Below are 72,089 nucleotides of genomic sequence, written 5' to 3'. Positions count from 1 at the left end.
CTACCTAGGTTCAATCTCTAGCACCCCATACCACTGCCCTATATATCACCACCAGGAGTGATTCCTTGAGCAAAGAGCTATGGGTAAGCCATGAACACCACGAGGTGTGACCAAAACTCCCCCCTCCCCAAGAAGTATATATCTTAAAATTGGATAAGTTCGATTACAGAAAAAGCAGGGATATAATGGTGTATTTACATAATAAAAATATCAATCTACCAGGTAGATATAAAATTCAAATATGTATGTAAAATAAAGTATCAAAAATATAAAACAAAAAATGAAAAACAAATGAAAAGAAATAAATCAAGTATAACTATGAAAACTTAAAAATTCCCCAACAATAAGACAGCTGGACAAACTCAGGAACAATGTGGAACACAAGACAGTGACCTAAAATGATATAGTTAGCAAGGATAGTGCATTCCACATGACATTAACAGAAGCAATGTTCTCTTCAATTTCCCATCAAGCATAAACCAAGACTGACTCTATCTTGGGCCTTAAAACGAATATCAATAACTTGAAAGAATTCAAGTCATACAGTCGCTTCAAAACCCTGGAATCCAAACAAGACACTCTAGAAAGTTCACAAGGGGAAGATGAAGAATCAAAGGAAAAAATATTCAAATCATACAAATCAATGAAAATACTTCAAAACTTATGGAGATATTAGTTATAGGAGACGGGGGGATAAAGCAAGGGAATACAATCAATGAGATGAAAACAAACCCCTGGGTTCTGGCCATAAAAATATATCCATATGTATGTAGGTATACATACAAATATATTTATACGTAAATAAATAAAAATATATCTATACGTATATAGAGCACTAACATGATGATAAAGGAGTCAAAATTACACAATGAAGAAATGAAAACTTCTTTAACCAATAGTGCTGGGTAAAATTAGCTGCCACAGGTTCCAAAAAAAAATGAGGAACTTCAACACTAATACCGGACCAAAAGTAAACTTATAAATGGTTGAGAACTTACCTATTACTCCGCAACAAGTTATTTTCTCATTGAGAGGATACTCAAAGGGCTAACCTGTAAGCGTTGCATGCGGGACTCAATCCACCACAAACATGAATACCTGGAGCATTACCTAAAGCACCAACGGTGCTTCACCCATAGAAGACCAGAAACCATATAACACAAATAAGAAACCATCAGTGATACACTCCAGGGCCACTAGAGCACAGCTGGGTTTGGGATACTAAAAGCCAATGCCAAGGGAAACAAAAGCAAACATTTCTAAAACACAAACAGGAAGCTGCATCCAAGAAAAAAGGGCTACCACCAAGACAAAAGGGCTACCTACCAAAAAGAAGACATTTACACAGAAACACATCAGACATCTGACAAGGATCCTAGACAATTCACAGCTCCACAATAATAAAACCTAGTCAAACCATTCACAAACAAGCAAAGTACCTGAAGACAGATATCTCCAGACATGAGGGGCAGGAGAGAAAGGTCCACACCACTTACTAGAGAAAGGAAAGAAGCAATGTATCTAGAAAATGGTACAGAGAGTTCTTCAACATTTCAAATGGAGAGGGCAGAAATTTAGTAGAGCAGGTAGGGTGCTTGTTTTGCATGCAGCTGACCTAGTCTGATCCCCTATGGTCCCCTAGCCCCAGAGCTAGGAGTAATCCCTGAGCACTGCCATGTGTTGCTTTACATTTTTTTCATGAAATACCATTTACTGTTAACCGTTTTATGACACTTCAGAAGGATACTTTACCCCTATGTTCTCAGCAGCAATACATAAGCAAAGCATGGACTCAACCTAAATGCCCATTAACAGCTGATTGGATAAAGAAGTTGTGGAAAATAGACTCAACTCAAAAAATTGACTAGTAGAAATACTACTAGTCAAACTGATTCTTCTGCTATTTCAATTCATTAAATTGTGCCCTTTAGGACCAAATGGGTGGAAAATGAGCTGATTAGCATGAAGTGAAGTGAGTTAGCAAGTGAAAGGCAGTTGGATTTATTCACCTGTGGAATGGAAAGAATCAAACTCAATGAGCCAACACAGAAAAGAAAACTCCAGGACTTGGAGGAAACTATGGTGGTCCCAGAAGTCCTGGAGTTCAGGTCATTAATAAAGGGTAGAATATTCTACTAGGTAGTGGGATGTCTCAGTGGGATGTCTCTGTTGGTGGGATCAGTGAGTCTATCTTCCCGCAGACATATTTAGCTATAAATATCCTGAAAGTATATCATACTCCAAATCAGTAACATTCATCTTTTGAAAGAAAAGGCATATTGAAAATGGAATCATGCCATTTCAACCAAATCCCACAGAGGATATTTGCAAGCCAATTGATTCCAAATATATACATATTGAAAAGCACAGGCAACAAGGACAGACAAATGGTTAAAGAAACTATGCACATCTGCACAATGGAATATCACGCAGCTCTCAGGAGAAATGAAGTCATACATGGATGGACATGGAGAGTATCACACTAAATGAAATGAGTCAGAAGGAGAGGGACAGAAACAGAATGACTGCATTCATTTGTGGTATGTAAAAAAATATAGAGTAAAAGACTATTATCCATGGCCAGGGAAAACAGGGGTTAGGAGAACAGGTCAATGGTTGGAACTAACCACAAGTGTGTGTGTGACTGGGGTGGGGGCGGGAGGGGATGACGTTAGTTAAGATAGAGAAGAGACCAGTATAACAATAATAGCTGGGAATGTTCAAGCTAGACAACATCTGAGAGTTAAAAGTAGGTCAAAGGTTCTTGTCAATATTACAAACCACAATGCCCAAAAGGAGAGAGAGAGAGAAGAAAAGTGCCTACCATAGAGGCATGCAGGGGATGGGAGGGTATAGAGTGATGGGAGGGAACCTGGGGACACTAGTACACTGGTGGAAGGATGGATGTCAGATAATAAAAAAATAAATAACAAGAAAAGCACAGGCAATATGTTAGCTAACATCATCTTGACTAAAGGAGAAGAATCATTACTCCAACATTAAAGCTAACTGTATTGGGGCTGAAGAAATAGTGCATAAGTACTAGGGTGCTTGCCTTGCATGCAGTCAACTTGGGTTCCATCTCCAGCCTCCCAGATGGTCCCCCAAGCCCCACCAGGATTGATGCCTGAGCCAGGAGTAATGTCTGAGCACCACCAGGTGTGCTCCTTCTCAAAACAAAAATCCCACACATATAACCACAGGACTCAAGAGCAGAGAGGAGAAAAACAGGCAAAGAAGTCAATAAAAGACCTATGCAGAAACGAGCAACTGATTTTTCACTAAGCTACCAAAGAAATTCAAGAAAGATAGAAAAAACTTCTACAAATTGAGGTGTCAATTGGGATAGCGAAAAGCCACATAGAAACTTAACCCAAGCCTCAAGAAAACTTCATGGAAAATGGATCATAGACTTGCAAGTAAACTGTCAAAGTGTCAAAGTTTTGGCCAGAGAGCTCAATGGAATGGGTTCATGCTCCGCAAACAGGAAACCCAGGTTGAATTCCTGTGGTCCTCTGAGTACCATCCAGAGCAGTTCCTGAACACAGAGCTCTCAGTACCTCCTGAGCACCACCAGAAGGGGCCAAGAAACAAAACAAAGACAAACAAAAACACCCATAAAACTTAGGTAAAAGACACACAAAACAGGGAGCAATAGCAGAGTGCCTAGGGTGTTTGTCTTGCACGCAGCCAACCCAGGTTCGATTCCCAGCATCCCATATGGTCCCCTGAGCACCGCCAAGGGTAATTCCTGAGTGCAGAATCCCATGAGTTACCCCTGTGCATTACCGAGTGTGACCCAAAAGGAAAAAAAAAAGACACACAAAAAAATTAAAGATCTTCAGGATCTTGAGCTAGGCTTCATGGACTTTGACTTAATACTGAAAGCATGAGCCAGCAAAGGAAAAACTACACTCGCCCTCATCAGAATTTGAAACGTGGCTCCACAAGAGAACACGTGAAGAAGCTATGAAATGACAGACATATGTAGCAATAAAGAAATCTCAAGACTCAAGTTGAAGAAGTAAGGCAGTCTGTTTGGGATCTTTGGAAGACTGTTCCCAAATGATTCAATATTAAAGGCTAATATTCAATCCAAAAGAAGAAATGAACCCATCTGAAAATGCCACTGTCTGGCATTTTAATTTTTAAGTTTAGTGTTTTAAGAAAAACACTGAATAAACCTTTTTCTGGGCAGGATGGCCTGAGAAACTTGCAGTGTAACTTAGGACTATACAGTGGCTCACTAGACACAACACAGAGAGACAGAAGTTTCAGGGTGTCCTGTCTTTGGAGGCCACCCCGATTTTGTGAATTTTACTGACCCCACCCCAGTGTCACAGTGGCACGTATCAAAAAAATTCACAAGCCACACATGAAAAGCAAGATGCCTTGAAGAGAGCAGGAGAGCATCCAAATTAGACTTAGTGCCTGCAGGGATGTTGGTATTATCAGAATGAGAGTTATACGTATTCTATATTTTCATTTGTAATCTAGCAGAAAATTGTGCAAAAACAGCTCTGTGGTGTGTTGTGGGTGAGGGGAAATCATGGCAGCGATGTGATCAAGGGCAGGAAGCAGGGTTGAGACTACTCCTGTTCTACTTGGACTGCTGTGAAGTGGAGCACCAGTACTTCAAAGGAGGCTCAGATTAGCTGTGACTGCATTTTGCAAACTCAAGAGCCATTACTAAGCTTTGGAAAGAGTCAAGTGTAAATGGTTGTGGAAGAAGACTAGAACAGAAAAGTAAAATGCTCAATTCAAGAAGCAGAGAGAATCAAAGGCCCCAGAAAAGGGCAATGAATAGAAAACAGTCCAAATAAGGACACTTGATACGAATCCAATTTTATCAAAATGACACTGACAGTCAATGTTCTAAAAAAAATCACAAAATATAAATAAGTCAATGGTTTGAATATTTCAACAAGACCAGCAGTGAGTTTCCAAAATACACTTAACCACATGAAAACATAGACTAAAAGGAAAGGGATGCATAAAGCTATGGCTTGCTAACTCAAACCCAAAGAAAACCAGAGCGACTTCAATTCAGGGAAAGAATATCAGAGCAAGGAAAAGATCACTGATTAGGTAGCATGCGCCCAGAAAGATAGTACAGTGGAAAGGGTGTTTGGTTCCACACAGCCAACCCTGGTTTGATTCCCAGCATCCCCTAGGGTCCCCTGAGCATAGAGCCAGGATTGAACCTTAAGCACAGCCAGGTGTGGCCTCATCCCACACGAGAAAAGAAAAAGGAAAGAAAAGATGGTAATAGCAGTTAGGAACTTGGGGAGAAAATGGGATGGAAAACTGGAGGAAGAGCTGAGCCCAGTCCCGAGACCCACAGAGTGTGGCACCTCCATGGCGCTGGATTCCACAATGGGGCTGAGGGGTCTAATCTGGGCTGGAGACATCGTTGTCTTTCCAACATCCAAAGCACCACCAGCTCACCTCCCTCCCTCCTCCCGGACCTTCTCAACACCTCTCCCACTACCACCTTGAGTGCAGGTTCACCACCTCTGCTGCCAAGCTCCCACCTCTGGGCATATTCTGGACAGCTGGCCCTCTCTCCCTCATCTCCTTTCGACATGTTGGTTCAGCCCCGAGTGTCCATGTCTTACTGCTCTGTCCTATAGCCACCCCGCCCAGCAGCACCTGTGTGGCCCCAGCCCTGGGCAGGAGCCCCAGGAACCAGCCCTTCCACACAGCCACTCCAGGGGACCAATCTCAGTCCACCAAACTTGGGGAGACAGCTTCCAAGTGCTGGGAGCCTAGAAATCCTCTGGGCCCCATGTCCTCCCACAGAGTCTGGCACCATAGTCACAGGTTAGAAATCACAAGGCACGGCTTCCATGATCCACAGGACCTGCTTGAGTGACTAAGTCCCAGAAATCTTGAGAATGAGCCCCACTGGGTCCAGCCAAGACATGGCACCCCACTGCTCCAGGTCTGCCCTGTGCTGGGATCCATCTGAGCCCTCTGAACAACCATTGAGGCCACGGCTCTTCCTGAAGCTGTGACCAGCTTGTGGACATAAAAGCATCATGGTCCTTTCAAACTGGGGTGGGCTTAACCTTTGACTCCTATTGGTGTACAACATCTCACAATCTCAGGCCTTGCTAGACTTGTGTGTTCAAATGGTTTTTCTGTTACTCTGACTTTAACTGACTATGCTTCTGGTTATGGAACTGACTTGGATACTGTTTCTCTTGACCAAGTTAATTTGCATATTCTGCCTATGCTGCTGAACAGCACGGATTAGAACACCAAGCTAGTTCATCAAAGGGGGCTGAACAGGCTGCTCTCCAGCACAGCAGAACACCAGAGACAGTTTTGTGATCCTCCATACAGTATTTCTTTCGTGTGCGTACCTTAATGCCTCAGTCTGTCTAACCAAACCTTACTGCAACAGACTCCATCTAGGCACAGGCAGTTCTCTGACCCCAGCTGCAGCTGCTCCCACCCAGCCGGCTCTTAGGCCCCGTAGTCTGAGACAAACCTCGTTTTCCTGGGTGTCACACCAAAAAAAGCAACTGGGTGCAGAATGAGAAGGACTTGCAGCCCCTGATTTCCTGGTTCCCGGCATGAACAGGGCACAGTGCGTGAAGAATTCATCATCATTGATGTCTGTTTCATCATTCATGTACGTTTTTCAGATGATATTTTCATTGGCAATCAATGAGTATCCTAGTTACCAGGATAGTGCTTCCATTTTATCCAGTTCAGTTGTGATGCCAACAGCATCTTCCAGACCAATAAACACTAGTGAGTAACAGGACCCTTCCTAAAGGCCCTGCAGGGCAAGTGTCCAGGAATGAGCTGGATGTGGGCGGGAGCTTCTCCTGAGTCCTCTTGTAGCTCCTCCCTTAGCCCTGCACAGAGGAACACAGCAGAGTGAGGAAGGAAGAGGAGACTCAGGGGGTCACAGGTGGTTCTTCAGGTGACCAGGCACCACTTGACAGGAGACTCAGCTGAGCCCATGTCTGGGCATCCCTGAGCATGGGAGTGAGACTCTCCCTCTCCGGGGAGCAGGCAGGAGGGGAGTGTGCTGGGTCACTGCGGGGAGGGTCAGAGACCTTCACTCCATATGGCTGGGCAGAAACAGGGGGTGCAGGAAGTGTGAGATCCTGGAGGAAGTGGATAAAAGACCCTGGCAGGAGATTTGACCATGAATGTGTCCTTAAAATGATGGTAGAACACGGACCCCTGGATGATGCCCACAGTCACTCTGAGCAAGGATGGGTTAGTTACTGTCCTGTTAGGATTCCCTTTGTGGGCCTGACTCCTTCCTGGTTCTTGTGCCCCTTTCAGTCCTGAGTGCCCTCTAGTGGCTCTGGAGACCCCTGCAGCCCAGCCTGTCTCAGCAGGTTTGTGTCTGGGCTTACCCTGACTTCCCCTCATTGTGTCTCTCACACATCACACACAGCTGTGTCCTCGGGGACCAATGAGCTCAGCTGTAGGGAGAACTGGTTCTTGTTCATGTCTCTGGCAATGGACATGCAGCTCTTGAAAGATGGGCTGTAGTATGTGTTTCCACTAGCACATATAGCCCCCAACCAGAGCAGGTGGGCTGGTGGATCCCGAGTCAGCAGCAGCCAGAGGAGATGGAGCAACCAGAGACAGAGCAGGTGATGGAGAAGGTCTGGGAGGGGGCCATCAGACTTGGGCCCCACTCCTGCAGCTGCACCTCAGACTGGACACCTGGGGACAAGGGGAATCAGTCACTTTCAGTCCCTGCAGTCACTCCCTCCCCTAAACCCTGTCACTTCGGGACACAGCTGGGGGAGCTGTCACCAGGCAGAGAAGAAGACCACACAGAATCATCATCTTCTCAATCACAGCTCGGCCTTCCCCAGATAATCAGCCCTGAGTCAGGAGACAGCTGTGAGTTCCACATCCCAGGGTGCATATGACCCCAGAGCCTGAGACTAATTGGCATGAGGTGACATCTTTTGTTACTAGTGGATATCTCTGACATCGGGTCCCCTTTTTCCCATTGGGTGCCGAACTCACACACCCTGTGTGGTGAATTGAGAACTGGTCAATGGTGCACATTGAAACAGGTCAGAGGACGGTCCTGACTTACTCATCTTCATAATCAGGGAAGATGAAAGGATCAAAATTCACTCAATATGACAGGTCCTTAGAGATGTACAAAAAAGAGTTCACATTTTCCCTTTCTGTCTCTCATCTACTCTAAAATTAACCCTTTGGCCTTTCTTTAGACACCGTGGTTTGCGAAGATTTTTGTAACACAGATGGAATGGGTTTTTGATATTCCAACACCAATCCCACCTCCTGAGTGACCTTCCTTCCTCATTGTCCCCATTTCCCCAGCCAGCCCCATACACCTGCCCTTTTAGCAGGCCCCAAATAATTTGTTCTATATTACTTGTTACAATCAAATGGCTAAAGGAATGATTGAAATAACTTCAGTCAAAGAGCAGCCTTGAAAATCGTTCCATCTCACCACCGGGTTGTGGAGTCTTTGAAGATCTGTAAGGTGTTCATTGCTGGTTGAGCCTTCTTGTTTTTGTTTTTGTTGTTGAGTTGGCGTCTATGTCACTTTCTCATCTAGTTTAGTGGCTCAAACTGGAGTTTCAGTTCTGAGGAATGAGGAGGTGTCATTCTGTCCAGAAAGTTTAGGATCTGTGGGACTGGGATGAGTCTGAGGAGAGTCTCAGTGAAGCCCTGGAGTTAGACCTTAGGCAGTTGGGATGGTGGGTCAGTGCAGTGTGGGTGCAGCTACTGAGCCTCAGCAGGGCGGGGACATGACCCGTGTCCCCTCTAGAGTGCCCTCCAGTGCTCAGCTGGGGTTGGTGTGTCCTGAATTCCAGCTGCTTGGCCGCCCCTCCAGGGAGATTTAGGTCAGAATCTGAAGAGCAGGGCCAGTGAGTGAGTGGGAAGGAGGCAGCTGTGGAGGTGGGCGTGGCTGCCCTAATTCTTATATACAAGATTTTATGAAAACTTTCATTTCGAACATGCCATGACAAACCCAAAAGACAGACGAGTCTGGCAGCATGGGGGATTGAGTGAGACCTGGGACAGGTGTGCATGGTTGCAGGCCCCATGTTCTCAGCGCAGCATTGACAGGAGATGATGGCCAGGAATTGGAACAAGCAAAGTAGGCAGGTGTGAGGCTGGTGCCTGCACAAAACAGTTCTCAGGACACCTCCGTAATTAATCCTAGGAGCTCTTGCTCTTGGTCACGCCTTTGATCAGGGGTTGTCCCCAATATACACATAACCACACACACACACAGACCAAACACACACACCCCACAAATGTTGGCATGTCTGAGGCCCTAAGTTTCAGCCTCGGACCCCTGAGTTCCAGACCCCTGAGTTCCAGAACAAGCCCTTCCATACCAGGCCATCACTGAGGAACATGGCTCCCTGGCACCTGAGTACCAAACACTTCCAAGGCCTCAGAGCATTGCCATGTGTGGCTCTAATTAAAATTAAACAATCATCCAGACCGGAAGACAGTACAAGGGTAGGCACACAAGGGGTAGGCACACCTGCTTTACAATTTGTGCTGTGTGAATATTCTTTCAGTCAGGGGCGCTGAGGTAAGACAGGAGAGAAAAGAGATTTGCTGGAGAGGCTCCTTGCTCACTCTGACAGAGAAGCATAAAAAAGTGTCCCTCAGCCCCTTTGATTTACCATCCTATGGACACACATCTAACACACTCAGTACAGAAAAATCATTAACAGGGAAAAGGGGTTGACAGGAAGGACAAAAAAACATCAAGGAATATTTTGTCCTGTTGAATCTGTAATCCTAATGGTCAACAACCAAGGGATCCAGGCGCCATGGGTGACAGCAGTAACAGTACCTGAGGTGATAAGGGGATAACAGTTATAGTTCCTGGGGTGATAAGGGGATGTGAGAGAATGTCTGCATTCCATAGCAGAGCTGGGGTAGGTTTCTGTGAGAAAGGAAAGATTGCTTCCTTATACTAGGAGTTAGGTTAAAACTAATGACATTGAAAGAAAGAGATGTTAACCCTTTCCAGAGCGTTTATGACACACAAGCCTTCGCTTGCACACTCGTGAAAGTGGGGCCCAAGGTCCTGCCCTTTGCGCGTCAGTCTCCGAGGAATCATCCTAACAATCTGGTTGGGCACCAACAGTGTTGGGAACCAGCTTAGCCCCAACGCTGTATGCACCCCACCCGCAGCACTGCTGGGATCACCTTGTGGTCCCTGGCACTGTTGGGTTCAAGCACTGAATTGTTAGTGTCACTGGTCAAGTAGCACCAGGACTCCCAGGACACTGCTTGGGAGGCCCCTCAAGAAAGCATCATTCTGCAAAAAAATATAGTAGAAATGACATCTGCACTTGTATCTTCATTACAATACTGTTTACAATAGCTAGAACCTGGAAAAAACCAGAGTGCCTGAGAACAGATGACTGGTTAAAGGAAGGTTAGTACATTTACACAATGGAATACTATGCAGCTGTTAGGAAAGATGAAGTCATGAAATTTGCATATAAGTGAATCAACATGGAGAGCAGGAGCTGGAGCCATAGCACAGCCGTAGGGCGTTTGCCTTGCACGCGGCCAACTCGGGTTCGATTCCTCCGCCCCTCTCAGAGAGCCAGGCAAGCTACCGAGAGCATCTCGCCAGCACAGCAGAGCCTGGCAAGCTATTCATGGCGTATTCAACATGCTCAGCAGGACCCACAGTCATCTGGCTGAAACTAGAATCTAGTTGCACAGCTTTCACATTAGTTCCCCAAGCCTGAGCTTGAGCCAAGCGAGAGAAGACACGGATTCATCCCAGCTGGGCCTCTACAGTAGCACTGCAGCACTGTCCTCTGGTTTTTCAATGATTTGCTTGAGTGGGCGCCAGTAACGTCTCCATTCTGAGACTTGTTGTTACTGTTTTTGGCAAATCAAATATGCCATGGCAGCTTGCCAGGCTCTGCCGTGCGGGCGGATACTCTCATAGCTTGCCGGGCTCTCCGAGAAGGATGAAGGAATTGAACCCGGGTTGGCCGCGTGCAAGGCAAACCTACCCGCTGTGCTATCACTCCAGTTCATCTACAGTAATTAGTGGAAAGTGCTGAAGTCACAATTCTGAGGCTGGAAGCCCGGGTTTCCCAGCCACAGTGATTGATAACACAAATGCTTGTGCCTCAACATCCAGCTTCAGAGCCAGATGGCCACAGCCTGCCCCCCACCACACACACACACACACTTGCTCCCTCAGCTCCCCTTTCTGGGCACAGGTTCCGGGCAGTGCTCTTGGGTCCCACGAGTGCTGACCCAGAAAAACCATGTGCCCCAATCAGAGGCTAAATGGTTATGGAAGGTGACATATCAGAGCCACAAAAGGACCCCGAGATCTTAGGCCTGAAGTAAAGTGAGTGGGGTCAAATCCCAGCACCTACCTGCTCAATGCATAGCCCAGGGCTGCATCTCTCTGCATCTGTGTCCTCCTCTGTGCTAATGTCATATAAGTCAATTGCTCCTCAGAGAGAGCATCTGCATGTGTGGGGCCCAGATTGGATCCCCTGCACCACATATGGTTCCCCCAAGCAATGCAAGAAGCAAGTCCCAAGCTGAGTGCTGCAAGGGACGGGTAGAAGCTTCCACAAGTGTTTGGGGAGTGAAGGGCAGTAGGACAGGGATGAGACCAGTATGACAGAAATAGTTGGAAGTGATGACTCTGGACAAGAATTGACTGTTGAAAATAGGTAAAGGGATATAAATGATAACCTTTCAGTATCTGTATTGCAAATCATAATATCCAAAAGGAGAGAGAGAGTAAAAGAGAGAGAAGAAGCAGAAGTAGCAGCAGCAGGAATAGGAGGAGGAGGAGGAGGAGGAGGAGGAGGAGGAGGAGGAGGAGGAGGAGGAAATGGGCTGCTGTTTAGGTGGGGTATGGAAGGGGAGCTGGGGATATTGGTGATAGGAAATATATACTGGTGAAGGTATGGGTGTTGGTACATTGCATGACTAAAACCTATCATGAACTACGCTGTAACTGTATCTTTCTGGAATTCAATTAAAATTAGCACTGCACTGTAGCACTATCGTCCAGTTGTTCGTTGATTTGCTCCAGCAGGCACCAGTAACATCTCCATTGTGAGACATGTTGTTACTGTTTTTGGCATATTGAATACGCTGCAGGGAGCTAGCCAGGCTCTGCCATGTGGGCGGGATACTCTTGGTAGATTCCTGGGCTCTCTGAGAGGGATGGAGGAATTGAACCCAGGTCGGCCGCGTGTAAGGCAAACACCCTACCCCCTGTGCTATTGCTCTAGTCCAATGAAAAAGAAATAAATAAAATGTTAAAATAGTCATGGCAACTGGCTTTCAACAGTACACAGAAGGTGAAAGACAGTAGGGAGTGGGGGGACAGGGGATTGTGCCCTTCCTGACCTAGTGTCCAGCCCTCTCAGGCAAAATCGCAGTGCCTAAAATCCTAACTTGATTCCCTAGACCAGGGCTTCCAGCTGGGAAGGATTGGGGGCCAGGTCTGTTAAGGGGGCAGGGCAGGAGGAGCCCTGTACATCTTTTCCCAGAGCTTTCACCTTTCCAGCAGGTGACAGGAGGTCAGGAAGGGGGTGATCTGTCAAGCCATGTGTTCACAGTGATGCTGCCAATGTCCCAAAGCTCGTGGCAGAGCCGGCCACTGGTTCTGAGAGATGCTCTGATGCCTACTGAACAAAAAATGGGTTTTCATTAGGTTTGGGGGGGAACCACCTGGTCATCTCAGCTATCGCAGAAGAAAAATTGACAAAATTCAACACTTTCCTGATAACGGACACCCAACAACTAGGAATGGGAGAACGGAAACTCCCGCTGGATGATGAGGGCCACGTCCTGAATCACTCCTGGGAATGTAACACACATTGATGACTCAGAAGCTCCTCCTCTAAGATCAGCTAAAAAAACCTGTTTGCCCCTGGTCTGATCAACATTGTATTGGAAATTCAAGGTGGAGCAAATAATTGCAAAAGAATGAGAAACATAAATATATCATTGCAAAGGAATAATAGTACCCTCTTCGAAGATCAAGTTGACTAGATCGTATAGGTAGAATATCCATAAGGATTCCATCCCTTAAAAAACAGTGATTTCTAAAAAACTCAGCAAGGCTATAGGATAACAAATACACAAACTCACACACACATACATATGTCATTTTGCCTCTGTACTCTCATACTAAATAATCTGAAGAGAAAAATATTTTCACAAAAAAGAAATATTTAAAGAAGATACTTGGGAACTTAACCAAAAAGGTGTAATAAAGGCACATGAGAAATTGCAAAACATAGGTAAGGGCAAATACATGATAACCTTTCAGAAACTGTATTGTAAACCGTAATGCCCGAAAGAAGAGAGAGAGAGAGAGAGAGAGAGAGAAGAAAAGTCCCTGCTATAGTAACCGGGTGGTGGGAGGGAAACAGAGGTCATTGGTGGTGGAAAACGCACACTGGTGAAGGGATGGGTGTTGGAACTTTGTATGACTAAAACCCAATCCTGAACAACTTTGCAAGTGTGTATCTCACAGTGATTCAATGAAAACAAATCGCTAAACAAAGGGGATGAAGATATAGTACAGCAGCTAGGGGACTTGCCTCGTATGGCTACTCCAAGTACTCAGCACTTCATAAGTTTCTCTGAGCACTGCTAGGAGTTATCCCTGAGAATAGGGCCAGGAGTAAGCCCCGAGCACCGCCGAGTGTGGCTCAAAAGTCAAAACCAAAATATTCTGTCTCTCTCTCCCAAATCATTTTACTCAGCATACTCTGCAGTTCCACCCAGGTATCAGTAAAATGCATGATTTCATCTCTTCTTATGGCCATATAGTATACAACTGTGTATATTCACTCCCTGATTTCAAATTTTAAACTACACAACTATGGTAATCAAAACAGCAGGGCCATAGAGATGGCTCAAAGGGCTGGAGTACATGCTTTGCATGCAGGGGTTTAGACTTGAAGCCTGGCCTCACATGGTGCCCTGGGCACTGCTGGGAGCAACCTCAGAGCAACAGGCCAGGAACAGCCACTGACACCATGATGGCGCAAGACACAAAATAGGGCAATTAGACATAAAAGTATGTATGCAATACAATAAAATTAAAGGTAGCTGTAGTTATGTATTCATAAGAAATAAGGTTGCGCCCCTTTGGGGTCCTGGCTGTAATGCCCATAATCTGCCTCCGGGCACCATCTCAGCACACCTACAGCACTGATCCAGAGATGCCCAATTGAATCCCAAAATGGATTAGCACCCTACAGAGATGTCTCTGGACTCCAATCATTTACAATTTTAGAATTCCAGAAGCCCGCGGCCACAAAAGTGGCTGCGCCACCTCTTGTGATATTCAAAATAGCGAAAGAAAATAAATTATCTAGCGTCTGCCTCTGGCAGCCAGGCTTAAATGATGATGGGAAAATTCAAGCAAATTATAATACGCGACTAAGCTTTGTGGCCACGTGATATCTTATAACCTAGTTCTACCTGTGGGAGAAACTGGAAAGCTACTGAGAGTTTCCTGCCCACATGGGAGAGCCTCGAAAGCTTCCCATGGTGTATTCATATGCCAAAGCCAGTAACATGCTGGGTCTCATTTTCCTGAACCTGAAAGAGCCTCCAATGCAGCATCATTGGGAAGGCAGAGTAGAGAGAGGCTTCTAAAACCTCAGGGATAGGATGAGTGGAGAGGTTACTGAGATCGCTCGAGAAATTCAACGATCAACGGGATGATCATGATGATGATGATAATGCCCAAAAGTAGAGAGTGAGTATGGGTAAAATTGTCTGCCATAGATGCTAGGTGAGGACTGAGATGTGGTGGGGAGATACTAGGGACATGGGTGGTGGAAAATGTGCACTGGTGGAGAGGTGGGTGTTCGATCATTGTATGGCTGAAGCTCAAACATGAAAACTTTCTAACTGTATTCCACGGTGATTAAAAAAAAGAAAGAAAAGGGGCTGGAGCAATAGCACAGCAGGTAGGGCGTTTGTCTTGCACGCGGCCGACCCGGGTTCTAATCCCAGCATCCCATATGGTCCCCTGAGCACCGCCAGGGGTGATTCCTGAGTGAAGAAGTGAAGAGCCAGGAGTAACCCCTGTGCATCGCTGGGTGTGACACAAAAACAAAAAAAAAAAGAAAGAAAGAAAGAAAGTAGGTTGCTTTTCTTAATGCTATTAATTTTCAAATATATTACTCACTATCATTACCAAATTAAACATGAAATACAGGGCCAGGATATTACAGAGGGTAAAGTACTTGCCTTACACACTGCCAATCAGGGTTCAATCAGGACATCCCAGAGGGCTCCCCTGGAGCACCACCAGGAGTAATTACTGAGCATAGAGCCAGGAGTAAGTCCTGAGCATCACCAGGTGTGACCCCCAAACAAATAAACACCTAATACAAGCTTAATGAAGGCTTCAATGCCTTGTCTCTTGAAACAGTAAATCAACTAACTCCCTTCCCTTACTTCAACACTAGACAGTATCCTTTATATATGGTATCGCGTTATCACTGTCATCCTGTTGTTCGATTTGCTCAAGCAGGCACCAGTAATGTCTCCATTGTGAGACATTGTTACTGTTTTTTGGCATATCATATATGCCACGGGTAGCTTGCCAGGCTCTGCCGTGTGGACGAGATACTCTCAGTAGCTTGCCAGGCTCTCCTAGAGGGATGGAGGAATTGAGCCAGAGTCGGCCGCGTGCAAGGCAAACGCCCTACCAGCTGTGCTATCGTTCCAGCCATAAGAAACAATACATAAAAAATAATAACGTTGGGCTTTTGCGAATGCAGGCGCACATGCTGGCTGAGCACAGGCAGGATGGGGAGGCGTCATTTGGTAGACCAGGAGCGGCCTCCCCAGGCTCTTCCTGGATGACTGGCAAAGGATATGTGATGGGCAGACTCCCTGGGGTCCTCCAATCTCTCCCTTTACTGTGCAGTCTCAATCATCAGAGTTCCAGCATCCTACTCTCCTCACGGACCTCAAAGTCTCCAAAGTCTCAGTTTTCTTCTTCGTTTTCTTGTCTTCTCTTTGTTGCTGTGCTCTCTTTCTATCTTTTTCCTTTGTGCTCTGCTTCTATGTGTGCTGCTGTGCTCTTTGCATCTGTCTCTCTAGTCTCTGACTCTCATCTCTGTAGTCTCTCCTCTGGTCTCTTGGTCTCTAGTCCACTGTCTTGTATTCTTCTTCAGTCTCTGGTCTACTTCTAACCTTGGCATTGAGTTCTGTTTTTAAGTCCTCTGTCTTCTTTCTGTGCCATTGTTCCCTGTCTTATAAGTCTTCTCTCTCCTCCTTCTGACACCTTCTGACCATCTGACCTTGGTGACCTTGTAGACCTTAGGTATTGTATACATATAGACCTTATGTATGGTATATGGTATCATATCATACCATATTGATATGATATCACTGCTAGTAGAAATATTATCACTTTTATGAGTAGTTCTACCTACTAATAACAAAAATAAGTTGACCTAATACATTTATAATTCATTTAACAAAATTACCATATATTAAATTTCCTGAAACCTATTTTTGAACTAGGTTATATTTCCAATATATTTCATTCAATTATCAAACTATTTCTCAGGAACATCATAAAAAAGTATTAAATTTGGGGTTGGAGCTATAGCACAGTGGGTAGGACATCTACTTAACATGGGCCAACCTGGGTTCTATTTCCAGCATCCCATATGGTCCCCTGAGCACTGCCAAGAGTAATGAGCCAAGAGCAACCCCTGTGCATCACCAGGTGGGATCCAAAGAGAAAAAAAAAGTATGAAATTTAATTTTAACTCATGAAGTTTTGATAAATAGTAATTTCTGGAATAAAAATGGACTTTTATTAATTAGAAGATTGTATTAGAATCTAGAAATTATACTTCCAATAACTCCTTAATTGTTTTTAATTTTTTGAAAGAGGAAAAATTCCTAAGGATGAAATGTAGAGCAATGAAAATATTGTTAATTATGTGTCACATTTTGGTATTCAAAACATCTAAGTGTTATCTGCAGGATGGGAGCATAAGTACATGCAAAAGGCTTATCTCAGACATGAACTAACAGAACTTTCTCTTCTCAGATTCCCTGTACTAGTGAAACGACCCTAAAAACTTACTTATCTGTCAGTCCATATGTCAGATCAAGCATGTCATACTCCTCATCCGTGATTGCGTCCAACTTCTCATAGGTGTGCTTTTCAAAGACAAGGTGACATGTAGAACACGCCAGAGTTCCTTCACAAGCACCTACAAAAGTAACAGACATTGAATACATGCTCCTCTACATTCGACATCATCCAGTGACTTCTAAATTTTGGAATCAGCATTAGTATACTAAATTAGAGGGGTTTATTTCTGAATAGTTAGGGAGAAGCACTTGCCACATAAAGTTGGGAATCACATTCATATCATAGTGCAATATGGTGTGGGGCTAAGTGCTGTGAAAGAAAACATCTAGACACAATTCCAATACCCCAAGTGCTTACAAGTCAATGAGCCAGAATACATAACACAGAAAAATGAGCTTACTGGGTACGAAGTACAAAACCTCAAATTCAAACCATACACTGCCCAGTATCACTGAGTGTGGCCCTTGGCCCCCAGCATTTCCCGGCAGACCAACCACTGTACATCAGGCCTACACAATCAGGTAAGCACCCCCAGGTGATTCTGGGTAGGTTCCTAATAAATGAAAGGAAGCATTATAAAACGTGTACAGCAACAACAAATACAATAGCTATGAAGTTATTCTTCTCTTCAAGTGCTCAATTTAACTTTCAAAGTCTTATGGTGTATGGAAAGAGACAGCTGAAAGCACTCAGACCTGCACCTAATTATAATGAATATTCTGCCCACTCAATCTCCCCTTGTCCAAGAGAGAATAAAATAAGTCACTTTAAAATTACACTGCATTTTCTGGAGAAAATACCTTGAACGTGAGGCTAAGGTTTGAATCCCTAACACTAAAACAATGGAACAATCCCACTGGCTTTACATAGAAAAAGAGATGGATTACTCCTCACCCACTGCTTTTCAGTCATTACTGAACTGAGAAGTCCAATTTCAATTCCCAGCACTGTATGGTCCCCTGTCACAAACAGAAATGGTCCCCAAGCCCTGAGCTGGAAGTAATCCCTGCTAGGTAGGACACCCACTCAGGGCCCCTCCAAAAAACTTCCATGAGTGTGTCCTTCACATGTACCTACAGTGATGACCAGGAGACAGTAAGTACTATACAAGTTTTGCTAATATTACTTGGCAATGAAAACGAATCTTAGAATAAGTCATGGCTCTTTATAAAAAGAACTTCAACCTTAAGAACTTAAATGAATGAACTAAAGTGATGCCACTGTTAGAACTGAGTCCTGACTCTAGCCAAGTTTCCCAATGTTTAAGACAACTAGTTCCTGCTACTCACTAATCTACATCCTCTTAATGTAGCCAGAGACATTGATCAGAGGTAAACTACTTGCCTTGTATGCCTAAGGCTCTGGGTTCAATCTCTGCCCTCTCACCAAGAATGAATTGAAATTCAAAGTCTTTGTGGAGACATATTATATTATATATGCACCAATCCGTTATTTAACAATGAAGTAACTTTTCTCTTTTTACATTAACATGAGATATTTCAAGCAAGAAACATGAACAGCTGTATTTGACTTCAGAGAGGAACACCAGCTGCCTAAATCTCTGTATCTAAAGTTTCAAAGTCTTTGCAGGAAGTAGAAAATGACATGCAGGAAGTAGAAAATGACAGCGATATGACATTGGGTTCGAACTGCTGTATGAAGATATATCATGGGTCTCAAAACTTTGAGGGTGGGGTGGGAAGGTGCCACAGCCAGCAGTGTTTGAGACTAACTCCCAGCTCTGCATTCAGGGACCACTCCTGATGGCACTCAGCGTTTTTTTCTCTGTGGACCAAGGCTGGTATAGACCAGTGTTTCCCCAAATGCGTGACCCTCACAGGAGTGGCAGTAGCCTCAATACAAGTAGCGGTGCTTTCTGTTTGTCACGTAATCAAGGTAAATTTCGGTAAGAGAGTTGATGATTTTCTTTTTTTCCCCGAAAAGGGAACAGTCAACCAGAGAAATTAGGCATCCTCTGATGCAGATTACTTTTAAATGCCTAGGGGTTCTAACATTCTGTGACTCCACCAAGAATCAGAACTGAGCAGATTTGCCCACTAGGAGTCAATCCACACACTGCCCTCGCTTTCTATTGTTTTGGGGGTCACCCAATAATGCTCACCCATTCCTTTTAATGATGGGGGAACCACATGGGTGCTTAGGATTGAGTGCCTTATCTGCTATACTCTCCAGCCCCGTCGTTCTGACTATTTATTGATTTTTGTGCTTATTTGTTTGTTTGGGGGCCCACACCCAGTAATACTCATGACTTACTCCTGGCAGGGCTTAGGGAATTATGGGGGTTCCCTAAGTTGGGGACTGAACTCAGTAAGCCACATGCAAGGCAAGCACCCCTCCCCACTGGACCAATGCCTGGCTACTGCTTTCAGATTTTTATCTCAGTATCAAATCCAGACAAAGGGCAAACTGAAATAGCCCTCTAGGAAACAAACATTAGATACCATGGGACAACAATGAGAAACTCCAGCTCCTCTTGTCTTAAAATGTAAGTTAATTATTTACTTACAAAATATCTCAAGCAACTTCTTTAAAGCTGGATTTCCCTTCAGATGTTTGTTCATTACCAAAATAAATGCTGACCACCAGTCATGCCTAAGGGCAGATGCAAGGGGAAAAAAATGTCTGAATGCAGAGCAGGGCCGGTGCCGGCACTGCAGAGACCAGAGCTGGTGTGGGTGCATCAAATTCCCATTAGCACCCCCATTCCAAGTCCTTCATGCTTTCAACTTTCCCTTCCCTAGGAAACTTCCTCTTTTTTTTAACCTCTTGAAGCTTTATTTTTACCTTGGAACTTCCACTGTTCCCCTCAGGAACCCTACCAGTTGCTTCCACCTCTTAGGCATCAAGCTCAGCGCTGAAGAAAGGATTCTAATAGGAATCTGTCAAATGTGGAGTATGTGTAACAGACACTTCGGGCTTCCACAGGAGAAGCTCTTCCTACACACTCGAGTCCCATGTTTGTTCTCAATATAAATGTGCAAGGTTCACCAGCGTCCGTTATTGTATGGTCCCTTTCAACCTTTCCTTGGCACAAGTTGTCATTCACTATACTTTTCTTATTCCTTGTACCAGAAAGAAATGAAAATGATTATGGAAACTTTCAGACCCAGAAAGAATCTAATCTTGGCCTGTATAAGATGGCTAGCTAGCAGTGAACCCAAGAAATGAATGTTCATGTGGAACAGTAGCCCAAAGATCACGGCAGCAAAAAATCTACAGCAAAGCCTGCCAAGGCCCTGGGGACAGCACTTACTGGAAGAAATCATCCATCCTGCAAAACCCCTAATGATATGTAAACATTAGTATCTGGACATGGTTTCTTGTCGCCCATTGCATGCAGTAGCAGGTTGGATTTCCCAAAAGAACCAGCCACAGGCACTGCCCAAGGGGATAGCAGGAGGATCACACACAGCAGAAAAATTATCAGAGGCTCATGGACCCTGCCCAGAGAGAACAAGGTCACCAGCCCCTGGGTTGTGGTGTGAAGGCCCAGTGATCTAAAGGACCTCCCAGTCCTGCTCCGCAAGAACAGACAGGAGCTGTTTTCATATTGTATCCGAGGTGGGACCCAGAGTATCCTCTTAACCTGAGCCAGGAGAAGAGGTTGGCAGCAAATAGTACGCCCAAGGGTGGGGGTAATATTTGTTTCTTTGGCAAGTTTCGACTATAGAAGTAGAAAAGGGGGCACATAACTCCTAACTTGTTCCAGGTCTTGCTTCCAGCTAGGAGCTCAGAAACAGTAGAGGGAGATGGTAGAAATTCGACTAAGCTCCTCCATCCTGTTACTATTCCAAATGGAGAGAATTTTCTTTTGGATGCATCTTATAATGATCTTGTCTTTGAAAGTAAATGATGTACAGCTCTATGAAACTTCTAAGAATTGGTGGGAAAACACCCTCTTCACATCTCCTTCAACATTAGTTTTATATTGGGCTTACACCCTGCAAGACTCAGGACTTACTCCTGCCTCTAAGCTCAGGAATAACTACCAAAGGTACTCAGGGAACCATCAGGCATGCAGGGATTGAACCTGGCTTGGTGGCATGCTGCCCTGTCTATTGAACCATCACTCCTGCCCTCTTAAGATTACATACAACTTGCTCAACTCAACTGGGACTAGAAGTCCTTTGCAGCTGCTCAAGTGTCCTTTCTATTTTTTGGTGCAAGCCAACCCTTACTAGCTTGTAGTATCCAATTGCTTCATCAGACAACCTTGAGTTATATCCTACAACTAACCTACATTTGCCAACCAAGAAACCAAGAGGTGCATCACCAAGTGTGACCCAAAAAGACAAAAAAAAAAAAACCAAAAAAAAGAAATTAAAAAAATAAAATAAAAAATTAAAGTGAACTGCAAAAAATTAAAAAATTTATTTTTCCAATGTCCAGCTAAGTTTCCATTAAGAATATATGTGATATATATTTTTTGTTGTTGGGGTGATGTTTTTTCTATATTTGATTCATATCCTTTCATTAAATCTTTTTCTATACCTTATTGATGAATAAATATTGGATCTTCCAAAAAAAAAAAAAAGAAACCAAGAGGAATAGAAGCTGAGAGCTGGTAAGTGCCTAAAAACAATTTCAATCTGTGCCTTAAAGAGGCTGAAGAGACCGCACAGCTGCTAGGACATTTGCCTAGCACCCCGCTGACCCAGATTCCACACAGGGCACCCCATGTGGTCCCACAGGTCACATCCACGAGTGCTTGTTCCCTGGGCAAGGTGCATGTGGCCTCAAAGTCTAAATAAATAAGTAAAAACATGCTGGAAGGGGGCTCAACGGTAGGACGCAAGGTTTGCCCGTGGAAAATCGAGGTTTATTCCCTGTCACCGGCACACAAAAAAGAAAATATTGTCAAGCAAGCAAAAAAACTAAGAAACAAGGTGCCTGGTGGAGTTTCTGTTGGATTTGGGGGCCAGGGGAAACTCAGGACTCCTGCCAGGCCCATTGCTGGCTCTCACAAATACTCTGGCTTCAGGAAACTGGGACCAGGGGGAGAAGCCAAAGGGACTGGTGTGGGGGAAGTCTAATCTAAATGGGCATCGCCAACAAAGCGCTGGGCCCTGGCCCTCCTAGAACTGCGGGAGAAAGACCTGGAAGGAAAGGGCTAGCCAGGACACAGACAGGGAGCAAGTTAGGACGTTCCAGGCAGGCTCCAGGCAGAGCAAAGGTCCGGTCCAGGCAGGAAAGATCACTGGCAGCAGCAGAGCAGGGCTCCTGGGGGGTAGGAGGAAACTGAGTCCCGGGTCACCTTGCCCGCTGGTCGCCTGGGAGGCTGAGGAAGGAAACTTCAGGGCGTGAGAGGCAGACAAGGCCCCTGGGCTCGCGGCCAGCGGCGGGCGCCAGCAGGACCCCCGACGCCCGCGCCTCACCTGCTCCCCGCGCCAGCGGACACGCTCAGCGTCCGGCTGGGCCCCGCGCGCACGGACCGCCGAGCAGCAGCCGGGCACGGCGGGCACTGCCCAGGGCCCCGGTGGCGGCGCGGAGGAGACAGGTGCTAACTGCGGCAGCCATCGCCAACGGTCGGCGGCCACCGGGTGCGACGCAACCCGCACAGGACAGCGGGACACGGAGCGCGCTGCCCAACGCCCGACTTGGGGAATGGGAAGCGCGAGGCAAAGCGTTCCCAACACGGCCCGCCCCGCCCCCCTTCCCGGCGACCTTTCAAGGCCCGGGCTACCAGCGCGAGGCCCCGCCCCCTGCCGCTTGACACGCCCCCGGCAGCGGCGGGCACAGGGGGCGGGGCCACGCGCTCCTGCTCCAACCTGCCAGGCAGTTGGGCTTTTCCTGCCTCCTCCTGCCTGCTCCTTGGCCATCCAGGAATTGGTAGGCGAAAAACTGCTGCACTTCAGGAGGGACTTGACTATGAAACCAACCCCCACCCCCTTAAACTACACCGCTTGTTGCACACTGTCTCCCCCTACCCTTTGGAAAAAAGTAGAGTCAACAGCGGGTCAGGAGTTTGTCTTGGTGAGGAAGGAGCACCACTAGATATGACCCTCAAACAAAACCAACTATTTTAAAGAATGACATTGAAAACAAAAATCCGGAGTTCAGCTGGGGTCATGTGAATCGTGGGCGTTGTCCAACAAGAACAATTAACAATTTGAGAAGTGTCATAGGTCACAGTGATTTAATCAAGAAGTTAGAAAAATAGAAGAAGCGTCATAGGTCTCATGAAAGGAGATAAATCCAAGGGTTATGCAAGTCTGTAACATATTGAATGCGCAGAAACTTGACAAGGACCCGTTTTTGCGATGCTCAGGGGTTTACTCCTTTTCAGGAACCACGGTGACCTGGTGGTGCTTGGGGTACGACATGGAACACGGAGGACCAAACTTGGGCCAGCCACATGCAATGCAAGTGCCCTACCCACTGTACTATCTCTCCGCAGGACACTTTATTTTTATGAGCTGCAATATGTTTAACTTTACAAAACGAGAGGATGAACTTAAAGATACATTTCATCCTGGTAAATATGTTGTGAAAGAGCCATGGGTAGGAGGTCAGAAACAGCAATAGTTGATGCCAAGGTCTTACATTTGTGTCCTCTGAGATCTTGGATAAGTCTTCAGACAATGTTATGACCCTTACTTACGGATTTTAAAAGGAAATCCAAAAATGACGTGGGATGGTTCTTCAACGTTGATGGAAAGATTGGCCAAAACACCCTTGTGCCTATGTTTGGAGTGTGTCCCAAACAACGAGTTCTAGTCGTAAAGCCACTCAGAGCAGCTGAAAGCCATGGGCCACGGAATGTTGCAGATAGGCAGCATCAGTAAAATGAATGAAATTGAAAACAAAACGTAAAACTGCAACACAGTAGAAATACTTGAAAGAAGACATAGAAACAGACAGTTTCTACTTTAAGAAAGTCTCTCAAAACCACAAAATATGAGATAGACAAATTTTATGTCACTCACTCAGTTCCTCAACTACCTCGATTTTCTGAGAATAAGAAAAAGGACTTTCTAGCAAGTGATCCAAGAGCAGAGGTCTAAAGGGGCATGATTTTTTTTTAATCAGGGACCATAGTTGCAAGATTCAGATGAATTAATAGTAGGAATAGAGCTGCAGGGGAGTGCATGTTGGTGTGTGTGTGGGGGGGGGGGATATAGTATATATGCTCCCTTTTCTCTCAGCCCTGGGATAGCAAATCCAGATTTCATTTGCTTAGGGCTCTTACCCTCTCAGCTTTGTGGGATAATTGTATACAGGAAAGTTTTTTGTACACACAGTCCATCTTAAGTGCTGAGTATATCACTAGGGGTAGGGCCTGAGTCCAGGCTTCAGTAGGGACCAGAGAAAAAGTTCATGTCATGTATCTTTTATTAGGAATCATAAAGGATGCGCATGAAGATGTAAGATGGAAATAAGTGTTCTCCGTATTTTCAGATATGGGTAAAAGTTCATTTCAATGAGTATTGATAATGATATTCTGAAGACTCCCAAACCAAATTTGTAAGCATTTGATCTAAGAACACAAATTTTAGAGGTCACATGATGTGACTGAGGTCCATAAATTCTCTTCCCCATAAAGTCTTCCTATTTATTCAACAGACCATCCCTTTCTGGATGAAAGCATCAGACCCATGTTTTTTCTTGGAAAACTTAAAGTATTGGTTGTTTCAAAAAGGGTCATGTTCCTGATTAAAGAAACTCTGGTACATCTACACAATGGAATACTATGCAGCTGTTAGGAGAGATTAAGTCATGAAGTTTGCTTCTAAGTGCTAAGATATGGAGAGTATCATGCTATGTGAAACGAGTTAGAAAGAGGGGGAGAGACATAGAAGTATTGCACTCATTGGTGGAATACAAAATAACATAATATGAGACTGATACCCAAGGACTGTAAACACAAGGACCAGGAAGATTACTCCATAGTTTGAAGCCTGCCTCATGAGTGGGGAGGAGAAGGCAGCAGGAATAGAAAAGAGATCACTAAGAAAATGATGGTTGGAAGGATCAGTCAGGATGAGAGACGTGTGCTGAAAGTAGATAAAGGACCAAAAGTGATGGCCCCTCGGTATCCGTGTTGCAAACCATAATGACCAAAAGTAGAGAGAAACTATGTAGGAAATTGTCTGCCATTGAGGGAGATAAGAGGGGGGGTGTACTGGGGAGATTGGTGTTTGGGAATGTGCACTGGTGGAAGGTGGGTGTTTGAACATTGTATGATTGTAACTCAAACATGAAAGCTTTTAACTGTATCTGCGGTGATTCAATAAAACAAAATTTAAAAACTTAAAATAAAAATATCAAAGAGCAGCCAGGGCCGGTGGCTCGGCTCCGGCCGGCCGGGTTTTCGGCCCGGGTGCCCATGCCTCTGCAGAGCCGGTGGATGTGGAACGAGCGGGAACCAGAGACAGCTTTAGGAATTGGGGTTCCAGCAAGTGCTTGCACCCATGTATGGAGACTGTGAACTAACTTTTGCTACATGCTGTTCCAGGAAGGGAAATGATTCATTTTCAAACTTAAATCTTCGCGGACTTAATTACTATAATACAGAAATTGTAAAAAGACATTTTATCTCTTCATTCTCATCAGTGGAAAACTTATTATCAAATATTTCCCTGTTAATAGAGCTGTATTCTTAGGGGATAAATTCCAACAAAAATAGTGAGTCTGTTTTGAAACTCTAACAACAACAGTGAGTTATGTGTTGAAATCTGGAATGTAATCAAGGTAAAGAGAAAAGGAAGTGAAATTATCACTCACGTATGGGGTGGGCTGGGGGGTGAGGGGTGGGATGTATACTTTTTGTTTGTTTGTTTGTTTTGTTTTTGCTTTTATTGGTGGTGGAATATGGGCACTGGTGAAGGGATGGGTGTTTGAGCATTGTGTAACTGAGATATAAGCCTGAGAACTTTGTAACTTTCCACTTGGTCATTCAATAAAATAAATTTAAAAATAATAATAAAATAAAATAAAATTTAAAAGAAATATCAAAGAAAGGGCCATGTTCATAAAGTGTCTTGTAATCACTATTAAAATTCAAATGGGATGTTTTATTGAGCACCTCTTCAGGGTGCTGCATCTAGTGACTGAGAATGAAAGTGCCAGGAGTATGAAATGCTCTCACAGTCATCTTCATATACCAACCAGCTTCCTGCTCCCTTCTCCACTGCACAGTATCACTATTTAATACCAATTTTAGGAACTGTCTTAAGAAGCTTCAATGCTTTTCTCTCATATCCTTAACACAGCAACTCTGTAGAGTTCGATTTGCCTTTAATCAATGCATATTGATTGACATCAACAGTGCGCTGGAGATGCAAGACCAGCAAAATCAGATTTGGAGGCAGAGGGATAGTATAGCAGGTAAGGCACTTGCCTAGCACACTGCCTCCCTGGGTTCAATGCCTGGCACTACATAGGGTGCCCTAAGCCTCTCCAGAACTGATCCCGAAGCACAGAAGCCAGTAGTAAGCCCTGAGCATGGCCAGGAATGGCCCCAAAACAAAAAAGTTTTATCCTCTTTACTGCACAGGTGAGGAAACGGAGGCCAAGTGGTTGTGATTTTCTTAGACTCACATTGCTACTTACTGTTGATCAAAAATTCAAATCTAGGCTGCACTGGCTCCAAGTCCAGTGCACAAGAACTGCTGTTTGACAACATATGTACACATGATTTGTGTGATTGTCACATATTATATTTCTAGTTCCATTGCATGTTTTTCAACTGTAAGAATTGCTTAAGAGCTGGAGTGAAAGCACAACAGGTAGAGCACTTGCCTTGCACATGGCTGATCCAGGTTCAGTTCACATATAGTCCCTCCAGGAGTGATCCCTGAGTGCAGAGCCAGGAGTAAACTCTGAACACTTCCTGATATGCCTCGCTCCACCCTAAAAATACTGCTTATGATTCTACGTGATCCATATAATTTAGGGATAATGTGAGAAATTATCATCTAGTTGTTTAGATAGAATCTATACTTTTTAATTTTGAGTTGTATCATCATTGATGTCTGTTTCATCATTCATGTATGTTTTTCAGATGATATTTTCATTGGCAATCAATGAGCATCTTAATTACCAAGATAGTGGTTCAATTTTATCCAGTTCAGTTGTGATGCCAACAGCATCTTCCGGACCAATAAACGCTAGTGAGCAACAGGACCCTTCCTAAAGGCCCTGCAGGGCAAGTGTCCAGGAATGAGCTGAGGGGTGCGGGCTGGCGCTTCTCCTGAGTCCTCATGTAGCTCCTGCCTTAGCCGTGCACAGAGGAACACAGCAGAGTGAGGAAGGAAGAGGAGACTCAGGGGGTCACAGGTGGTTCTTCAGGTGACCAGGCACCACTTGACAGGAGACTCAGCTGAGTCCATGTCTGGGCATCCCTGAGCATGGGAGTGAGACTCTCCCTGTCCGGGGAGCAGGCAGGAGGGGAGTGTGCTGGGTCACTGAGGGGAGGGTCAGAGACCTTCACCTCCATATGGCTGGGCAGAAACAGGGGGTGCAGGAAGTGTGAGATCCTGGAGGAAGTGGGTACAAAGATCCTGGTGGGACATTTGACCGTGAACGTGTCCTAAGAATGATGGCAGGACAGGGACACCTGTGTGATGCCCACAGTCACTCTGAGTACAGGAAGGTTTAGTCACTGTCCTGTTAGGATTCCTTTTGTGGGCCTGACCCCTTCCTGGTCCTTGTGCCCCTTTCAGTCCTGAGTGCCCTCTGGTGGCCCTGGAGACCCCTGCAGCCCAGCCTGTCTCAGCAGGTTTGTGTCTGGGCTCACCCTGACTTCCCCTCATTGTGTCTCTCACACATCACACACAGCTGTGTCCTCGGGGACCACTGAGCTCAGCTGCAGGGAGAACTGGTTCTTGTTCATGTCTCTGGCAATGGACACGCAGCTCTTGAAAGATGGGCTGTAGTATGCGTATCCACTAGCACGTACAGCCCCCAACCAGAGCAGGTGGGCTGGTGGATCCCGAGTCAGCAGCAGCCAGAGGAGATGGAGCAACCAGAGACAGAGCAGGTGACAGAGAAGGTCTGGGAGGGGGACACCAGACCTGGGCCCCACTCCTTCAGCTGCACCTCAAACAGGGACAGGACACCTGGGGACAAGGGGAATCAGCCACTTTCAGTCCCTGCAGTCACTCCCTCCCCTAGACCCTGTCACTTCGGGACACACCTGGGGGAGCTATCACCAGGCAGAGAAGAAGACCACACAGAATCATCATCTTCTCAACCACAGCTCTGCCTTCCCCCAAGAATCAGCCCCGAGTCAGGAGACAGCTGTGAGCTCCACAACCCAGGATGCATTTGACCCCAGAGCCTGAGACGAACTGGCATGAGGTGACATCCTTTGTTACTAGTGGACATCTCTGACGTCGAGTCCCTTTTGTCCCATTCGGTGCCGAACTCACACACCCTGTGTGGTGAATTGAGCACTGGTCAATGGTGCACATTTAAAAAGGTCAGAGGAGGGTCCTGACTTACTCATCTTCATAATCAGGGAAGATGAAAGGATCAAAATTCACTCAATATGACAGGTCCTTATAGATGTACAGAAGAGTTCACATTTTCCTTTTCTGTCTCTCATCAACTCTAAAATTAACCCTTTGGCCTTTTTCTAGACACCGTGGTTTGCAAAGATTTTTGTAACACAGATGGAATGGGTTTTTGATATTCCAACACCAATCCCACCTCCTGAGTGACCTTCCTTCCTCATTGTCCCCATTTCCCAGCCAGCCCCACACACCTGCCCTTTTAGCAGGCCAAAAATAATTGGTTCTATATTACTTGTTACAATCAAATGGCTAAAGAAATGATCGAAATAACTTCAAAGAACAGCCGTGAAAATCGTTCCATCTCATCACCGGGTTGTGGAGTCTTTGAAGATCTTTAAGGTGTTCATCGCTGGTTGAGCCTTCTTGTTATCATTTTTGTTGTTGAGTTGGCGTCTATGTCACTTTCTCATCTAGTTTAGTGGCTCCAACTGGAGTTTCAGTTCTGAGGAATGAGGAGGTGTCACTCTGTCCAGAAAGTTTAGGATGTGTGGGACTGGGATGAGTCTGAGGAGAGTCTCAGTGAAGCCCTGGAGTTAGACCTTAGGCAGTTGGGATGGTGGGTCAGTGCAGTGTGGGTGCAGCTACTGAGCCTCAGCAGGGCGGGGACATGACCCGTGTCCCCTCTAGAGTGCCCTCCAGTGCTCGGCTGGGGTTGGTGTGTCCTGAATTCCAGCTGCTTGTTGGCCCCTCCAGGGAGATTTACGTCAGAATCTGAAGAGCAGGGCCAGTGAGTGGGCAGGAGGCAGCTGTGGAGGTGGGCGTGGCTGCCCTAATTCTTATATACAAGATTTTATGAAAACTTTCATTTCGAACATGCCATGACAAACCCAAAAGACAGACGAGTCTGGCAGCATGGGGGATTGAGTGAGACCTGGGACAGGTGGGCATGGTTGCAGGCCCCATGTTCTCAGCTCAGCATTGACAGGAGATGATGGCCAGGAATTGGAACAAGCAAAGTAGGCAGGTGTGAGGCTGGTGCCTGCACAAAACAGTTCTCAGGACACCTCCGTAATTAATCCTAGGAGCTCTTGCTCTTGGTCACACCTTTGATCAGAGGTTGTCCCCAACACACACACACACACACACACACACACACACACACACACACACCAAACACACACACCCCGCACATGTTGGCATGTCTGAGGCCTTAAGTTCCAGCCCCGGACCCCACTGTACGCACTCAGTACAGAAAAATCATTAACAGAGAAAAGGGGTTTATAGGAGGGACAATAAAACATCAAGGAATATTTTGTCCTGTTGAATCTGTAATCCTAATGGTCAACAACCAAGAGATCCAGGCGCCATGGGTGACAGCAGTAACAGTACCTGAGGTGATAAGGGGATAACAGTTATAGTTCCTGGGGTGATAAGGGGATGTGAGAGAATGTCTGCATTCCATAGCAGAGCTGGGGTAGGGATCTGTGAGAAAGGGAAGATTGCTTCCTTATACTAGGAATTAGGTTAAAACTAATGGCATTGAAAGAAAGAGATGTTTACCCTTTCCAGACCAGTTCAGACACACAAACCTTCACTTGCACACTCGTGAAAGTGGGGCCCAAGGTTCTGCCCGTTTGCGGTTCAGCCTCCAAGGAATCATCCTAACAATCTGGTTGGGTACCAACAGGTTTGAGAACCAGCTTAGCCCCAACTACACCCCCAGCATTGCTGGGATGACCTTGTGGCCCCTGGCACTGCTGGGTTCAAGCATTGAATTGTTAGTGTCACTGGTCAAGTAGCACCAGGACTCCCAGGGCACTGCTTGAGAGGCCCCTCAAGAAAGCATCATTCTGCAAAAAAAAATAGTAGAAATGACATCTGCACTTGTATCTTCATTGTAACACTGTTATAATAGCTAGAATCTGGAAAAAACCCGAGTGTCCAAGAACAGATGACTGGTTAAAGAAATGTTAGTACATCTACACAATGGAATACTATGCAGCTGTTAGAAAAGATGAAGTCATGAAATTTGCATATAAGCGGATCAACATGGAGAGCGGGAGCTGGAGCCATAGCATGGCGGTAGGGTGTTCACTTTGCACTCGGCCGACTTGGGTTCAATTCCTCCGCCCCTCTCAGAGAGCCCGGCAAGCTACTGAGAGCATCTCGCCCCATGGCAGAGCCTGACAAGCTACCCATGGTGTATTCAATATGCCAAAAACAGGGACTGGAGCAATAGCACAGCGGGTAGGGCGTTTGCCTTGCACGCGGCCGACCCGGGTTCGAATCCCAGCATCCCATATGGTCCACTGAGCACCGCCAGGAGTAATTCCTGAGTGCAAAGCCGGGAGGTAATCCCTGTGCATTGCCGGTGCGACCCAAAAAGCAGAAACAAAATCAATATGCTAAAAACAGTAACAAACAAGCCTCAAAATGGAGGCGTTACTGGTGCCCGCTCAAGCAAATCGATGAGCAACGGGATGACAGTGACAGTGACAACATGGAGAGTATCATGCTAAGTAAAATGAGTCAAAAAGAGAGAGACAGACATAGAAGGACTGCACTCATTTATGGAATAGAAAGCAACAGAATGAGAGACTAACACCCTAGGATAGTAGAGATAAGGACCAGGAGGATTGCTCCACATCTTGGAAGCTGGCCTCACCTGCTAGGGGAAAAGGCATCTCAGATAGAGAAGTGGCCACCAAGTAAAGAATGCTTGGAGGGCCTGCTATGGAGGGGAAATGTGTGCTGAAAGTAGACTAGAGACCGAGCATGATGGCCACTTAATACCTGAATTGCAAACCACAACACCCACATGCACACATATACAACGCATAAACAAGCCCAGCACAAACTGCTTCAGACAAGTTCATGAGCTCAAATCACAAAGCCATGTTTCTCATGGAGAAGCCTGTCTCCATGGCTGCCCATGACTGAGCAGTTGTGTGGACTGGGGGATGGGGGTGTGTTCCATACAGGAGATCAGTAGAAACAGAGAAAGTTCCGAGGGTCAGGCTCCCTGTCTGCCATCCCCCATCTACCAAAGTCTGACCACAATAGTTCTGTCTCTCCTCCAATTTTCACCCCCGAAACCCACCCCCTGCACTGTGCAGGGGGGCTAGCTACGCTGCAGTACAGTAGTGTCGATCTCCCTGTTCCTTCCCACAGGCCTGTGCCCCCAGCACAGCTCTCCCTGCCCCACTTTCCCACAAACCCAGAATAAGCCTGGCTGTCACACCAAAGCCTTTGCTTTCTTCCCCACTCACCTCCCAGCAACCCCCCACCTCCACACTCTAAGCAGTCCTTGGCCCATCTGCACCACCTCCTCCCAGCAACCCTCAAGTGGGGATTCAAGTGACCCCTGCAAACTCTCCTTAATCAGAACAAAACCTGCAGATGGGGCTGTGTCCCTCTTAGCTGTCCCTGAGCCGTTCAGACAGTGACAGATTCATCAACTTCTCAATGATTATTGACTGAATACAAGAAAAAGGCAGACCAAGCCAGGAGGCCGATGTCCAGTGAGAAGGTATCTGCCTAACAAAGTCTTGGAACCAGGTTCCAGGAAAGATGGGACAAGGCCCGCTGGGAATGAGTTGTGGGACATGGCTATAGTGAGGAAGGCAGTCAGGGGAAGGGATATGAACTGGTTAAAAGTGTGGTGAGCGATGAGACACATACACAAATTTGCGCTCCCCAAATTCTACCAGCTGCAAACCAGTGATAAGCCCAGCACAATTTGCTTCAAGTAAGTTCATGAGCTCAACCATTCAAACAATAGAACTCAAACCTAAATACCAATAATTAGCTTCTGAGAATCATGCTCATTTGAGTCAACTTAAGCAACTAATGTACTCATTCAACAAGTATTTCCACAGCATCCAGACAGGCCTCGGGCATGCCAGGTCCCAGGGATAATAGAAAGCCAGAATTCTCATTTCTTCCCATAATTTCTCAGCTGTCTGTTGTATCGTTTCTGTGAGGTTCTCCTTTAATGTAACTGAGAAGTACAAGTTGGCAATGATGCAACTTCTGGCAGATATCTCTCTGGACTTAGTTACTAAAATACTAAAATACAGAAACCCAAAACTGAGAGGCCGCTAAGTGTGGTCACTCGACCTCATACCTCTTCATCCTCAGCAATGGAAAACAAATTATCTAATGCTTCCTTTTCAGCAGGTCTGACTTTAGGGGAGAGACTCTCCAAACAATAATAGTGAGTTTTGTTGAAATATTGTATGCAATCAAAGTGAAAGTAAAGTGAAATTTATTAGTTACACAGGCAGGGTGGAGCTATACTGGGATTCTTGGTGGTGGAATATGAGCACTGGTGAAGGGATGGGTATTCGAGCATTGTATAACTGAGATTTAAACCTGAAAACTTTGTAACTTTCCACATGGTGACTCAATAAAAAATTTAAAAAAAACCAAAAAAATAAAATAAAATAAAATATATATCATAACACAACCACTAACAATAAAGTACCAATATCCTTTCACCATTGAGTACTCTTCTCCCAGTATAAACTTTGAGTGAATAAATTTATATAGCAAGCACTCAAAAAAAAAAAAATAGAAAGCCAGAGTCAGTCTTGGCCAGCAAAACAACTCTTAAGTTGAGAAGGAGGAGACCAGTGCTTATAAAAATCAATAACTACAAGACTGAAGAATATAGACAACAATCCCACCAGCCTTTGCCCAGAGTCCCGTCCCCCTCCTACTGTCGCTCCCCGACACCTGGCTAGGCTGGGAGAATGGGGCAAGGGAAAAAGGACCTTCGAGATGCCAGAGGCTTTGCTCAAGGGCAGACGGGGTGCTGTCAGGTCTGCTCCCTCTCAGCTTCTATGCCTGCCATGGCTGCCAGCACTGGGGCTCAGCAGGGCCCACAGTCATCTGGCTGGAACAAGAATCTAGATGGACACCCCTTCACATTTGGTCCCCCAAAACTGGGCTTGAGCCTAGCATGAGAAGATGCTGATTGATCCCAGCTGTGCATGTACAGTAGCACTGTCCTCCGGTTTTTCACGAGTGGGCACCAGTAACGTCTTCATTGTGAGACTTATTGTTACTGTTTCTGACATATCAAATACACCAGGGTAGCTTGCCAGGCTCTGCCATGTGGGCAGATACTCTCGTTGCTTGCCGGGCTCTCCAAGAAGGATGAAGGAATCGAACCCCAGTTGGCCGCATGCAAGGAAAATCTACCTGCTGTGCTATCACTCCAGTTCATCAACAGTATTAGTGGAAAGTGCTGAAGTCACATTTCTGAGGCTGGAAGCCCAGGTTTCCTGGCCACAGTGATTCATAACACAAATGCTTGTGCCTCAACATCCAGCTTCAGAGCCAGATGGCCACAGCCTGCCCCCCACCACACACACACACTTGCTCCCTCAGCCCCCCTTTCTGGGCATAGGTTCTGGGCAGTGCTCTGGGGTCCCGCAAGTGCTGACCCAGAAATACCATGTGCCCCAATCAGAGGCTAAATGGTTATGGAAGGTGACATATCTCAGGGCCACAAAAGGACCCCGAGATCTTAGGCCTGAAGTAAGGTGAGTGGGTTCAAATCCCAGCACCTACCTGCTCAATGCATAGCCCAGGGCTGCATCTCACTGCATCTGTGTCCTCCTCTGCGCTAATGTCATATAAGTCAATTGTTCCTCAGAGAGAGCATGCAATGGGCTGCGCATAGGTTCTGCATGTGTGGGGCCCAGATTGGATCCCCTGCACCACATGTGGTTCCCCCAAGCAATGCCAGAAGCAAGTCCCAAGCTGAGTGCTGCAAGGGACGGGTAGAAGCTTCCACAAGTGTTTGGGGAGTGAAGGGCAATAGGACAGGGAAGAGACCAGTATGACAATAATAGTTGGAAATGATGACTCTGGACAAGAATTGACTGTTGAAAATAGGTAAAGGGATATACATGATAACCTTTCAGTATCTGTATTGCAAATCATAATGTCCAAAAGGAGAGAGAGAGGAAAAGAGAGAGAAGCAGCAGCAGCAGCAGGAGATTCCCTAGACCAGGGCTTCCAGCAGGGAAGGATTGGGCGCCAGTTCTGTTAAGGGAGCAGGGCAGGAGGAGCCCTGTACATCTTTTCCCAGAGCTTTCACCTTTCCAGCAGGTGACAGGAGGTGAGGAAGGGGATGATCTGTTTTGCCATGTGTTCACAGTGATGCTGCCAATGTCCCAAAGCTCTCGGCAGAGCCGGCCACTGGTTCTGAGAGATGCTCTGATGCCTACTGAACAAAAAATGGGTTTTCATTAGGTTTGGGGGGAACCACCTGGTCATCTCAGCTACGGCAGAAGAAAAATTGACAAAATTCAACACTTTCCTGATAACAGACACCCAACAACTAGGAATGGGAGAAAGGAAACTCCTGCTGGATGATGAGGGCCACGTCCTGAATCACTCCTGGGAATGTAATACACATTGATGACTCAGAAGCTCCTCCTCGAAGATCAGGGAGGAAACCTGTTTGCCCCTGGTCTGATCAACATTGTATTGGAAATTCGAGGTGGAGCAAATAATTGCAAAAGAAAGAGAAACGTAAATATATCATTGCAAAGAAGAACAGTACCCTCTTTGAAGATCAAGTTGACTAGATCGTATATGTAGAATACCCATGAGGATTCCATCCCTTAAAAAACTGTGATTTCTATAAAACTCAGCAAGGCTATAGAATAACAAATACACAAACTCAAACACACACATACATATGTCATTTTGCCTCTGTACTCTCGTACTAAATAATCTGAAGAGAAAATATTTTCACAAAAAAAGAAATATTTAAAGAAGAAATACTTGGGAACTTAACCAAAAAGGTGTAATAAAGGCACATGAGAAATTGCAAAACATAGGTAAGGGCAAATACATGATAACCTTTCAGAAACTGTATTGTAAACCGTAATGAGAGAGAGAGAGAGAGAGAGAGAGAGAGAGAGAGAGAGAGAGAGAGAGAGAGAGAATAGAAAAGTCCCTGCTGTAGAAGCAGTTGGTGGGGGTAACCGGGTGGTGGGAGGGAAACAGGGGTCATTGAGGGTGGAAAACGCCCACTGGTGAAGGGATGGGTGTTGGAACTTTGTATAACTAAAACCCAATCCTGAACAACTTTGTAAGTGTGTATCTCACAGTGATTCGATGAAAAGAAATCGCTAAACAAAGGGGATGAAGATATAGTACAGCAGCTAGGGGGCTTGCCTCGTATGGCTTCTCCAAGTACTCAGCACTTCATAAGTTCCTCTGAGCACTGCTAGGTATTATCCCTGAGAACAGGGCCAGGAGTAAGCCCCAAGCACTGCCGAGTGTGGCTCAAAAGTCAAAACCAAAATATTCTGTCTCTCTCTCCCAAATCATTTTACTCAGCATGATACTCTGCAGTTCCACCCAGGTATCAGCAAATTGCATGACTTCATCTCTTCTTATGGCCATATAGTATACAACTGTGTATATCCACTCCCTGATTTCAAATTTTAAACTACACAACTATGGTAATCAAAACAGAGTGGAGCTAGTATAAAGACAAACATAGAAAACGACACAACAGAATAGAAAGCCCCAATAGAAAGCCTTAAATCTAGTCAAACAAGTAAAACACATTTTGACAGGGATTAATCCATAACATACATGCAAAAGCATGAAATTGGGGTTCAGCGACATGGCTCAAAAATCTGTGAGTGATCGCTAGAAGCTCAGAGAAAGGCCTGGGCCTTTGGGGCCTCCAGAAAGAACCAATGCTGCCCAGCACCTTGGCTGATCTTTTGACCACCTGAACTGTGAGCGCATACATTTGCTTTAAACCACCTGATCCATAGCAATTTATGACTTCAGTACTAGCAAACATGTATTTACTGTGATTACAGCTAGAGTTGACATTGGATCTATTATTTTGCATTTTGGTATCTCGATCTCCCATCTGCTCTTTCACTTTCCCCCTTTCCTCCTTTATTTTGAATTAACATAGTCATTTAGAAATAAGCTTAGTATATTTCAAATATAGTAAATAGTATAGTAATATATATTACTACATATTAATGTATAATATGTATTATATAATATTGTAAGTAGTAAATAAAAAATAACGCAAAAGACCGAACAGGATGCTAAAAAATAAGAGCAAACTACTAAAGAAAGCATTTCTTAGGTCTTCTAGAGTTTTCTGAGAAAACGTTGGTCACTTGGTTCAGAATTATATATATATATATTTTAATTTTATAAAGTAGTTCACAATCACTGTTATCACTGTCATCCCATTGTTCATCGATTTGCTTGAGCAGGCACCAGTAACGTCTCCATTGTGAGACTTGTTGTTACTGTTTTTTGGCATATCAAATACGCCATGGGTAGCTTGCCAGGTTCTGCCATGCAGGCAAGATAATCTTGGTAGCTTGCCGGGCTCTCTGAGACGGGTGGAGGAATCAAACCTGGGTCAGCCGCATGCAAGGTGAATGCCCTACCCACTGCACTATTGCTCCAGCCCAGTTCACAATATTTGGTTATATTTAATATTCAAAAACCAATCCCACCACCATTAAACGTTCCTACCACCATATTTTGGGTGTTTCCATCCCAACCTCAATTCCTGCCCCAAAGCAGAACCAAAATAATATATTTTGTATTGTTTGTTATGAAAAAACACTGAAAATGCACAAAAAAGTATACTTAGAGGAAAGAAGGTGAAAATTGTTGTATTCCATCCAGAGACCAATAAGCCCTTCTATAAGAGATCACTAACATGTTGTTAAAGGTTGAAACTTGTGTGATTCAGCAAAAGCTGTGTTAAGAGGAAAGTTCATAGCTCTACAAGCATTCCTCAGGAAGGAGGAGAGAGGCCACATAAGTAACCTAACCTCACAGCTTAAGAGCTTGGAGAATGACCAATAAAAGGAGCCCAATCCAAACAGGAGGAAGGAAATAATAAAAATCAGATCAGAATTAATGAGATGAAAATTTAAAAAAAAATCCGAAAGATCAATGAAACCAAGAGCTGGTTCTTTGAGAAAATAAACAAGATTGATAAACCTCTAGCAAAACTCACAAAAAAAAAAGGGAGAGAGAAAACCCTAATAAACCAAATTAGAAATGAAAAGGGGGACATTACAGCAGAAATTACAGAAATTCAAAGGTTCCTCAGAGATTACTTTGAGAATCTTTATGCCACAAAACATGAAAACCTTGAGGAAATGGAAAAATTCCTAGACTCCTATAGCCTCCCAAGGCTGAAGCAAGAAGACCTGGAATACCTGAACAGACCTATCACCATCAAAGAAATTGAAACGGTAATAAAAAGTCTCCCCAAGCACAAAAGTCCTGGCCCAGATAGATTCACTAGTGAATTTTTCCAAACCTTTAAAGAGGACTTACTCCCAATCCTCTTTAAGCTTTTCCAGGAAATTGAAGTATTAAAAACACTTCCAAACAGTTTCTATGAAGCAAATATCACCCTGATACCAAAAACAGACAAAGATACCACAAAGAAAGAAAATTACAGACCGATATCCCTGATGAACACAGATGCAAAGATCCTCAACAAATTCAACGACTCATCAAAAAGATCATACAATATGACCAAGTAGGATTCATCCTAGGGATGCAAAGATGGTTTAACATTCGCAAGTCAATCAACATAATTCATCACATTAATAAAAGAAATAATAAAAACCATATGATCATATCAATAGGTGCACAGAAAGCATTTGACAAGATTCAGCACCCGTTTATGATGAAAACTCTCAGCAGAATGGGCATCGAAAGAACTTTCCTCAATATAGTCAAAGCCATCTACCAAAAGCCCACGGCAAGTATCATTCTCAATGGGGAAAAACTGAAACCCTTCCCTCTAAGATCGGGCACAAGGCAAGGTTGCCCACTTTTGCCACTCCTATTCAATATAGTACTGGAAATCCTGGCCATAGCAGTTAAACAAGGAAAAGATATCAAGGGCATACAGATAGGAAAGGAAGAGATCAAGTTATCACTATTTGCAGATGATATGATACTATTCTTGGAAAACTCTAAAGACTCTACAGAAAAGCTCCTAGAAACAATAGGTCGATATAGCAAAGTGGTAGGCTACAAAAATCAACACCCAAAAGTTCATGGCTTTCTTATATACAAATAATGAAAGAGAAGAAAGAGACATTAAAAAAACAATCCCATTCACAACAGTACCTCAGAATATCAAGTACCTTGGAATCAGCTTAACCAAAGAGGTGAAGGACCTATACAAGGAAAGTTACAAAACACTACTTCAAGAAATAAAGGAGGACACTAGGAAATGGAGACACATCCCCTGCTCATGGATAGGGAGAATTAACATGATCAAAATGGTAATACTGCCCACAGCACTATACAAATTTAATGCAGTCCCTATCAGGATACCCATGACATTTTTTAAAGAAATAGACAAAACACTCCTGAAATTTATAAGGAACAATAAACCCCCACAAATAGTTAAAGCAATCCTTGGGAAAAAGAAGATGGGTGGTGTCACCTTCCCCAACTTCAAACTCTACTACAAAGCAGTAGTAATTAAAACAGCATGGTATTGGGATAAAAATAGACCTGCAGACCAATGGAACAGAGTTGAATATCCTGTCACAGACCTCCAAATCTATGGCCACTTAATCTTTGATAAAGGAACAAGAAATGCAAAGTGGAACAAGGAAAGCCTCTTCAACAAGTGGTGCTCGGAAAACTGGATAGCTACCTGCAAAAAAAATGTGTGCCAGGTGCGATGTGGGCTCTAGCCATCCCCTCCTCTGCAGGCCTTCTGGGACCTCTGTCTTTGCACACCACACACCACGGAGGGGACAACACTCAGGACAGAGACAATCTCTTCATAACGTTTTCGTTCTGTTACAGGCAGATCAGAGACTCACTCACTGTTCACCGTTACTTTTAAAAGGTTATAAAGACTGGGCGTTAAAGAGATAGATAGTAAGGCGGGAGGGTGTTTGCCTGGCACGTGGCTGACCTGCTTCAATCCCCAGCACGACATATGGTTCCCTGAGCACCTTGAGGAGTAAATCCTGAGTACAGAGCCAGGAGTTATCCCTAAGCACTGCTGGGTGTGGTTCCCCTCCCCCCTCCCTGCCCCAGCTTCCCCCAGAAAAGATTACAAAGACAGACTGGTTTACTTGTGATAGAAAAGGTAAAAAATATACATGTACTTTTGGTATATTAGTCAAGTTCAATCAGGACTGAGATTAAATTTCTCTAATGGTACTTCAGTGCCTCCACTCAGAGTTATATACCTTTGACGGAATCAAAAATTTCGAGTATTTATTCATAAGACAATAACTACCTTTGGAATGAAGCAGTTTAACAGCGCAATTAAGTTTAATTACTTTAGAACATTTACTATGTGCTATAGCTAGATATTCATGATTCTTCCAGTTTCAATCTGAAATATGAAACTAGCGGTAAGAAGAGGCAGATTTGGTGTATGGCTCTGGATAAGTCATTTTAGATCTCTACCTTCACTTACATGCAGCAGTGGTAACAAAACCTTTTCAAAACTTCTCTTATAAACAAGCAGGGTTAAGAATTATGTGAAAATAGTCTTCTGAAGTCTCTAAATGAGGTAAAATATCTTGACATTTTATTAGACTATTTTCTGATATTTGATAAGATTTTTATAATTGAACCAAAAATAAAGATTGCACTTTCAAAACTGTAAAATTAAGCCGTTATACAAAGTGAATTAAAGTAATAAAGCTGGATATAATAAAACCCATTTCTCCAGGATCTCATTAACATTAAAAACAATAATTATAAAAATAGGCTGATTTCTTGAAAAAACATCTTCAGTTTGGCTTAGGATTTCTTGCCTAGATCAATCGACAGTCTCGCATCGGCCACAACTTCAGGTACCCGAACTGTCATATTGTCCATAGACTTCGTCAAACAGATCTGGCAGCCCAATCGGGATCTAAAAAAAGGGTGGAGAGGAAGGTTCAGTTTGAAGTACATAAATTCACAAGACAATGCAGTGTTTTAGGGCATTTTCTTACAAAGCAGTGAGGTATTTATCTCTCTTTGAAATGTTCTTACATGAAAATAATACAACCAACTCTTAACTAGAGGATAAAAAAATGGTAACACAAAAAAAAAATCTGGTGTGAAAAACCTTCATTTTAGTCTTAGTTCCTATTTTCTACTATGGGATTTCATCAGAACAGCTGCTTTTTGGTGAAAGGGGTGACTGAGACAGTACAACTGAGTCATTCCTGGGAGATGACCATCAACTTTATTCTCTTTTTATTTTTCTTTATTAACAGTGATAATCCCTGTCTAGGTAAGTCTACATAACTCAATATTCATGAATTATGTGAAGTGCTACATTTTATGCCACATAATAGTCAAGAGTGTTTTCCTCTTTTGAGTCATCCTGCAATTAAACTGTGTTATTGGGGGCTAGAGTGATAGCACAGCAGGTAGGGCATTTGCCTTGCATGTGGCCAACCCGGGTTCGATTCCCAGCATCCCATATGGTCCCCTGAGCACTGCCAGGGGTAATTCCTGAGTGCAGAGCCAGGAGTAACCCCTGACCATCGCCAGGTGTGACCCAAAAAGAAAAAAACAAAAAACAAAAAGCAATTAAACGGTATTATTGGGTGTAATATGCAGTCAGGGTGTCAATAACATGTTTATCAAGACTACTTGAGGGTCTAAAGGCTTCACACTGTATGTTTGCGGGCTGACATAAAAGGAAGAGCAACTCACTTCAATCCTTCTGAACCCCTTTTGTGTGGTACGGGGCACTGGGAGTGGAGTCAAACAGACGTCTGCTTCAGAACTCAGGACTGAACATGGCATGTTCACAGGCAAGTTTCTGAATCCCACCAAATGCTCACCTCCTGACCTCATACTACAGATGGCTAATAAGCAGCTTCCTCAGAATGGCTACAAGGATTAGTTGCTAATATCAGTAGTGAGAAGTGAACTCTGAGACATGGCCAGGTACCTAACATGTGAGATTCTGACACAGGCCACTTAAAAAAAGCATCCAAGGGTCTGAAACACACACACACACACACACACACACACACACACACACACACACACACACACACACACACACACACTCTGGCCAGGGGTATTTACAACAGACTTTCAAGGATGGGCCTCGTTAACACGTAATGAGACATAAGGAGAAAGGCTCTTGGGTACAGGTAACAGGATTGAAGTCACATGTGAGACGTGCAGGTTTTTTGCCTGACTTCTATGCACGGCAAATAAAAGCAGGAGAGAAATGGGTGAGAAAACAGCCAGGTCACCTTCCAAAGACAACTCTGAACACCTATGAAGGCACTGAGGTCTCTTTTTTACCCCCTCCAGTTCTAGGGATCAGACCCAGATCTCCTGTATTGGAAGCTGAGAGCAATACCAATCATGAAAAACAGATTCACAGAAAATTTCCAAAGTTGATCAACATAAATTTCACAAGTACTTAGTGACATCCTACAGTGAGACACTGGAGTTACAATGAAAAGCAAGAGATTCCTCTGCTCTGGGGATAAAGGACAAGTAACCAGTACTCTCAATGTCGTAGATGGTACCATCCACCCATCACCAACCAAGGTTTAGTCCATCTATAAAAAGCAAAAGATCTGGCATCTTTCAAATTAAAGACACTTACACAACACTTGAATTGTATAAACTAAATAAATCTCCTTTTTCTTTATTTTGGAATGAGACAGTAACTCAGAGATAGGAACTTATAAGCAAATACTAACTTTGAAAATGATTTTCAGGAGCTGGAGTGATAGCACAGCGGGTAGGGTGTTTGCCTTGCACGCGGCCGACCCGGGTTCGATTCCCAGCATCCCATATGGTCCCCTGAGCACCGCCAGGGGTAATTCCTGAGTGCAAAGCCAGGAGTGGCCCCTGTGCATTGCCAGGTGTGACCCAAAAAAGCCAAAAAAAAAAAAAAAAAGAAAATGATTTTCATTCTGAGTATTTTATAAGTATTACCTGTAAAAACCTTTCCCCAGAGAAAAAAATCTGTACAAATATTCTATGTATGTTTAAGAAAATAAAGCACAAATATTTTATATACTTAAAATATAACAAGCCACTTTTAAAAAGTGTTTTTAAAATATTTAAAATATAAAATAGCTATAACAAGCTATTCACGCTATCTGTCCTCTGATTCTGTGGGGGGCCAGAGAGATAGTTCAGCTGATAGGGCTGTACATGGCCAATCTGGGTTTGGTCCCTGGCACCCATATAGTACCCTGAGCCCCTCGAGGAGTGATCCCTGGGCACATAGAGCCAGGAGGAAGCCCTGAGCACCTCTATGTGTGGCCCTCCAAAATTCCAGGTACACTGTTGAAATCAAACCCCTGAATACTGGACTGGGACATGGTACAGAGACATGGGCACATGCCTTACATGCATGGATTAAATCCCTGGTACCATGTGGCCTCCCAATACCACAGGAAACAAGTGGCACTGCATCCGTGGGTCCCAGCATGAGACCACCAGTCTGGTGGCAGAGAACTGCAGGGAAGCGCTCCTGGCCCCTGGAGCCCCTCAGCACCACTTGGGAGTCCCACCCCAAGGGGTGGGAGCAGGGATGGAGGTGGAAGAGAATCTGAATTCTTGAAGCAATAAAACAGCTTCAAAGAACATTTTAAAGTCTTTTTACATTCTCAAGACTCTCCTAATGGCAGCTGTCTCCTTCCTTGGATGCTCTTTACCTAAGAATGTAATGTTGCAAACATCTCTACATTTTCTCTAAATGAAAGGGCAAACAACTATGATTTACCACTCATGGAAACAGACAATTCTCAGAACCAAATGAACACATCACCAAGTCTGTTCTTTGGGATTGGGGGGAAGCAGAGATAAGAAACATGGCACCTAAAGATGGAAGTGTGAGTGGGGTCATGACAACCAGAACCTGCTTTGCTCTGGAAGCTAGAAAGATAACAATGCCCTCAGTTCCTCTTTCTGGATAAGTCTTACCTTCACCAAGAGGAAAATGGACTACAAAAGAAGTGATTATTGACCAAACACCTCTAGTTCTTGATGACTCTCACATAAGATAAGTTCAAGGGCTGAAAAAAAAATTGGAAGCAACAGCAGGGCCATAGAGACGGCTCAAAAGGCTGGAGTACGTGCTTTGCATGCAGGGAGCTTAGACTTGAAGCCTGGCCTCACATGGTGCCCTGGGCACTGCTGGGAGCAACCTCAGAGCAACAGGCCAGGAACAGCCACTGACACCACGATGGCCCAAGAGACAAAACAGGGCAATTAGACATAAAAGTATGTATTCAATACAATAAAAGTAAAGGTGGTTGCAGTTACGTATTCATAAGAAATAAGGTTGCGCCCCTTTGGGGTCCTGGCTGTAATGCCCATAATCTGCCTCCGGGCACCATCTCAGCACACCAACAGCCCTGGTCCAGAGATGCCCAATTGAATGCCAAAATGGACTAGCACCCTACAGAGATGTCTGTGGACCCCAATCATTTACAATTTTAGAATTCCAGAAACCCACGGCCACAAAAGTGGCTGCGCCACCTCTCGTGGTATTAAAAATAGCAAAAGAAAATAAATTATCTAGTGTCTGCCTCTGGCAGGCAGGCTTAAATGGTGATGGGAAAATTCAAGCAAATTATAATGCCCAAAAGTAGAGAGAGAGTATGGGGAAAATTGTCTGCCATAGAGGCTAGGTGAGGACTGAGACGGGGTGGGGAGATACTGGGGACATTGGTGGTGGAAAATGTGCACTGGTGGAGAGGTGGGTGGTTGATCATTGTATGGCTGAAGCTCAAATATGAAAGCTTTTTAACTGTATTCCATGGTGATTAAAAAAAAAACCAGAAAGTAGGTTGCTTTTCTTAATGCTATTAATTTTCAAATATATTTCTCATTATCATCACCAAATTAAACATGAAATACAGGGCCAGGATATTACAGAGGGTAAAACAATTGCCTTACACACTGCCAACCAGGGTTCAATCTTGGACATCCCAGAGGGCTCCCTGGAACACCACCAGGAGTAATTACTGAGCACAGAGCCAGGAGTAAGTCCTGAGCATCACCAGGTATGACCCCAAAACAAACACCTAATACAAGCTTAATGAAGGCTTCAATGCCTTGTCTCTTGAAACAGTAAATCAACTAACTCCCTTCCCTTACTTCAACACTAGACAGTATCCTTTATATATGGTATCGCTGTATCACTGTCATCCTGTTGTTCAATTTGCTCAAGCAGGCACCAGTAACATCTCCATTGTAAGACTTGTAGTTACTGTTTTTTTGGCATATCGAATATGCCACGGGTAGCATGCCAGGCTGTGCCGTGTGGGCAGGATACTCTCAGTAGCTGGCCGGGCTCTCCGAGAGGGATGGAGGAATCAACTCTGGGTTGGCCACGTGCAAGTCTAATGCCCTACCCGCTGTGCTATCCCTCCGGCGATAAGAAACAATACATAAGAAATAATAACGGTGGGCCTTTGCGAATGCAGGCGCACATGCTGGCTGAGCACAGGCAGGATGGGAAGGCGGCATTTGGTGGACCAGGAGCGGCCTCCCAGGCTCTTCCCGGATGACGGGCGAAGGATGAGTTATGGGCAGACCCCCTGGCGTCCTCCAATCTCTCCCTTCATGGCGCAGTCTCAGTCATCAGAGTTCCATCATCCTAGTCTCCTCACGGACCTCAAAGTCTCTAAAGTCTCAGACTTCTTCCTCGTCTTCTTATTTTCTTCTCTTTGTTGCTGTGCTCTCTTTCTATCTTTTTCCTTTGTGCTCTGCTTCTATGTGTGCTGCTGTGCTCTTTGCATCTTTCTCTCTAGTCTCTGACTCTCATCTCTTTAGTCTCTCCTCTGGTCTCTTGGTCTCTAGTCTGCTGCCTTGCATTCTTCTTCAGTCTCCAGTCTACTTCTTTTTTTTTTTTTTTGCTTTTTGGGTCACACCCGGCGATGCACAGGGGTCACTCCTGGCTCATGCACTCAGGAATCACCCCTGGCGGTGCTCAGGGGACCATATGGGATGCTGGGATTCGAACCCGGGTTGGCCGCGTGCAAGGCAAACGCCCTACCCGCTGTGCTATCACTCCAGCCCCTCCAGTCTACTTCTAACCCTGGCATTGTGCTCTTACTTTAAGTACTCTGTTTTCTTTCTGTGTCATTGTTCCCTATCTCGTAAGTCTTCTCTCTCCTCCTTCTGACACCTTCTGACCATCTGACCTTGGTGACCTTATAGACTTTATATATGGTATAGGTCTTGATATGATGTCACTGGCTAACAGAAATGTTATCACTTTAATGAGTAGTTCTACCTACTAATAACAAAAATAAGCTGACCTAATACACTTATAATTCATTAAACAAAATTATTATATATTAAATTTCTCAAAAACCTATTCTATGAACTAGGTTAATTTTTCCAATATATTTCATTCAATTATCAAACTATTTTTCAGGAACATCATAAAAAGTATTATATTTGGGGCTGGAGCAATAGCACAGTGGGTAGAGCATTTGTTTTGCATGGGCCAACCTGGGTTCAATTTCCAGTATCCCATATGGTCCCCTGAGCACTGCCAAGAGTAATGAGCCAAGAGTAACCCCTGTGCATCACCAGGTGGGATCAAAAAGCAAAAAAATTTTTTAAAAAGTCTTAAATTTAAGTCTAACTCATGAAGTTTTGATAAATAGTAATTTCTGGAATAAAAATGGACCTTTATAAATTAGAAGATTGTATTAGAATCCAATAACTCCTTAATTGTTTTTAATTTTTTGAAAGAGGAACTTTTCCTAAGGATGAAACTTAGAACAATGAAAATATTCTTAATGGTGCTTCACATTTTGGTATTCAAACATCTAAGTGTTAGCTGCAGGCTCGGAGCATAAGTACATGCAAAGGGCTTATCTCAGACATGAACTAACAGAACGTACTCTTCTCAGATTCCCTGTACAAGTGAAATGACCCTAAAATCTTACTTATCTGTCAGTCCATATGCCAGATCAAGCATGTCATTCTCCTCATCCGTGATTGCATCCAACTTCTCATAGATGTGCTTTTCAAAGACAAGGTGACAGGTAGAACATGCCAGAGTTCCTTCACAAGCACCTACAAAAGTAACAAACATTGAATACACGCTCCTCTACATTCGACATCATCCAATGACTTCTAAATTTTTGAATCAGCATTAGTATACATAAATCATAGGGTTTTATTTCTGAATAATTAGGGAGAAGCGCCTGCCACATAGGGTTGGGAATCACATTCATATCTTACCCCAATATGGTGTGGGGCTAAATGCTGTGAAAGAAAACATCTAGACACAATTCCAATACCCCAAGTGCTTACAAGTCAATGAGCCAAAATACATAACACAGCAAAATGAGCTGACTGGGTACAAAGTACAAAGCCTCAAGTTCAAACCACACACCGCCCAGTACCACTGAGTGTGGCCCTGTGGCCCCCAGCATTTCCCGGCAGACCAACTACTGTACATCAGGCCTACACAAACAGGTGAGCACACCCAGGTGATGCTGGGCAGGCTCCTAATAAATGAAAGGAAGCATTATAAAACGTGTACAGCAACAACATATACAATAGCTATGAAGCTATTCTTCTCTTCAAGTGCTCAACTTAACTTACAAAGTCTTATGGTGTATGGAAAGAGACAGCTGAAAGCACTCAGACCTGCACCTAATTAAAATGAGTATTTGCCCTCTCAATCTCCCCTTGTCCAAGAGAGAATAACATAAGTCACTTTAAAATTACACTGCAGGGGCCGGAGCGATAGCACAGCGGGTAGGGCGTTTGCCTTGCACGCAGCCGACCCGGGTTCGATCTCCAGCATCCCATATGGTGCCCCAAGCACTGCCAGGAGTAATTCCTGAGTGCAAAGCCAGGAGTACCCCTGAGCATCACTGGGTGGGACCCAAAAAGCAAAAATAAAAAATAAAATAAAATAAAATAAAATTACACTGCATTTTCTGGAGAAAATACCTTGTACATGAGGCTAAGGTTTGAATCCCTAACACTAAAACAACAGAACAATCCCACTGGCTTTATATAGAAAAAGAAATGGATTTGTCCTGACCCACTGCTTTTCAGTCATTACTGAAATGAGAGATCCAATTTCAATTCCCAACACTGTATGGTCCCTTGTCACAAACAGGAATGGTCCCCAAGCCCTGAGCTGGGAGTAATCCCTGCTAGGCAGGACACCCACTCAGGTCCCCTCCAAAAAACTTGTATGAGTGTGTCCTTCACATGTACCTTCAATGATGACTGGGAGACAGTAAGCACTATACAAGTGTTGCTAATATTACTTAGGAATGAAAACCAATCTTAGAATAAGTCATGGCTCTTTATAAACAAAACTTCAACCTTAAGAAGTTAAATGAATAGCCCTTTTGGCCATGCTGCGGATCGAATATGATGGAAGAACCCAAAAGCGCGCCCTTGGACTCCAAGCAGCCCACTGAACTAATTCCGGCACGGGATCGGAGACCCCACGGCGGGCTGCGAGAGTGGAAACCGGGCATTCCCCAATTCTTTTAACCTCTCTCTCTCAATCCCTTCCTCCCGAGCACAGCGCAGGGTCCATGGCTTTCTGAGCGCAAAATGGAGACGCCGAACCTCTCTCTAGGTTTCTCCATCTTATGAGCACCATAAAAGGGGTAAAAGTTTGTAGTGATGTTATTTCTGGTTGTACTTTCCCTAGACTTTATACAGAAACCCAAAACCGCGCGGCCTAATGTCATCTCAGCATCAGCAATATGTAATGGTTCCTTCTTATTGGGTCAGACTTTTGTGGGAGATCCTAACAAGAAAAGTAAGACTTTTGCTGAAATATTGAAGGCAATCAAAATGGCAGCCATCTCTCTAGACTGAACTAAGCTATATCCCTACGCCGGCTGAGAAGAAATATCCTTCTTTCTCGGGAAGAAACGCGGCGTGGCGTCAACCATAGTGTGATGTCCATTAAGCAAACAGACCTGGTGGCATCGGAATGGGATATAAGGGGAAAAATTATGTACATGGAACAGCGGGATGCTGGTGGAATCTCAAGCCGGAGCCGATACCAGCGCAAGACCTTTGGTTCCAGAAACTGCTTGCAGACACTCTACTAGACTATCAACTAAGCCAGAGCCCCACGCCGGCTGATGACGGGAAATAACCATCCTTTTCGGTTTTTTTTCCCTTTTTCAGACAGCGTGGCGATTACTAAACAGGCATGAACTCGGTGGCGCAGGGCAAGGGGGAAAAAGAAAAGTTATGTAACAAACAGCGGGACTTAATATCTCTATATTCTTAGCAATGGAGAACTATCAAATGCTTTCTGGGCAATAGGACTGTCTTTTTCTTTTTTGGGGGAAACCCCAGCAACGGTAGTGAGTTGTGTGTTGAAACATGGAATGTAATCGAGATAAAGCGTAAACGAAGTGAAATTGATCACTTACAAGGGTGGGGACTGGGGAGGTGGGAGGGGGCGGCAGATATACTGGGGGGGTTGGTGATGGAAGATGGGCACTGGTGAAGGGAAGGGTGTTTGAGTATTGTATAACTGACATAATCCTGAGAACTATGTAACCCTCCACTTGGTGATTCAATAAAAAAAAATTAAAAAAAAAAAAGAAGTTAAATGAATAACCTAAAGTGATGCCACTGTTAGAACGGAGTCCTGACTCTAGCCAAGTTTCCCAATATTTAAGACAACTAGTTCCTAACTCCCATAAAAAAGCTGGGGTAGCTATCCTAGTATCAGACCACATTGATTTCAAACTGAAGGTCACAAGAGACAGTGCAGGTCATTTCTTACTGATAAAGGGATCTGTACAACAGGAAGAACTAACAATACTAAATATATATGCACCTAATGAGGGACCAGCAAAGTACTTAAAACAACTACTCACAGACTTGAAGAAAGACATTGATAGCAACACAATACTAGTGGGAGACTGCAATACCGCTTTATCACCTCTTGATAGATCAACCAGACTCAAGCTTAGTAAGGGCATACTTCATTTAAGGGAAGAAATGGAAGAAAGGGACTTAGTAGATATGTACAGGACACTTCATCCTCAAAAAGCTGAATATACATTCTTCACAAGTGTGCATGGAACATACTCCAAGATAGACCACATGCTGAGCCACAAAACATACCTCCATAAAATTAAGAAGATAGAGATTATATCAACGATATTCTCAGACCACGATGCGCTGAAATTAGAAATAAATCACACACACAAATAGAAAAAAAAAATCAAACACCTGGAAATTAAACAGCTCACTATTGGACAACGAGTGGCTTAGAAAGGAAATCAAAGATGAAATAAAAAGATTCCTAGAAATGAACGAAAATGAGGACACGAGTTACCAAAACTTATGGGACACAGCAAAAGCTGTGTTAAGAGGAAAGTTTATAGCTCTACAAGCATTCCTCAGGAAGGAGGAGCGAGGCCACATAAGTAACCTAACCTCACAGCTTAAGAGCTTGGAGAATGACCAACAAAAGGAGCCCAATCCGAACAGGAGGAAGGAAATAATAAAACTCAGAGCAGAAATTAGCAAGATGGAAACCCAAAAACAATCTGAAAGAAAGGGAAAGAGAAAACCTTAATAAACCGAATCAGAAATGAAATGGGGGACATTACAACAGAAATTACAGAAATTCAAAGGATCCTCAGAGATTACTTTGAGAATCTTTCTGCCACAAAACACGAAAACCTGGGGGAAATGGATAAATTCCTATATTCCTATAGCCTCCCAAGGCTGAACCAAGAAGACCTGTAATAACTGAACAGACCTATCACCATCAAGGAAATTGAAACAGTAATAAAAAGTTTCCCAAGCACAAAAGTCCTGGCCTAGATAGATTCACTACTGAATTCTTCCAAAACTTTAAAGAGGACTTACCCCAATCCTCCTTAAGCTTTTCCAGGAAATTGAAGTATCAAAAATACTTCCAAACAGTTTCTATGAAGCAAATATCACCGTGATATCAAAAACAAAGAAACTACAAAGAAAGAGAATTACAAACTGATATCCCTGATACTGATAAACACAGATGCAAAGATCCTCAACAAAATATTAACAAGTAGAATCCAACGACTCATCAAAAAGATCATACACCATGACCAAGTAGGATTCATCCCAGGGATGCAAGGATGGTTTAATATTCACAAGTCAATCCACATAACTGTAATAAAATAAATAATATCAATAATAGAAATAATAAAAACCATATGATCATATCAATAGATGCACAGAAAGCATTTGACAAGATCCAACACCCATTTATGACGAAAACTCTCAGCAAAATGGGCATCAAAGGAACTTTCCTCAATATAGTCAATGCCATCTACCAAAAGCCCTCAGCAAGTATCATTCTCAATGGGGAAAAACTAAAAGCCTTCCCTCTAAGATCGGGCACAAGACAAGGTTGCCCGCTTTTGCCACTCCTATTCAATATAGTACTGGAAGTCCTGGCCATAGCAGTTAGACAAAGAAAAGATAAAGGGCATACAGATAGGAAAGAAAGAGGTCAAGTTATCACTACTTACAGACAGTATGCTATTATACTTAGAAAACCCTAAAGACTCTACAGAAAAGCTCCTACAAACAATAGGTCGATATAGTAAAGTGGTAGGCTACAAAAATCAACACCCAAAAGTCCATGGCTTTCTTATATACAAATAATGAAAGAGAAGAAAGAGAAATTAAAAAAACAATCCCGTTCACAACAGTACCTCATTAAATCAGGTACCTTGGAATCAGCTTAACCAAAGAGGTGAAGGACCTATACAAGGAAAATTACAAAACACTACTTCAAGAAATGAAAGAGGACACTAGGAAATGAAGATACATCCCCTGTTCATGGATAGCACTATACGAATTTAATGCAGTCCCTATCAGGATACCCATGACATTTTTTAAAGAAATAGACAAAACACTCCTGAAATTCATTTGGAAAAATAAACCCCCACGAATAGTTAAAGCAATCCTTGGGAAAAAGAAGATGGGTGGCATCACTTTCCCCAATTTCAAACTCTACTACAAAGCAGTAGTAATGAAAACAGCATGGTATTGGCTAGAAACAGCCCTGCAGACCAATGGAACAGAGTTGAATATCCTGTCACAGACCCCCAAATCTATGGCCACTTAATCTTTGACAAAGGAGCAAGAAATGTGAAGTGGAACAAGGATAGCTACCTGCAAAAAAGGATTAAAGACCTCAATATCAGACATGAATCTATAAGGTGCACAGAAGAAAATGTAGGCAGAACTCTCCATGACATTGAAGCTAAAAGCATCCTTAAGGACGAAACAGCACTGACCGTGCAAGTGGAAGCAAACATAAACAAATGGGGCTACATCAAACTAAGAAGCTTCTGCACTTCAAAAGAAACAGTGACCAAAATACAGAAAGAGCCCACAGAATGGGAAAGAATATTTACCCAATACCCATCTGGTAAGGGATTAATATCCAGGATATACAAAACACTAGTAGAATTGCATAAGAAAAAAACTTCCAACCCCATCAAAAAATGGGGAGAAGAAATGAACAGAAGTTTCCTCAAAAAAGAAATACAAATGGCCAACAGGCACATGGAAAAATGCTCCACATTGCTAGTCATCAGGGAGATGCAAATCAAAACAATGAGAAATCATCTCACACCACAGAGACTGGCACACATTCAAAAGAACAAAAGCAACCAGTGCTGGCATGGATGTGGGGGGGAAAGGGACTCTCTTTCACTGTTGGTGGGAATGCTGACTGGTCCAGCCTTTCTGGAAAACAATATGGACAGTCCTTCAAAAACTAGAAATTGAGCTTCCATATGACCCTGCAATACCATATCTGGGAATATATCCCGAGGATGCAAAAAATCACAGTAGAAATGACATCTGTACCTCTATATTTATTTTAGCACTGTTTACAATAGCCAAAATCTGGAAACAACCGAGTGCCCTAAAACAGATGACTGGTTTAAGAAACTTTGGTACATCTACACAATGGAATTCTATGCAGCTGTTAGAAGAGATGGTCATGAAATTTGCTTGTAAATGGATAGACATGGAGAGTATCATGCTAAGTGAAAGGAGTCATGAAGAGAGGGACAGACATAGAAGGACTGCACTCATTTGTGGAATACAGAATAACATCATTTGAGGCTGACACCCAAGGACAGTAGATACCAGGGCCGGGGGATTGCCCCATAGCTGGAAGCCTGCTTCATGAGCGGAGGAGAGAAGGCAGATGGAATAGAGAAGGGATCACTAAGATAATGAGGGCTGGAGGAATCAGTCGGGATGGGAGATGCGTGCTGAAAGCAGATAATGGACCAAACATGATGACCTCTCAGTGTCTGTGTTGCAAGCCATAATGCCCAAAAGTAGAGAGAATGGGGAATATTGTCTGCCATGGATGCAGGGGGAGGGTGAGAAAGGGGGTGTATACCAGGAATATTGGTGGTGGGGAATGTGCACTGGTGGAGGGATGGGTATTTGATCATTGTGTGATTGTAACCCAAACATGAAAGCTTGTAACTATCTCATGGTCATTCAATAATTTTTTTTTTTAAAAAAAGACAACTAGTTCCTGCTACTCACTAATCTAAATCCTCTTAATTTAGCCAAAGACACTGATCAGTGGTAAACTACTTGCCTTGTATGCATAAGGCTATGGGTTCAATCTGTGCCCTCTCACCACGAATGAACTGAAATAGATATGTGTGGAAACATATCATATTATATATGCACCAATTAGTTATTTAACAATGAACTAACTTTTCTATTTTTACATTAACATGATCTCCAAGCGTGCTCGGATTGGGACTGGGCCTTCTCCAGCCAGACCCCCCATTTTCCAGTAGCTTGGCAGCCACACCCACAAACTGCGCTGGGCGCCGTGTAATCCCACCAACGGTCAACATCCAGAGACTATAGGACCAAGTTCCAGAAAGCTTGGTAATAGCCTTGTTTGTTAGCCAAGACACTATTATTTAATAGTAATACAGTATTATTTAATAGCCAAGACATATAATAGCCTTATTCTCCCTCTTGGAGAACCTGACAAACTACCAAGAGTTTACTGCCTTCACAGGAGAGCCTTGCAAGCTTCCCATGGTGTATTCATATCCTAAAACATAGTTGGGGCTGGAGCAATAGCACAGTGGGTAGGGCGTTTGCCTTGCACGCGGCCGACCCGGGTTCGATTCCCAGCATCCCATATGGTCCCCTGCGCACCGCCAGGGGTAATTCCTGAGTGCAGAGCCAGGAAGAAACCCCTGTGCATCGCCGGGTGTGATCAAAAAAAAAGAAAAAAAAACAAAACAAAACAAAACAAAAAAACATAGTATATATGCATACCTCTCGGAGAGCCCGGCAAGCTACCGAGAGTATCCCACCTGCACGACACAGCCTGGCAAGCTACCCATAGCATATTCAATATGCCAAAAACAGTAACAATAGGTCTCATTCCCCTGACCCTGAAAGAGCCTCCAATCACTGGGAAAGACAAGTAAGAAGAGGCTGCTAAAATCTCAGGGCTCAATATAATAGAGACGTTACTGGTGCCCGCTCGAATAAATCAATGAACAACAGGATGACAGTGACATTAACATAACATATTTCACGCAAGAAACATAAAACTAATGTATTTGACTTCAGAGAGGGACACCAGCTGCCTAAATCTCTGTATCTCAAGTTTCAAAGTCCCTGCAGGAAGTAGAAAATGACAGCGAGATATGATAGTGGGTTCGAGCTGCTGTATGAAGGTACCTCATGGGTCTCAACACTTTGAGGGTGGGGTGGGAAGGTGCCACAGCCAGCAGTGCTTGGGGCTAACTCCCGGCTCTGCATTCAGGGACCACTCCTGGTGGTGCTCAGCGTTTTTTTTCTTCTGTGGGCCAACGCTGGTACAGACCAGTATTTCCCCAAATGGGTGACCCTCACAGGGGTGGCAGAAGTCTCAGTACAACTAGCAGTGCTTTCTGTTGTCACTTAATCAAGGTAAATTTCGGTAAGAGAGCTGATACCTTTCTTTTTTTCCCCAAATAGGGAGCAGTCAACCAGATAAAGTAGGGATCCTCTGATGCAGATTATTGCTAAAGGCCTAGGGGCTCTAACATTCTGTGACCCAACCAAGAATCAGAACTGAGCAGATTTGCCCACTAGGAGTCAATCCACACACTGCCCTCACTTTCTGTTGTTTTGGGGGGACACACACAGTCATGCTCAGGAACCATTCCTTGTAGTGATGGGGGAACCACATGGGTGCTTAGGATGGAGTGCCTTATCCGCTATACTCTCCAGCCCCTTCGTTCGGATTTTTAATTGATTTTTGTGCTTATTAGTTTGTTTGGGGGCCCACACCCAGTAATACTCAGGACTTACTCCTGGCAGGGGAGTCAGTAAGTAACTCAGTAAACTACATGCAAGGCCCCTCCCCACTGGACCAATGCCTGGCTACTGCTTTCAGATTTTTATCTCAGTATCAAATCCAGACAAAGTGCAAACTGAAATAGCCCGCTAAGAAACAAACATTAGATACCATGGACAACAACAAGAAACTCCAGCTCCTTTTGTGTTACATGTAAGTTAATTATTGACTTACAAAACATCTCAAGCAATTTAACTTCTTAAAAAGCTTGATGTCCCTTCAGATGTTTGTTCATTACCAAAACAAACGCTGACCACCAGTCATGCCTAACGGCAGATGAAAAGAAAAAAAAAGTCTGAGTGCAGAGCCGGGCTGGTGCGGGCACTGCAGAGGCCAGGGCCGGTGTGGGTGCCGAGCCCTGTTGCCCGTGGGCCTCCCAGAGCCTGCTGCTCCTCTATTCCCACTCTGCTCCCTGCCACTCAGGTTGGGTCACACTCTCATAACCATCTGTCACTAGCAGTGGGCTGCCTCGGAATGACAGGGGCTGGAGGTGATGTACCCCAGTCCGTCCCCACTTCTTCGCCCAGCTCCAGACCCTAGCTCACTCCTGGCTTTACACACATGGAATCTCCTTTATCAACAGTCTGTGGGAAACAATGCCAGGGCTTGAGCAGGACAGTGGCCTGTGTCCCTGGGGAGAGGTGTCACCAGTGTCTGTGTGTGCATGTGGGGTGAGCCACATAAAGAAAACAGTCGTGAGATTTCATCACAGGGAATGGGGAGAGAGAGAGAGCAGAGAGGCTAAGAATCAGAGGGCTAAGGAAAACCCCTTCCTAGCAAGGAGGGTCAAAACGAGAACGTCCCAAGTTGTGGAGAGAAAACTGTGATGTCAGAGGCCCTGGAAGCTGTGGGGGCATGTTATATGGTCTCAATGACCTAAGAACTTGGAGCAAAGCCCCAAGCCAATAAATCTCTTGGAAGAATGCAGGATCTTCCATCTGTACCACGTGGTGCATCAGATTCCTGTTAGCACCCCCATTCCAGCTCCTTGCATGCTTTCAACTTTCCCTTCCCTAGGAAACTTCCTCTTTTTAAAACCTCTTGAAGCTTTATTTTTACCTCGGAACTTCCACTGTTCCCCTCAGGAACCCTACCAGTTGCTTCCACCTCTTAGGCATCAAGCTCAGCGCTGAAGAAAGGATTCTAATAGGAATCTGTCAAATGTGGCGTATTTGACAGACACTTCGGGCTTCCACAGGAGAAGCTCTTCCTACACACTCGAGTCCCATGTTTGTTCTCAAGATAAATGTGCAAGGTTCACCAGCGTCCATTATTGTATGGTCCCTTTCAACCTTTCTTGTCAATCACTATGTTTTTCTTATTCCTTGTACCAGAAAGAAATGAAAATGATTATGGAAACTTTCAGACCCAGAAAGAATCTAATCTTGGCCTGTATAAGATGGCTAGCTAGCAGTGAACCCAAGAAACAGAATGTTCATGTGGTACAGTAGCCCAAAGATCACTGCAGCGAAAAATCTACAGCAAAGCCTGCCAAGGCCCTGGGGACAGCACTTACTGGAAGAAATCATTGATCCTGCAAAACCCCCAAAGATATGTAAACATTAGTATCTAGATATTTGGAGATTTGAGCTATACATACTGTTTGGGGGAGAAAGGGAAAAAGGGCCTCTGAAGAGGTGGTCTGGGGGCCCATAAGCCACTTCTGACAATACTTGACAAGTCAGGCCCATGATTTACCACTGAGGTCCAGCAATGCAGAACTGCTCAGCTGGTGGTGCTGGTCAGGGGGCAAGCAGAGCTACACTGGTGGTACCCAAGGGGGCTAAAAGGGTGGACCTTGGTCCCAGAATATGCACAGCATGATCCCCTGAGCACAGAGCTATTACCCTGGCCCTACTCTATCCTTTACTTGGGAGAGAGAGAGAGAGAGAAAACATCAGGTAGAGCGCCTGTCTTGTGGCCACACAAGATTCAACTACACAGGGTTGAATCCCCTAGCACCTCACACGGTCACTGTGTTCTATTAGGAGTAATCTCTGGGTTCAGAGTTAGGAGGAAGTCCTGAGCACTACCAGGGGTAACCACCCCCAAAAGAAAACACAGAAATTACATCATTCATGCTTATAGAATCCCAGAGCAATACATGCAACTGTCCAGCTTTTAAGTATCTTTATAAGTAGTTGATTACAAAAGTGAATTAATGAGGGAAATGTGTACATACCCATATATACACCCACATACATGCATAAACGCACATATATAACAATGCTTATATATAAACATATACCTATAAGTAAATATAAAGTCATCTAAACTTTAGAAAATCCACAGAGTCTATTTTTCTCAATGAAATCACAGAGATGAGTGACACACAACAGTATACCCATACTTTTGGTCAGTTGACTGAAGACTCTGTATTTGTTACTTTTATATTATTTCTTTTTTTTTTTTTTTTTGCTTTTTGGGTCACACCCGGCAATGCACAGGGGTCATTCCTGGCTCATGCACTCAGGAATTACCCCTGGCGGTGCTCAGGGGACCATATGGGATGCTGGGATTCGAACCCAGGTCGGCCGCGTGCAAGGCAAACACCCTACCCGCTGTGCTATCACTCCAGCCCACTTTTATATTATTTCTTGAATAATATAAATATTTAAGAAGACAATAATGCTTGGAAAAACTGTTATGAATCTATAAATCTGCATTTTTGTTTGAATATATTCTCAAAACATATAAAGTAAAATATTTGATCGCCATTATCTACATTTCAAACAATAAACTACTCCATGCAAAAGCGCAGTTAAAAGTGATTACAGTTCCAGCTGCAATGAGCCCCTGGCACCACGTCTGCTAGACAAAGATGTTCACAAACCTGATGGTATGTCATGTGTTAGTCCTGCTTTTATTTTCTTAGTATCCTGCTTAGCAACTCAGAGTTCCTTCTCCTAAATTAATAACAATACATATCATGACAAGTTTTTGGCTTTCTCCATAGCATCGTATCCCATTTACCTTCTTTTTCAAAATAATTCATTTTCATATGCACAGTTGACAAGATACTGCAAAAAGATGACAGGTGTCTATTGGCCAGCTTAAGGGACAGCAGTTTAGTTGCAGTAAGAAACATAAAACTTACAATGAACACAGCCTTGGCAGCTCAAAACAATGGGATTCTTTGGCGGAAAGAGGAGAGGGTGAGTTCTGCTGTGCTCAGGGGACTGTATGTAGTACCAGAGATCAGACTGAGACTGGCTGCCAGTGACAATCCATGGACTATTTCTCCAGCTGTGTGTGTGTGTGTGTGTGTGTGTGTGTGTGTGTGTGTTGGGTGTGGGGGGAATGGAGGAGGAGGGGGCAGGGGCGGAGAGGTTGCACTGTAGCGTTCCCAAACAAAACTTTAGAAGACATCTATATGAGAACAGTATATATTAAAAGTGAAAAATATAAGTGATTATAAAATCTAACTTTCCAAAGTAAAAATTCATGTCAGAAATATATCATACCGGGATCTGGGGAGCTAGTACAGCAGGTAGGATGCTTGCCTTGCACATGGCTGACCAGCGTTCAATCCCTGGCACCCCATATGGTCCCATCAATCCCATGAGGGGTGATCCCTGAGTACAAAGTTAGGAATAAAACCTGAGTACCACCAGGTATGACCCAAATAAAAATATCACAAAATAAGGGTGGTCAATAAACACCAAAAAAAAAAAAAAAAAGAAACTTGACACAAAAGAATCTCAGACCCGAGCTGCAGAGATACCTCTGGACTTTGCGCCAGGCCACTTTCACGGGCTACTTCAGATGAGAGCAGGTGCTGTCCTTCCACCTGCCCCCAGGAATCCCAGCTGCCACCATCTTCCAGAACCCAATGAGAAGCCTGGGAATGCGGGAGCAGTGGCAAACGCTAGGCCTCATGGGATAGAGGACGGGCTGATCCCTCTCGCCCCCCTGCCCCAATGGGACCCTGAGATGATGCCCACAAACTGCCTCTGGCTACTATTTAAGCTCCTTAACGGCCATGATCCAGAGACACACAAAAGAATCTTGGAACCAAGCGACTCACTGCAGAGATTTCTCCAGACCCTAATTATCTAAAATTTTGGAATTCCAGGAGCACGTGCTACTCTCGCAGTCACACAAAATCTTATGCTATTCATAAAACGCAACACAAAATAAATTCTCTAGTATTGCCTTTTCGGTAGGTTTGAGTGGTGGCGGGAAAATTCCAAATGGTGGGACTGGTAATGAAATACTGAATGTAATCAAAGTAGAGAGAGAAGATTGTGGAAATTGTCTGCCACATAAGCAAGGGAAGGGGTGGGATGGCGAGAATACTGGAGATTTTGGTGGTGAAAAATGTGCACTGGTGAAGGGTTGGATGTTTGATCATTGTATGATCAAAACTCAAACAAGAAAGCTTTGTAACTGTATTCAATGGTGATTCAATAGAAAAAAACTTATCGAGATTTCTTGATTTGAAATTTCTCTTGAAACAGACACATAAAAGAATTCGGTTACACAGAAGGAAAATGTCAGATACTAAACTGCATAAAAGTAATCTGAGAGGTGAAACTGCCCCCTAGTGACTGATACTGTAATAAACTGAAAAAAAACCTAGAGGACCTGAATACATGTTAAAAATGTGCATTGCCTCATCTGTGGAGTATAAAATAACATAACATGAGACCGACACCCAAGGACAGTCGATATAAGGGTCAGGGACATTGCTCCATAGTTGGAAGCCTGCCTCATGAGCGGGTAGGGAGAGGACAGCTGGAATAGAGAAGGGATCACTAAGAAAATGATGGCGGGAGGAATAGGTCAGGATGGGAGATGTGTGCCGAAAGCAGATAAAGGACCAAACATGATAACCTCTCAGTATCTGTATTGCAAACCATAATACCCAAAAGTAGAAAGTATGGAAAATATTGTCTGCCATGGAGGCAGTGTAAGGGTGGGAAAAGTGGGGAGATACTGGGGAGGGGAATGTGCACTGGTGGAGGGATGGGTGTTTGATCATTGTGTGATTGAAACTCCAACATGAAAGCTTGTAACTATATCTCACGGTGAATCAATAAAGTTTAAAAAAAATGTGCATTGCATCCAAAATTTACAACTGTCCTTTTGATTCATTCATACTTCACTCCATATACAACTTGGAATAAAATAAGAGTCAGTTTATTCTCCAATGAAGTTTACTGGCAGAGAGAAGCAGAAACAAAGAAATAGCTGGTAATGGATGAGATGACAGAGGACCTGGATGCTTTAAACAAGAAAAAGGGATAAGAAACGCTATTTTATACTAGGACATTGGGAAAAGCTCCATGTAAAATGTAGCATGTAAATTGAGACAAGAAAGATGAAAAACAACACTTGCAGGATTTTCAGGTCAGAGAGAGAAAATAACTCAGGCAGAAAGAAATGTCAAGTTTATGGAAAGTCCCAAAGGTGGAAATTTGGGTTGAATTCAATGCAGTGCTTGGGAAAAAGCAGTATGGCCAGTGTTCGGATAAAGAATGAAGAGAGAAAGAGAGAGGCTGAAGAATAGTACAGAGATGAAAGCACTTGCTTAGCACACAGTACTGGGTTCCCCACACACTGCAGGGCAGGATCACTGAGCACAGAGCCAGGAGTAATCCCTGAATACTGCCAGGCGTGGGTCAGCCTCCACCCCCTCCAAAATGGGGGAGAAAAGAAGGAATGAGGAGAAAATGAGAAGGGAGGAAGGGCAAAGAAAACTAAATAATGTGGGCTAGAGCGATAGCACATCGGGTAGGGTGTTTTTTGCCTTGCACTCGGTTGACCCGGGTTCGATTCCCAGCATCCCATATGATTCCCCAAGCACCACCAGGAGTGATTCCTGAGTGCAAAGCCAGGAGTAACGCGAGTATCACTGGTTGTGAACCAAAAAAGCAAAATAAATAAATAAATAAAAGTAGGTAAAGAGATACACACAACAATCTTTCAGTATTTGTATTGCAAGACAGAAACATTTAAAAAAGGAAAGGAAGAAAGAAAGAAAGAAAGAAAGAAAGAAAGAAAGAAAGAAAGAAAGAAAGAAAGAAAGAGAGAGAGAGAGAGAGAAAGAAAGAAAGAAAGAAAGAAAGAAAGAAAGAAAGAAAGAAAGAAAGAAAGAAAGAAAGAAAGAAAGAAAGAAAGAAAGAGAGAGAGAGAGAGAGAGAGAGAAAGAGAACCAAATACTGTGTCTTTTATCCTTGGGAAAATAAGAAGGTACTCAGGGATAGGGGACAAGGTGACTGATGACAGGAGGACCAATCACCCCAGTTACTAGGCTTAAGTGCAGAAGTGAATTAGCACAGCACAGCAGACACAGTGATGGGCCGCTTCCAAGCATTCAGGGGCAAAAGGAAAGAAAAGAGTAGAATGAAGAGGTTTAAGGAGACAACCAATATCGAACATTTGGAAACAACTCCTTCCAATATTTTTTCGAGTCATCGGAAAAACTGAAAGCAACTAAAAACATGGTATTTAAGTCACTGTGTACCATCATACCATACCCATCACCAAAAGGCCAGCCTCTCTCAGATCACAAGACCCTTCTTTCCTATGCCCTGTCCCCTTGGTAATCTCAGTTCTGTCATTAGCGTCTATGGGTCTGTTTTCAGTGAATACTGTCTATTCCTTAGCTTGGATGATTCACCAATGAGATCATCCAGGAAGTCTTATTCTTCAAGTTTTTTTTTTCCAGAGTGGGTAGTATTGTTGGGCAATACCTAGTGATGCTCAGGAGTTACTCCTGGCTCTACACTCAGGAACCACTCCTAATGGTACTCAGGATGCCAGGATTAAACCCAGGTCAGCTGTGTGCAAGGTGAGTACCATACCTGCTGTAGTTTCTCTTCAACCCTGATCCTTCAAATGTACTTAACATAATACACTCTAAGTCTATCCCTGTGGCAAAAAGCAATACCAATCTTTCCTTAAAACTGCATCTATTTGGGCATGGAGCGATAGCACAGCAGGTAGGGTGTTTGCCTTGCACTCAGCCAATCCAGGTTCGATTCCCAGCATCCCATATGGTCCCCCAAGCACCACCAGGAGTAACTGTAACCCCTGTGCATCACTGGGTGTGATCTAAAAAGAAAAAAGAAAAATCCGAATCTAGTCTAATCTTTTCTCTAAATACATTTGAAAATAGGTAACCTATTTTCACTTAGAGAAAAAAAAATCAAAAAGTTCTATAAGAAAATCTCCTTCAGGACTGGAGTGATAGCACAGCAGGTAGGGCTTTTGCCTTGCACGCGGCCAACCCGGGTTCTATTCCCAGCATCTCATAAGGTCCCCTGAGCACCGCCAGGGATAATTCCTGAGTGCAGAGCCAGAAGTAACCCCTGTGCATCGCCGGGTATGACCCAAAAAGAGCAAAAAAAAAAAAAAAATCTCCTTCATGTTTCCAACCTACCAACAGATAATAACTGATACTCCTAATGAATACTCCTTCTAACAACAGTATAATAATGCACAGTTTAACTATATCAGTTCTCTATTGCTGGGTAATTAGTTGTTTCAAATCCTTTATTGTTACAAGTACCTGTGGAGTAAATAACATAGTTTGTGTTTTTTTCTAAATGTGAGATTTACAGCAATGGAAAACAAATTACCAGATGCTTTCTTTTCAGCAGATCGACTTTAGGGGGGAGAAACTCCAAATCAATAATAGTGAATTTTTGTTGAAATATTGAATGTAATCAAAGTAATGTGAAAGTAAAGTGAAATTTACCAGTTACACATGCGGGGTGGGGGGCTGGGGAGGTGGGGGGAAGGGGGGAGGTATATCGTGATTCTTGGTGGTGGAATATGTGCACTGGTGAAGGGATGGGTGTTTGAGCATTGTATAACTGAGACTTTAACCTGAAAGCCTTGTAACTTTCCACATGGTGAATCAATAAAAGAATTAAAAATAAATAAATAAATAAATAAATAAATAAATAAATGTGAGATTTATTAGATGTAACTTTGCACATCTAATTACAGTTCATTAAGCTCATGTTACTATGATGCTTTATAAATGAAACATACTTGCACATCCTGAATTTTAATTTTTTGCTTAGCATGTTGTCAGTTAAAATTCTTTGGAAAAAGAAAAAAACAGTTTGAAGCTATTACAATAGTTCACTTATAAATGTTCAGGAATCTTCCATACTCACCAAAACCATCAATATCTAAATTATTGTCAACCACAACATCCAGCAAGGAGTCACCAACTTTTCCTTGGGTTGTTAACGTTTCACCGTCACGGTTTATAAAGTGGACAGTTACTTTATCTTCTGAGCTGGAAAAGGAAGCAGACCTTATTACTTTTAATCATTTCAAGAGGTACTTTGAAAGAATTGTTTTAAGAACTTGGGAAGTCAAATAGTGTTTGTGTGTGCATGCACAAACATTCTCTTTTAGAATCCTTTTTTTTTTCTCTCCAAAGTTGAACTCGGAAGAAGACACCAGAAATCAATAGCACATCTCCCCTCCTAGAGGAAGGGAAATTCCCACCCTATAGGAAATAGCAAGGGCATCATTATCAAGTCATCAGGATTAACTTGAAGCCACACTCCCTGAAATCATGGTCATGGCCATGTGGGGATATTAAGCAATTGCTGCCATTCATGAAGTCTGTTTTGCTCTCATACAGCTTTCTGATCAAAGTTCTCTGCTCCTGTTCCTAAAGGACTATACAAGCGCTGTGAAGCACTCTAGACAACTCAAGCGCCTGTCATGGAGGTGTCTGACAGGGAGCTGTCACTGAGACAGCAGCATGATGGCTTTAGGAGCATCTAGACATGGGTCCATACTGTGAACTCAGCCCACACCACCTCCACAACTTTTCTGGGCCCTCATGTGAACTGAGGAGGCCTGCCCTTGTTAAGTTAAACCCTCTGAGAGGTCAGACATTTTTCAGATGAGGAAAATGATGTTCCTCAGATGAACACTGAATTTCAGGCCATCCTAAGAGAATTTTAAAGATTACCAAAGACCCAAAAAAATTTGCTGAAGAATGTTAACATTATAACGCAAACCTACCAAACTCCTTTTTCTGACCTTTACCAATTAATGCACCTGCTTGCTGGTGAGGGTCAAGCTTGTCAAATGAACAATCCTAAGAAGGGATCTATATAAACAAACCCCTAACTTGTGGCAGACTAAAGTAAGTAGGCTTTACCAAGTCTTTCTAGGACAGGACTTTTCATAAACGTAACCAGAATAAAACTCAGGTGTGTATATGAAAGACTGACAAAAAATTCTTGACTACAATTGACATCAGATTATTATTCGTACTATTGGTTCTTTTTCTTTTTTGGGGGAGGGGTGCACACACAGCAGTGCTAAGTAAATAGATACTGCAAGTATGATAAGTATGGTCTTGTCATCTCCCCTCGACGCATTTAATTCTGCTTAACAAGAGCAGAAGTTCCAAGGAAGCTATCAGGGTTTGCTGTGGTCAAGTTCTTAATAGGCCTCTCAGAGAGAAGCGCTGCTGGGTTTTCTCTTCACAGTGGAGTCTTGTGCAATCGGGCTCTATGGCTCCTTATGGCCAGAGATATTTAACTAGCATATAGGCTAAAACTTACAAACTATTGTGGTGCCCCCAAAACTACCTGAGCGCCAATCCTCATTTTGCCAAAGCTACTTAATCTGAAAATTTTATTCTAACATAGCTACCCACCTCCACCTCATGGATTTGTCTTTAACAACCAAGTAAAATGATGTATGTGAAAGTACTTTGTAAAGAACTGTGATATATGTAAATCACTACACACTACAAAATAATGATGTCAGCATACTTTGGAATGAGAGCTGTTTTTTGTTCTTTCACCGTCAAATGTTTGCTTATCTAAATGGTTAACTTCAAAGTTAGAATTACATTTTCTAAACAGCTCTGTCCAGTAGGAGCCAGAGCTATAAGGGAATTTAAATCTAGAGCGATAATGGAGTTGAAATCTAGAAATAGTTCCAAGTCTGTGGAAGCACATGGCCACCAATAAAAATCTGCCACCCAGGGTGAAAGCAAAAAGGAGGAGATAGGAGGACAGTGCTCTGGGACAAGAAACTTGATACAGCCAAATTTACATTTGATAAACTTGGGGGAGATAATTCCCATCAAAAAACAACATGCGTCATTTCTGGAAACACTAGTCACACAGATAAGTGAAATGTATGTCCCAAGAGAAATATTTTTTTCAGGAATGCATCCAGAGATGAAAACAAGGCACCTAGGGGGGAGCAAGAGAAATAAGGACAAATCAATCTGACTTGTCTTCTTCATTCTCTCTCTCAGTTCAAGCAACACCAAGTTATTAAGGACCCATTTTAAAATGGGACCAGGAGAAATTCAAGTCAATCCCACACAATACTTTCAGGGGTAGCAGCAGGGCGTTTGCCTTGCATGCAGCCCACCCGGGTTCGATTCCACCGCCCCTCTCGGAGAGCCCGGCAAGCTACAGAGAGAATCTCGTCCAAACGGCAGAGCGTGGCAAGCTACCCGTGGTATATTTGATATGCCAAACAGTAACAAGTCTCACAATGGAGACGTTACTGGTGCCCCCTCAAGCACTCAAGCAAATCGATGAGCAACGCGATGACAATAGTGACAGTGACTCGAGGATCTTATGTAGAAGTAGAAAAGGAGGCACATAATTTTTAACTATGTTCTAGGTCTTGCTTCCAGCTAGGGCCACACCCTGCGAGGCTCAGGGGCTTACTCCTGGTTCTGAGCTCAGGAATCCCTGCCAAAGGTACTCAGGGAACCAATAGCCATGCCAGGGATTGAACCTGAGTTAGTGGTATGCACAGCAAGTGCCCTATCCGTTGAACTATCACCACTCCTGCCCTCTTTCAACATTTAATATAAATTGCTCAACTCGTCTGGGACTAGAAGTCCTTTACAGCTGCTCAAGTGTCCTCTCTATTTTCTGGGTGCAAGCCAACACTTACTAACCTGTACTATCCAAATGATTGATCAGACAACCCTGAGTCCCATCGAACTGCATTTGCCAACCAAGAAACCAAGAGTAATAGAAGCTGAGGGTCAGTAAGCGCCTAAGACCAGTTTCAAAGTGTGCCTTAAGAGGCTGGAGAGACAGCACAGCTGCTAGGACTTTTGCCTTGCACCCCGCTGACCCAGATTCCACCCGGGGCACCCCATGTGGTCCCACAGGCCACGTCCACGGCACACTGCCTGTGGCCCCCAAATCTAAATAAATAAGTAAAACCACGCCGGAAGAGGGCTCAAAGGTAGCGCGCAAGCTTTGCCTGTGGAAAATCGGGGTTCGTTCCCTGTCACTTGCGCCGGCTCTCACAAGTACTTTGGCTTCGGGAAACTGGGACCGGGCTGGGGGGAGAAGTCAAAAGGGACCGGCGTGGGTGAAGTCTAAGTGGGCATCGCCAAAAAAGCGCTGGGCCCTGGCCCTCCTAAAATTACGGGCGAAAAACCTGGAAGGAAAGGGCTAGCCAAAACACAAACAGGGAGCAAGTTAGGTCGTTCAAGGCAGACTCCGGCCAGAGCAAAGGTCCGGTCCCAGGCAGGAAGGATCGGCGGCAGCAGCAGAGCCGGGCTCCGGCGGGACTGGGAGGGGACTGAGTCCCGGGTCACCTTGCCCGCCGGTTCCCGGGGAGGCTGAGGAAGGAAACTTCAGGGCGTGAAAGGCAGACAAGGACCCTGGGCTCGCGGCCAGCTGCGGGCGCCGGCAGGGACCCCCCGACCCCCGAACTCACCTGCTCCGCGCGCCAGCCGACAGGCTCAGAGTCCGGTTGGGCCCCGCGCACGGACCGCCAAGCAGCAGCCGGGCACGGCGGGCACTGCCCAGGGCCCCGGAGGCGGCGCGGAGGAGCCGGGCGCCCACCGCGGCAGCCATAGCCAGCGGTCGGCGGCGAGCGGATACGACGCAATCCGCACAGGTGAGCGGGACACGGAGCGCGCCGCCCGCGCTGGACGCTAGAGGTGAGGAGCGCGCACGCCCGCAGTCCCGACCGGGCCTATCCCACCGCCTTCCGGGTGACCTTAAAGTCCCGGGCTACAGGCGCGCGGCCCCGCCCCTGCCTCTAGCCACGCCCCCGGAAGCGGCGGGCCCAGGGGCGGGGCCCCGTGCTAGGGCCCCAACCTGCCAAGGAGTTGGGTTTTTCCTGCCGCCTCTTGGCTGGTCCTTTACCACGCAGGAATAGGTAGGCGAGAAACTGCCGCACTTTGGAAGAGACGTTACCGTGAAACGACCCCCGGTGAACTAGACCTCTTGCTACACTGTCTTCGCCTAGCCGTTGGGGGAAAAAAGAAAAAGAATCAAAGCTGGAGCAATGATGGCGCAGCGGGTCAGCAGCTTGCCTTAGTGAGGAAGGAGCACCCAAACAAAACAAACTATTTTAAAGAATGAAACTTAAAACAAAAATCTGCAGTTCAACTGGGGTCATGTGAATTGTGGGCGTTGTCCAACAGAACAGTTGGCAGTTTTAGAAGTGTCATAAGTCACAGTGATTTAATTAAAAAGTTAAAAAAAAAAAGCACTATAGATCTCATGAAAGGAAATAAATCCAGGGTTGTAATAGGCTGTAAACATATTGAATGCGCAAGAAACTTGACAGGACCCTTTTTTGAGGAGGGGGTCACACCCGGAGAGGCTCAAGGGATACTCCTATCCAGGAATCACGGTAACCTGTAGTGCTTGGGGGGACCACATGGGACACCAACGACCAAACTTGGGTCAGCCAGTGCAAGGCAAGCGCCCTACCCACTGTACTCTCTCCAGCCACAGGATACTTTATTTTTATAAGCTGAGATTTGCCTAACTTTACAAAACCAGAAGGATGAACTTAAAGATATTCTTTATCGTGGTAAATATGTTGTGACAGAGCTGTGGCTAGCAGGTCAGAAACAACAAAAAACGCCAAGGTCTTGCATTTCTGTTCCCTGAGACCTTGGATAAGTCTTCAGAGAATGTTATGACCCTTAAATACGGATTTAAAAAAAAAATCAAAAAAACGACATGGGATGTTTCTTCACCATTGATCTGAGGGTTGGCCAAAACGCCCTTGTGCCTACGTGTGGAGTGCGTCACAAACAATGAGTTATAGTCCCAAGGCCGCTCAGAGCAGCTGAAGGCCACGGGGCAAGGGATTTTGCAGATATGCTAAACACAGTATGAATGTTTGAAAGAAGACTTCGAAACAGAAAGTTTCTACTTTAATAAAGTCTCTCAAGACCACAAAAGATGAGACAGGTGAATTTTATGTCAGTCACTCAGTTCCTCAATTATCTCAATTTTCTGAGAATGAGAAAAAGGACTTCCTAGCAAGTGATCCAAGAGCAGAGATCATAAAAGAGCAATTTTGGGGGTGGGGGGTTGTTATTGTTGTTGTTGTGTTTTGTTTTTTAAATCAGGAACCACAGTTCAAAGATTCAGGTGAATTAATTGTAGGTATAGAGCTGCAGGGGTGTGTGTGTTGGGTGTGGGAGGGAAATATATTACAGATGTTCCCTTTCCTCTCAGCCCTGGGGTAGCAAATCCAGATTTCATTTGCTTAGGGCTCTTACCCTCGAAGCTTTGTGGGATAACTGTATACAGGAGAGTTTTTTCTACACACAGTTCATCTAAGTGTTGAGTATATCACCAGGCATAAGACCTGAGTCAAGGGTTCAGTAGGGACCAGTGAAAAATATTAATGTCGTTTATTTTTTATTAGCAAGCATAAAGGATGTGCATGAAGATTAAAGATGGAAAAGAATATTCTCCATATTTTCAGGTGTGGGTAAAAGTTAATTTCAAAGATTATTTATAATGATACTCTGAAGAATCCCAAAGCAAATTTGTAAGCAGTTGATCCAAGAACACAAATTTTAGAGGCCACATGATGTGACTGAGGCCCATAAGTTCTCTTCCCCATAAAGTCTTCCTATTTATCCAACAGACCATCCCTTTCTGGCTGAAAGCGTCAGACCCATGTTTATTCTTGGAAAACTTAAAATATTAGTTGTTTCCGAGAGGGTCATGTTCATAAAATGTCTTATAAACGGTATTAAAATTCAAATAGGATGTTTTATTGAGCACCTAATCAGGGTGCTGCATCTAGTGACTGAGAATGGAAGTGCCAGGAGTAAGTAATGCTCTCGCTGTCATGTTCATGTACCAACCAGCTTCCTGCTCTCTTCTCCACTGCACAGTATCATTATTTAATACCGATTTTAGGAACTATCTTAAGAAGCTTCACTGCTTTTCTCTCATATCCTTAACACAGCAACTCTGTAGAGTTGTATTTGCCTGTAACCAATGCATATTGATTGACATCAACAGTGTGCTGGAGATGCAGGACCAACAAAATCAGATTTGGGGGCAGAGGGATAGTATACCAATAAAAAAGGTAAGGTGCTTGCCTTGCACACTGCCTACCTGGGTTCAATGCCTGGCAATACGTATGGTGGCCTAAGCCTCTCCAGAACTGATCCTGAAGCACAGAAGCCAGGAGTAATCCCTGAGCATGGCCAGGAATGGCCCCAAAACAAAACAAACAAGTTTTATCCTCTTTACTGCACAGGTGACTGAGGGCCAAGTGGTTGTGATTTGCTACCTACTGATTATCCAAAATGCAAATCTAGGCTTCACTGATTCCAAGTCCAGGGCACAAGCAATTATGCTGTTTTATAATATATGAACACATTGTTTGCGTGATTGTTACATATTAAAATTCTAGTTCTATTGCATGTTTGTTTTCAACTGTAATAATTGCTTAAGGACTGGAGTGATAGTATAGCAGAGAGACCATTTGCCTTGCACATGGCTGATCCAGGTTCAATTCATGTATAGTCCCTCCAGGAGTGATCCCAGAGTGCAGAGCCAGGAGTAAACCCTGAACATTTCCTGGTGTGCCCCCACTTGACCATCCCCCCCCAAAAATTGCTTAACATTCTCGGTGATGTGGGGCTAGAGTGATAGCACAGCGGGTAGGGCGTTTGCCTTGCACATGGCTGACTCGGGTTCAATTCCCAGCATCCCATATGGTCTCCTGAGCACCATCAGGGATAATTCCTGAGTGCAGAGTCAGGAGTGACCCCTGTGCATCGCCGGGTGTGACCCAAAAAGAAAAAAAAGTTTCATGTCAATAAAACTCCCTTAAAAAAAAAAAAGATTCTCAGTGATGTGTCTGAGAACTCTGGGTTCAACAGCACTGTGAACAGATTCTCTGCCCCCCACCCTGCAACACTTCCACCCAGACAGTCTCCAGCGACTCAGCAGTCATACCCATAAGCCATCTCTGGCTAGCACCAGAAAATCTTGTCATTGGCCACCATCCAGATCCCATGTCCTTCTCTCCCAGAAGAAAACATAACATGATACTCTCCATAACATGCCTCCCCACCCCAAGTGACCTAACCCGGTAGTCAAAAACCTCCAGAACTCAACTGCCACCACTCTCAGGGCCGCTCTCCACATGCTTGGGCCAAGCCTCACCCACAAGTGAACCTATTACTGGATTGTGCGGCCAAGTCATTTAATACCACACACCATACCCCTATTCCAAGAGTACTGCACCACATTTGATGGGGTTCAAAGTAGGAGGCAACCAATCTTAGAGGCCACCAATCTTTAATTTTTTTTAAAGATATGCATGTATGTAGAGATATAGATATATAAAAGCACACAAAACTCAACTTCTATCAACATGTTAGCAATCTCTTATAGAAGGGTTTAATGGCCCTGGATGGAATACAACAATCCTCACCCTCTTTCCTCTAAGGATACTTTTTTGTACCATATTCAACTGTTTTTCATAACAAACAGTACAAAATTTTGGTTCTGCTTGGGGCAGGGATTGGAGTTTGGGATGGAAACACCCAAAATATGGTGGTGGGAAGGCATAATGATGGTGGGATTGGTGTTTGAATATTAAATGTAATGAAATATTGTGAACTACTTTATCAAATAAAAAATATAAAAATAAAATCACATATAAGATGGAGGTAGTTACTGGTAAAGTAATTGTCTTGTATTTGTAGAACCCTGCTTTTGGTCCCTGGCACATGCACACCAAAAAACTATTAATCAATAAATTTAAATAACATGAAATAAATAGATATACATAAAAGAAATCATTAATAAATGTTTTCATGTTTGGAAAAAATTCTACATGATCCATATAATTTAGGAATAATGTGAGAAACTATCAGCTAGATTTTTAGATATAATATATTTATTATTTTTAAATTTTATTTTAGTTTTATAAAATAAAATTTTAACTTTTAGTTTTATTTTAGACTGGAGCGACAGCATAGCGGGTAGGGCATTTGCCTTACATGCAGCTGACCCAGGTTTGATTCATTCGTCCCTCTCGGAGAGCCCAGCAAGCTTGAGAGTATCCCTCCCGCACGGCAGAGCCTGACAAGCTACCTGTGGCATATTCGATATGCCAAAAACAGTGACAACAAGTCTTATAATGGAGACATTACCGGTGCCTGCTCCAGCAAATCAATGAACAACGGGATGACAGTGCTACAGTGCTACAGTTTTATAAAGTTGTTCACAATAGTTGATTACACTCAATATTCCAAAACCAGTACCACCACCATTACATTCATCTAGCTAGTATTTTAGATTTATTTTAAGTGTAAGATATGAGTGTATTTCACTCCAAGCAATGACTTTCTTCACTGCCACATGATGTATTCATACTGCTGATAATGTTAATAAGTCTCCTAAATTAAAATGAAATTTATACTGATATATAAAGAATTGCCATCTTTGTCTGAATAAAACTTCCTGCCTAAAGTCTTCTCTTGTCCTGATGCATACGCCTACTGGCAAATGTGCAAGATATCCTAGGATCAGGAGCTTTGCATGCAGCTAACCCAGGTTCAATCCCTAGCACCCAATAGGGTCCCCCAAGCCCTGCCAGGAGTGACCCCTGAGCATAAAGCCAAGAGTAAGCACTGAGCACTGCCAAGTGTGGCCCAAAAGTAATAATAATCATCTTAGGGCGGGAGCCTGTAAAATCACTTAAAGAGCTAGTACATATGTTTTGCAAGTGGAAGCCATCAAGTTTGATTCCTAATCCCCCAGGGAGTGGTTCTCAATAATTATTATTATTTTTTTATTACTGTCATCCT

The 72,089-nt window shown here is 44.0% G+C and overlaps 1 protein-coding gene across 1 annotated transcript; it reads right to left on the bottom strand.

Moving 5' to 3' along the window:
- Positions 1–39,874: 39,874 nt before the first annotated feature.
- LOC101547971 (adrenodoxin) lies at positions 39,875–67,039 on the bottom strand. The gene is made up of 4 exons (XM_004614139.3): positions 66,716–67,039; positions 63,157–63,281; positions 46,563–46,692; positions 39,875–40,537 (listed from the first exon to the last, which is right to left on the bottom strand). The coding sequence occupies exons 1-4, from the start codon at positions 66,853–66,855 to the stop codon at positions 40,423–40,425; spliced, it is 510 nt and encodes a 169-aa protein (XP_004614196.2). The 5' UTR covers positions 66,856–67,039; the 3' UTR covers positions 39,875–40,422.
- Positions 67,040–72,089: the final 5,050 nt, after the last annotated feature.

This window comes from Sorex araneus, chromosome 3 (assembly GCF_027595985.1).
Source record: "Sorex araneus isolate mSorAra2 chromosome 3, mSorAra2.pri, whole genome shotgun sequence".
NCBI classification, from domain to species: domain Eukaryota; kingdom Metazoa; phylum Chordata; class Mammalia; order Eulipotyphla; family Soricidae; genus Sorex; species Sorex araneus.
Note: the sequence above shows the minus strand (reverse complement) of the source record. Positions and strands in the feature narration are given on the sequence as shown.

What these genes read in the sequence shown, in the direction of transcription:
- LOC101547971 (XM_004614139.3), bottom strand. Translation starts at nt 66,855, where the DNA reads ATGGCTGCCGCGGTGGGCGCCCGGCTCCTCCGCGCCGCCTCCGGGGCC. An exon ending in TCGGCTGGCGCGCGGAGCAG is followed by an intron (nt 63,282 to 66,715) that starts GTGAGTTCGGGG and finishes TTCCTTTTCCAG; the next exon opens with CTCAGAAGATAAAGTAACTG. An exon ending in GCATATGGACTGACAGATAA is followed by an intron (nt 40,538 to 46,562) that starts GTAAGATTTTAG and finishes CCCTTTTTTTAG; the next exon opens with ATCCCGATTGGGCTGCCAGA.